Below are 72,089 nucleotides of genomic sequence, written 5' to 3'. Positions count from 1 at the left end.
TAAGGAAGAAGAAGATGATTGAAGACCACAAAGATGGAGAGGCCTAAGAGTTCCCTTAGCAGAAGTTCTAAACTTGAAAGGGACTTCAAGTTCTTAAAGAGGGGAGCCATGATATGTGTGTTACTTCTTCTCTACTTTGGGAGCTTAGTGATCCTCATGGGAGCTTGAGGATAGGTGATTCTCATGATATCTTGAGAATAGTGGTGTGAAGCGACACGGCGGAGCATAGGTGGAAGCATGGAACAAGACGGCGAGCAGCAGATTCGAAGAATCTAGATTTCAGCTCGTGAGTTGACTCATACATGTACATGAGTCGACTTATCAGGTTGAGTCGACTCATGCCTATCATGAGTCGACTCACGAAACCCAGCCATTTTGTCAAAAGCTTCTGCTCGGTCGACTCATCAGTCATGAGTCGACTCATATGCAGCCATGAGTCGACTCATCGAGGTTTCCTAGGCAGACTTGGTTTCTGTTTTGAAGGAATTCTAGTTTGGTTTGGTTTTGGTTATTTATCAGATTGCCACCACGTTGTAAATCCTATAAATAGGGACTGTTGAGGGTTCTAATTAGGGAAGAGAGAGGTCAAGATGTAGATCTAAAGGTTTTAGGTCTAAGTGAGATCCTAATCAAAAGGATTTAGGGAAGAGAGAGGTCAAGATGTAGATCTAAAGGTTTTAGGTCTAAGTGAGATCCTAATCAAAAGGATTAGGGTTTAGATTGTGAGGATCTATGAGATCATAGAATCAGATAGATTCAAAGAGAGATTCTAATCTTTGTATTAGGGTTTAGTGAGGATTGAGAGGTTGTTCTCGATTCTAGTGAGATTGTGAGGGAGAGATTATAATCTTTTGTTCTTCATAATCTAGAGAAGGTATTTTTCTTCACCATACTGAATTGTTCTTGTTTTTTAGTTATCTTCTTCTCAACCCACCTTTTGGTAATTCTACGACCAAAGGGTGCTTGCACGGCAACGCGTATCAAAAACCCAATGGAAATCATTAAGCAGACCGCTAAGTAATATATTCTCTTGTTTGAAATGCTGACAAAATTATGTATCTATATGGTATTCTAATAATGTTGTAAGTCAATTGGTGAACTTATTAATGCATCTTCACTAATTATCAATTGATTTTCTAGCTCTATACGCAAATCATGCACACATGTTTGTGGATTATCTCCTATACACATACAATATCACTTGTGCATAAAAAACTTCAAATTCACCTTATGTACATATCCAAACATTATAATCTATATAGATATATGATTTTCATAAAATTATGTACATAATTTAATACACTTTTAAACAATCCAAAACATCGCAATAACACGCATAAATAAACCTATCATGACAACACATATTATCTCTATACACCAAAACATCGCAACAAAATTAGATATATCAAGTGTACTGGTTTACAAATAACTTATGTTGATAACTTGAATGGAGTCAATATAGAAAATCTATAAAGCGATCACATAATACCTAGAAGTCCACCCCTTCCCCTTTGTCTCCCACTTATTACATATTCAGATCAACCTCGTTCTCCATGGATGTGGGCTTGCACGAGCTCGCTGTCCGGTTACATGTGTGGTTGTGATGATCCAGCTTCATCGTCATTCCTGCAAGATCTTTCTCGCCTCTATCAATTTGGTCGACCTACATTTAAGGGATCCTCTCTCCACCATCACCTCTTGACTATTTTTTAGGGTATACCTCATTGTTTAACTTGCACCCTCACTATATCAGTTGTTGAAGAATGCACTCAACCAGTAAAATGTCTTGGCATCTACTACTTGAATTGGCATAGCCTGGGTGCAAATATGCCATTAAAACTTAGGGAAGAAGCGTCAGTTTGGGCTGGAGAGAAGAAGAGAGAGAAAATTGTAGGAGGAGGAGAAGCTAAGGTGGGACAGGATGAGATTTTAGGAATGAGCGGGGTTAGAGAGAATGAGAGAGAGAGAGAGAGAGAGAGAGAGAGAGAGAGAGAGGAGAGTTGAGATCAAGAGAGAGAAAGCGGTTGTGCCTTAATTTTTGGCACGACTAGATTTTATACCCTGACAAATACACGAGACTACTAGTCTCGTGCATTTATTAAGTCTGCCATTTCTCTCTATCGAAAACATGAGGCTGATAGCCCCTTGTATTACATGGGATTACTAGTCCAATACATTTTAAAGAGTAATTTAATCTTCTAATTCGCATTCGCTACTTAAACGGGATTACTGAGTAGTTTAATCTCCTAATTAGGGCGAATTGAAGTCTCTATTATTTATATAGGATTACTAGTCCAATGCATTTTGAAGAGTAGTTTAATCTCCTAATTAGCATTCGCTACTTACACGGGATTAGTAGTGCCATGTATTCTAAAGAAAATATTTTACAAAACTAGCCTCTTCTTTGCCAGCGTTAATGACATGGTAAAAAGATGTCAATTTTGCTAATTATTTAGCAAAAACATCGTTGTGCTAATTATTTTTTAAAATCGGTCCCTTTCAAAAAATTCTCCATATATTTATCACTATATATCTGCTCCTTTTTTCTAAACCAATGGTCAAACAGAACTTGAAAATCATGAAGTTCTAATAAGAAAAGAGTATTATAATTTTATGTTATTCTAACATATCACATGTCGAGTAAATATGATCTCAAGATACTTCCTCTATAACTCTGCAAGTGAGAGAAATGTATTAAAAAGATCAAAATCTCAAGAGCAGCTCTACTTACAATTTTATATAAGGGATAGCAAGAGAGTGAGATCTCACTCTAATAGCACTCAACTTATTGAGAGTAATGTAGTATCATAATGTGTGTTCTCAAAAATAGTTATTGAAGTATTAGGAGAGGGAGGAAAAGGAGGCAAACTGAAAATATATATGATAAAAGGTACTTAATCTACCATACTCAATTTATGAAAGATTTGATTGATAACAATATTTTGCCCATGGTAAATAATTTGGAGGATGATAAAATTATTCTGTTGATTTTTCTTTCTTCTTTGCTTGACTTCTTTTCGACTTAGAAACCACACATATATATACTACTACAATGACTCTTAGATCTCCTAACAAAAACTCTTGAATTTCCCAACAACATTCATTCATCTAATATATTCATGTATTTGACTCTTCAAACAACTAGATGATCTTCTCAATTCTCAAGGTAATTAATCAAGTTTACTTTCAACATTCTCCCTTAAACTTGATCCTTCAATCCTGTCAAGCTTGCCTTCCAATAAAGAAAACACATCATATTTCAATGGCTTAGTAAATATATCTGCCACCTAATCTTGCAATTTCACAAACTCAAGCTCAACTTCCTTATTCATTACTTGATCACCGATAAAATAATATCGAGTATAGATATGTTTGCTCCTTTCATGAAACACTAGATTTTCAAAAGTCCAATAGTCAACTTGTAATCAACACAAATTTTGGTTGGCTCTTCTTGTCTGAAATGAAGATCTTTGAACAAATTTCTTAACCAAAGTGCATGAGTGACACCCAACGGCTTCACAAGTTGAAAGAGTGACTATCGGCTACTTCTTTGAAGACCAAATAAAAGCAGTTTCGCCAATAAAGAAAGTGTAACCAGTTATACTCTTTCAATCATCAACATCTCCGGCCCAGTCGCTATCAGTGTATGCAACAAGTTCAAAGTTGTTAGAACTTGAATAAAAAACCAAAATTTTTTGTACCTTTGATGCACCGGAGAATCCTCTTTGCTACCAACAAGTATGAAGACTTTAGATCTTTCATGTATCTGCTCACGAGCCCAACACCATAAAGAATATTGAACCTTGTGCAAGTTAGGTAGCGAAGACTACCAACCAAGATTTTGAAATAAGTTGCATCAACTTTGCTTCCATTATCTTTCTTGGACAAATTGACTCCACATTCAGTAGGAGTACTCACATGATTGCTATCCTTCATATCAAACTTATTAAAAATTGTCTTTTCATATCCCTCCTGAGAGATAAAAATTCCATCTCAGCCTTGCTTCACCTTGATGCTAAGATAATAATACATGAGTTTAATGTATGTCATCTTGAACTCACTAACTATGGAGCTTTTGAACTCCTCAAATCATGTGTGGATTATTTCCTGTAAAGATTAAATCATCCACATACAATCATAGAATAAGAATATCTCCAAGTATATTTACCTTGGTATATAAGGCATGCTCATAAGGACATTTAGAAAAATTGTGAGCTTAAAAATATTTATCAATTCTGATATTCCAAGCTCTTGGTGCTTGTTTCAAGCCATAAAGAGTTTTCTTCAACTTCAATACCTTCGATTCTTCTCTTTTCTTGATATAACCAAGAAATTGATCCACATAGACCTCCTCTTCAAGAACATCATTCAAAAATATTAACTTCACATCAAGTTGATAGATTGGCCATTTATTCTGAGCTGCTAAGGAATAATCAGCCTTATAGTTTCAAGACGAGCTACTGGAGAGAATATATTGTCATAGTCAATTCAAGCTTTCTGCTTGTAGCCTTTGGCAACTAACCTCACCTTATGCCTCTCGACTTCTACTTTGGCATTCTTCTTCTCTTTAAAACCCCATTTGACTTTAATTGCTTTATTGCCTTCTGGGAGTGTTGCAAGCTCCCATGTACCATTCTTCTCGACAGCCTTGATCTCTTCACCCATAGCGGAACTCCACTTTAAATTGTGAATTGCTTCTTCAAAGTCTAAAGACTCACAACCAGCAAATAAGCAAAATAATATTAAATCATCTTGGTTTTTAGTTACCTTATACAACTCCCTCAAACTCCTAAATTTTTTAGGTTGTGGGCTCGATGATGATGAGGGTAATGCTAAAGATGTCATCAATTGGGGCGACTGAGGTGTGGTTAGCGATTATGTTGTTGGTGATGATAGAGTGGATGTTGATGGAGTATGTGTTGGAGCATCTTTCCTGATCTTAGTCTCTTCACTAATGAAAGTAATCTGGCTGCAAATTTCTCCTTGGCTCCAGTTCCATGATTTCTCTTCATCGAATTGAACATCTTAACTAACAATAAACTTCTTACTACAAGAATCATACATCTTATAACCCTTGGTTCTTGAATCATTGTTGATGCATACATATGTAATACTCCTCATATCGAGCTTATTTCTCTTCTGCTCTAGAACATGAGTATAGCCAATACTGCTGAACACCTTGAAGTGGCTCACATATAGTTTGTAACCTATTCAGGTTTCTTGTGGAGTAATATTTTTGAGCATTTGAGTTGGACATCGGTTGAGAATGTAGACGATGCAAGAAATGGCTTCAGCCCAAAAGGTTTTTGGCACCTTCTTACTACTTAATGTACTTCTTACCATATTCAAAATAATGTGATTCTTCCTCTCAGCAATGTCATTTTGTTGTGGAGTGTAAGGAGTGCTCTGAAAATGTCAAACTCCATGTTCTTCACAGTGTGCTTCAAACTCTTTGAAGTGAACTCTCCATCTTGATCTGATCTGATAGCTTTAAGATAAACTCCTTTGAAGTGAACTCTCTTTTTCCACATTAATTTTAAACTTTTTAAACATAGAAAACACTTCATATTTGTTCTTCAAGAAGTATACCCAAATCTTTCGAGAAAAATCATTGGTGAATGTGAGAAAATACCTATTCTCACCAATTGAGGTCAGAGTGACCGACGCACACACATCAGTATGTCCAAATTATAGTGGTTGTGACACATGAATGAAGCCTCCTTTGGGAAAGTAGCCCGATGATGCTTCCCCGCTAGACATCCTTCACAAAATTGCTTGAGATGATCGATTATTAGCAACCCTCTCACCATACTTCTATCAACCAATGTCTTCGGACTGCCAATATTGAGATGTCCAAATCTTAAGTGTCATAGCTAAGCAAGATCGTTGGTACAAGCCTTCAAACATTTCTCATCTCCACCTTTGAGGTTTAGTATGAACAATCGATTCTTTAATATTTGTACTTTTGCAATTAATCTTCATTTTGATCTCGAAGAAAAAGACTATGATCTTTCATATGAAAATCATAGCCCTTTTATAAGAGCTGTCACACAACTTAATATATTGCTTTTCATATTGTGCACATAATAGACATCAGTGATAATTTTTTCTTCTTCATTTTTTAGTTGAATAAGAATTTTCCCCCGGCCTTTCACTAGAATCTTTTAAAAAATCTCCAAAGCCACCTTTGCCATTCACAGATTTGTCTATGTCGATGAACATACTTCTCTTTCCTAACATATGGTTGCTAACACCAGTATTAAGATACCAAACATCCTCCTTGTCACCATCTCCTCCGAATACTAATAGAAGAATATTATCACCATCTCATTTCTGAACATAATTCACCTTCTCTTCACCTTGATTGTAACAATAATCAGAAGAGTAATAGTCATATTTCTTACATTCAAAATATTGAACTTGTGTTTTCCATCGGTCTCCACTAGATCTACCATGTTCACGGCCTCTAAAAGATCTTTGATTTTGAACTCTTTCTTCAAAGTTGTTGTGATTTCCTCTACCATAGAAACCATGTCCTCGGCCTCAAAATCTTACTCGAAATCTTCCACAGCCACAACCTTTGTTACTTCCTTCTTTTGAATCTTTTTGGCAATCCTTCATAGAAAGCTTAGTTTGAAGAGTCTTCTCCATCTGTTCATTTCTCTCACTAAATCTTTTCTTGTGGACATTTAAGGAACCTAAGAGTTCATCAACCATCATCTTCTCCAAGTCTTTTGACTCTTCAATGACACAAAACAATATAGTCAAATTTTTGAGGAAGTGATCGAAGAATTTTCTCCACCACACGAACATTTTCAATCTTCTCGTCATTTCTACGAAGTTGATTCACCACGGCTAAGACTCGAGTGAAATAGTCAGAAACTAGTTTATTTTCCTCCATCTCTAAATCTTCGAACTCCTTTCAAAGTGTTTGGAGTCAAACATTTTTCACCTTCTCCAATCCCTTATAGGAGTTTTGAAGTAGCTCTCATGCTTGTTTTGAGGTCGTCGCAACTGAGATCTTCTCGAATGTTGATTCATCTACTCCTTGGTAAATAAATTAGAGGGTTCTACTATCTTTCTTACTAGACTCTTTAAGCGAGTCTCTCTGTGCTGCTGATAGCATACATTCAGCTTGAAGCTTTTCAAAGCCTTTCACCACAACATCCCAACAATCTATTAATCCTAATAGAGCCTTCATTTGAATACACCAATTTTCATAATTTTCTTTGGTGAATTTAGGAGCAACAAATGGGATCATTTCATTGGAACTCATCTTAGCTCTGTAACTAATTTGATAATAATATTTTGCCCAGGATAAATAATTTGGAGGAGGATAAAATTATTCTATTGGTTTTTCATTCTTCTTTGTTGGACTTCTTTTCAACTTACAAACCAGATATATATATACTACTACAATGACTCTTAGATCTCCTAATAAAAACTCTTGAATTTCCTAACAACATTCATGCATTTGACTCCTCAAATAACTAAATGATCTTCTTAATTCTCAAGGTAATTAATCAAGTTTACTTTCAACACTGATCTGATATTTTGTGAGCATTTCTCTAAGTAAAACTCTAGTAACTACATCCCCCCCCCCCCCCCCCTTCCTCCCTTCCTCTCTCCCTTCTCTGAATAATTTCAAGGGGTTTCTCTCTTTAAACCAAAAGTTTTACTCCCACTTATTTAAAAACTCACTCACTTTTATAAGCATCCATACATCCAAAAGTAATCTTATCTCTTATTTTTAAACTCATTTTCCCAAATACTACCTTCCTGTACACTGTATTTGAGAAAAATAAAAATAATTTCAAGATACCCTTTTTTAAATTATAATCCCTCTTTCACACAGGAAGTCATTAGTGATCTCATTCTTTAAAACCCCCTAACCAAATTTCATCAATCACATCCAAATCCCTCAACGATGGCCTCTGAGTTCGCCGATGACAAGCGAACCTCATTCGTGGAATTTAAGATTATCGCATCCAGTGACCCTCACATGCTCTAGAAACTCTATACGCATATTGCTCTAGTTGATCGCCTCTTGTCTCCTTTGCCGAAAACCAGTGAGTTCCATCGGTGCCTAGCAAACTTCGAACGTGCCTCTAAAAACTCTTAGAGACTCTGATCCCCTTCGTCCCTCAATCCTCGTCAACAGAAGCATGTTCATGAAACCACGACTACTAATTCCTCAGCCATGAGTTCTTAAACATTGATGGAAAATAATTTTGAGGTAATTTTTTGTAATTTTTCTATTTTCTTTTTTGTAATTTTTTTGTCAATGAAAGGAAATTTGAGAATATTTGTAAATGTTATATACTTTCATGTTGTTCACAAGATGGACTTGGGAACCTTTTGGTTCAATGCTTGGTGCTCTAGATAGATGTTGATAATTGTGGTGATTTTGTTAGAGTTCTATTATTACTTTCTTAATGCAATATTTGCTACTTGCGGCGCAAAGCAATTGTTGTTGCTAATATTTTGTAAAAGTTTGGTTGATTTTGGGAACATTGTATACAACATCACGTGTTTACATTGCTCAGAAAAAAATTGATTTGATATTTACCACTAAGTTTTAGAATTTTTAGAGACCATAAAGAACTATACTTTATCAATAAAGAGCTATACTACGGTTATAGAGAGCTATACTTTGGCATAAAGAGCTATACTTTCATAATAAGGTGTCACACTTTGCTGTAAAGAGCTATACTTTTTTGAAAACTAAAAAATTAAGAGTGGACCTCTCGTCGACATGAATCATTGATCAAATAACACATAGTATACATCATCACACATTTACATTGCTTAGAAAAAAACTGATTTGATATATTTCACAAAGTTTTATAATTTTCATAGACCATAAAGAGCTATACTTTATTAATAAAGAGCTATACCATAGTCATAGAGAGCTATACTTTTGCATAAAAAACTATACTTTCATGATAATGTGCCACACTTTACTATAAAGAGCTATGTTTTTTTAAAAACTAAAAAAATTAAGAGTGGACCTCTTGTCCACATGAATAATTGATCAAACAACACATTATATACATCATCACATGTTTACATTGCTGAGAAAAAAATAATTTGATATATTTCATAAAGTTTCAGAATTTTCAAAGACCATAAAGAGTTATACTTAATCAATAAAGAGCTATACTACGGTCATAACGAGTTGTACTTTGGCATAACGAGTTATACTTTCATGATAAGGTGCTACACTTTATTGTAAAGAGCTATATTTTTCTAAAAGATAAAAAATTAAGAGTGGACGTCTCGTCGATATGAATAATTGATCAAAAAACACATTGTATACATCATCACGCATTTACATTGCTCAGAAAAAACTGATTTGATATATTCCATAAAGTTTTAGAATTTTTAGAGACCATAAAGAGCTATACTTTATCAATAAAGAACTATACTACGGTCATAAAAAACTATACTTTGACATAAAAAGCTATACTTTCATGATAAGGTGTCACACTTTACTGTAAAGAGCTATACTTTTCCAAAAACTAGAAAACTAAGAGTGGACCTCTCATTGACATGAATAATTGATCAAATAACACATTGTATATATCATCATATGTTTACATTGCTCAGAAAAAACTGATTTGATATACTCAACAAAGTTTCAGAATTTTCAAAGACCATAAAGAGTTATACTTTATCAATGAAGAGTTATACTACGGTCATAAAGAGCTATACTTTGATATATAGGGCTATACTTTCATGATAAGGTGCTACATTTTACTATAATGAAGTATACTTTTCTAAAAACTAGAAAATAAATTAAGCACATAGCTTTGAACAAAGCTGGGATTTGAACAAAGCTGCGATTTAACCAAGAAGTGGTCAATGAATTATAGAACCTTTAGAGCATCATTCATATCTATCAACCATTAAACAATCAAGTACATAGCATTAAACTGGTGTACAACAATTCCAAGATCAATAGATAATTGCATCAAGGAGGTTGAATGAAAATAAATCAAAATCACCACTACAAAATCAACACAACATGAAACATCAAGTACACAGTTCTGAAACAATGCAATTTCAACAATAAGAACACAATTACAGCACGAAACAATAATTACACATCACCACTACAAAAATTAACACACTATGCAACACAACATACAACTTCAAATAACAAAGTTAACTGGACATTTTATATTTATTGTCCAAAATCACCACTTCCCAAAACCGCCGCTACAAAATCAACACAAAATAAAATAGTCAAGTACACATATCTAAACTCCTACACAACTTCAACAATAAGGGCATCCTAGACATATATTCGGAGTCTACTTCCTCGGTAAAAGCATTTTCTAGTAGATTTTTTAATTCATTCGAGATAAATGCAATAGCGATCTTTGCTCTTAGAAGTTCATAATCGTTCTGATGAATGAATAGAGTTGTGCCATTGATGATGGATTATATGTATCTCATCATGACAATGTCACAATCTAAGCTCATGCACAAACAAATACCACAATCAATGATTACATAATAAAATAATGATATTTCAAAAAAACTACACTAATACATTTTAAGTTATGGTCATACCCATCCTGTTGAGGAACTTGTTGGGTTTCTATACTATACCATCCATATTTCCTATTTTTCATTCATCATTAATGCAAGCAGGGAAATTGTTCATAATATATACACCTCTGCACGTTCCCACTAACCAACAGCAATTATGTTCATAATGTACATATAATTATATGCGTATAATTGTCTTTTAAAAAAACTAAATGAAGAGTACAACATAAAGAAAGGGATAACAACAACTCAAAATGCTTAATTACATCCGTTCCAAAAATTATCAGTAAACTTGTGTATTTATTTACACATTGTTTGAGCTTTATATCTCGAAAGAAAAACTAGTTATATTACCAATATATTATACTTTACACGGTATAAATGTTAACCAAATACAAAAGAAACTAAAACACTACAGAAAGTTTATGTACACTTATTTGTAATATTTGATGCATGTCTTAGAATAATTTTTTTCTATTCCATATAGACCTCTGTTCTAGCTCTACATATTCTTTTTACATAATTGTCATTCTTTCTTTAACAGTTTTTCTGTGAATCTAATCACCGTTGTTTCATAACTACTTCTTGCCTAAATATAGTCTTTTTTGACAAGTATATAATATGCTCTGTTTTGAAATGTAAGAAAATCATTCTAATATTAACAAATCTAAAATATTGTATATAATAGTATACGGCAACGGCAACATGATTACCTAAAAACACAATAAATAAATGACAACGAGTCTTCCAATTCAATACAACAAGTCAATCTTTCACAAGGGAACCAAGCATTCAAAGAAATTAATAAAATTCATGAGATGACAATAATTTTAGAGAAATAAAATTTACTTACTTTGTAGCTTTAGTCTTTGATTGGGAAGAACCACTCGATTTGCAAATAAAGATTTTTTTTTAAATTATTTCACAAATGAGAAACATCATTAAACAAATGTGGTTTACTTGAGAAATTTGGCAAGTTTGAATATTTTTTCAAATCATAACAAAATTTTACCAAATGGCCAAATCTACCACAAAGATCACATTTAAAAATATGTGATTTACTAGAAACATTTGGCAAATTAGAATTCTTTTTCAAATCAAAGCAAAACTTTGTCAAATGGTCAGAACGATCACAATAATCACATTTAAACACATGAGCATGCTTATGATGAACATGATGAGTATGTGCATGTGTATGTGATGAAGAAGCCTTATGAGATGCACAAGAAGCATTGATATTAGTATTTTTAGATTTTTGTGCATCATAGCAAAATTTAGCTAGATGGCCTTTTCGGCCACAAGTGAAACATTTGTAAATTTTGCTATATATGTGTGCATGGTGTATGGGATGTCTAGATGTAGTAGCATGAGACTTAGCACACATATCCATATATGTGTGCATGGTGTATGGGATGTCTAGATGTAGTAGCATGAGACTTAGCACACATATCCATAAGCTTCTTATGATTATTAATGCATATTTTCAAAGTTGAATCTAAAGATGAAATGCGTTTATTATTCAAATCTTCATTATTAGGCACATATGCACTTTTATTAGAAGTAAAACATAAATAGTCATTTATAAAAGAAGCAGTATTATTTTTTATGTTCTCAACTTCTAACATGGCATTATTTTTGTCATGAATCAAGTTAGCAATATCTAATTTCAAATTTTTATTTTCCAAATTTAACATATCATTGTTTACCTTAAGAGCATCATTTTCTTGAGTAATGATATCAAATTTGGAAGCTAACTTCTCATGATCGGATTTTAAACCTTTATGCTTGTTTTGTAAATCAATAAAATTTTTATGCAATTTGTTATAGGCATGCAATAAATTTTCACTAGCACAGGCGAGTTTATCAAAAGATAAATCATTATCTGAATCTGAATCGCTTACTACACAAGAGTCATCCTCTTGTGATCGTGTGCATGATGCTCCACATGAACTTAAAGAAGAATCCTCCAAAGCTTGTCGGATTACCTCCAAGTCCCCTTGATGTGCTTCAATAAATTTCCAAAGTTTGTAAGCACTATCAAAATGAACAAATTTGTTAGAAAAGGATGAGTCAAAAGCATTAAGCAAAAATTCTAACAAAAACTTGTTCATTGTAAACATTTTATGATCATGTTTGTTCCACTTGGATTTCTCCGAAGTGGACACAATGTAAGCATCATCTATAATTTTCCATAAATCGAAGTGTCTAGATCGAACAAAAAGTTTAAATCTAACACACCATTGGGCATAAGGAAAATTATCTAATCTAGGAACAATATTGATGGCATAACCTAAACAAAGTACACCGTACATATCCATAATATATATATTTGTGCAAGCAAGATACAAATGAAATCAAAAATTGGATTAGCACAAAAAAGATAACTTGGATCTTTAACTCAATGCGATTAGACCTTAAATCAAAGAACACCAAGCTCTGATACTAATGTTAGACCCTAAGGTCGCTATGAAAGAACCCTAGAGGGGGGTAAATATGGTCTTATGCTAATCTAATCTGATTTTATACCAATTAAAACTAATTAACAAATATATCCTAGCAAGTATGATATGCTACAAGATATGTGCAAGGATATACAATATAAACAAGGGTAAACAATATGATCATGCAACAATGGCGATATAACAATATGCATGAATAAATGCACCAATACCAAACCCAAATACAAGGAAATGATCACGGAGCTCGGACCTTCCGTCCTACGTCTCTGCTCCCCACTCACGGGGAGAATCTACTACACAACCTGGTTTGGAAGGTGGAACTTCTATACACACTAGGTTTTCTAGCTAACCGAAAACTCTACACACTCGGTTATCAAGTCAACCGACAACTCTCACAAATCCTCACAAAATACATACACAAGCTACAACCTCAAGTGTTGGTCCTCACGTATCGACTCCCTCAAGTGCTCGGAATTATCACCTCTCACTAGGCCACCGACGCCACTCCTCTCGGTATCGACTCCGTCCTCACCACACACTCCTCTCGGTGTACAAGTGTATTACAAGTGATCTCACGATAAGCACGCAATACAAATATATTTATTCTCTACAATGAATGAGAACACAATGTAAGCTCATACTCTAAGTCACATAATCCCACAACCCAATTATACAATGTATGCAAATACAATAAGCTCAATGGTTGTGCTAAGTCACATAATCCCACAACCCAATTATACAATGTATGCAAATACAATAAGCTCAATGGTTGTGTGTCACTAGTACAAAGTGGCTCAGCCCCAACGGTTGTAACCGTTGGGGCAAATCATGACCCAAACGGTTATAACCGTTGGGGCTAATAAAACGACCGTTACGGCAAGTCGCGTAGGGGCTAAGTCAGCCCCAACGGTTGCCGAACTTGCCCCAACGGTTCCACCCGTTGGGGCAAACTGTTTGCCCCAACGGTTGGAACCGTTGGTGCATATATTAGCCCCAACGGTTACAACCGTTGGGGCTAATACATGCCCCAACGGTTCCAACCGTTGGGGCAGTTAAATAAATTAAAAAAAAAGAAAATCAACCAAAAATATTATGCACAAATACTGGAGATGATCATCATGCAACAGATTACACACCAGAAACATAGAGAAATCGAAATTGAAAAATCTATCGATTATCTAATTCTAACCATTCTTCGTGATTCTTGCCAAGAGTATCAGATTATAACATCATGTTGAGTTTTCTTCCATACGAGTTTGAGAGGAATGTCTTCTCTCCAAAAGACTAGCTTGAATCTTCACTATCCATTGTCATTCTCAACTCACGAACAATGTATTTGCCCTTCTCTATCGGCTACTTTATTTGAAGTTATCAACTCCAACACGACAACCCATAGCTCCAATTCGTGCACCTACTTAACAAAAGATAAAATATTTTGGATGAATATACCTGTTTTTTGGTGAATATCAGGCATAATGAGATTATTTAAGAATTGCAGGGTATAAATAAGCAGTTATATAAACTAAGAAAATGAGGTTGGTGAATGAATATACCTGTTTTTTGGATGAAGTTGGCTAAGGGGCATCAGTTGGCTTCAGATCCTGAACAATAGACTTGCTCTCCAGATCCCATATCTTCACTCTCTTGAGTGGCAGCACAGAGCCAGTACCTGTTTGGACTGAAGCACAAGGCATGAATATATTTTCACATAATATATCCTTACCAGTTACATTTCAAGCAGTAAAAGAATATAGCAAAAATCTAACACCGACTACCAGTTACAATGAAGTTTTATCTCAAGTTTCGTGGTCAGCTAAGGAATTATTTTGTTTCATGCAGCTGTGTTGAGGAACATTTTCATTTACTATCAAGATGTTTGGAACTTGAAGATTTCACTATTGAATTTTGTAAAAATGGGTATAAACTTTAGCTGGACTATAAATAGAGCCTATATTTTTAGCCAATACTCACATGTCCTTGTTTCTTAATTAAATGTTCTCTCCATTTTGGCCATCTGAGCTGCTTAGCGAAATTTCTAGGTACAAAAGTATATCCTTCCATTACAGAACGTAACTATGCAGAATAAAGAAAGAAAGGCAAATGCCTTACATTAAGGTACATGGACATCTACACAATAAGATGAGAAAATATGCATGAGAAAATATCAAATCCCAAACCTGCCACTACACCAGTTATTTCACCTGAAGACCAAGCTGAAACATGTCCAGCCAGTTCAAAGTTCAAGATGGATCAAACCATTAAAGCAACTATTACCATGTCAAATATGAAAGGCATTGTGTCACCATTTCTCCAAGATGAGACCAGAGCCTATTCATGAGAAGAATAAGTAAGCCAAACCAAAGTAACAGTAAACAGAGAATATCATGTGTAACTTAGAACTAGGATTCTTTCTGACTTGTTTTGAGGGGTGAGAGAGAAGGAACATTTGCTTACATCTAGGTAAGTGGTCCTGTTGCTAGCTCTTTCTCCATGGTAGCGAGAATCAATTGCCACTGCAATATATCCCCTTGAAGCATATGCCTGTATAAAGAAACTCCTTGAGCAAGAAACAATCCTTCTGCAAATAATTTCCTATGTTACTATGAGAAATACGAGAAGCGGATAGAACTACTAAGTCTATTTCACCTCAAGTAATGGATGTAATCATTCCTTGCAATTGTAAGAACTATGCAAAAATACAATAGTTGGCTGTCTCCGTGGAGCACTTACGATCAAGACAGGCAAACGGCCTTGATTACCAGCCTGCAAAAATATTAAAAACAATATCAAAAGAAGATTCAAAGCTAAGATGCAGTGTAAAAAGCTGCAGTTATATGAATTACATTATTGATCATATAACTATGTGTATGGACTACTTGATGCTTCAACATTACTGACATTATGGTACCAAGCAATTTTCACTAACTAGATACAAGTTGAATAGATTAAATTCAGGCCAGCTATAGTCCGCAGATTGCAAGAAAATTTTCATAACACCATTGATGAAGTTATGCATTTGGCTAATATGGAATAAAATTGGCTATGAATTTGTAGCCTCATCTTCATAGATCTCCTGAGAGTGGCCTTAACCTTATCAGAGTCAGTAAACTTACTTTGATAGTAGGACTGTGGAGTTACTTACTTTAAAGTGAGTATAGAATTACTTTCCTAAAATACTAGAGTGACATAAGCAGTAACAAATAATTCACATAGGACGATAGTTTCATTAAGCATAGACTGTTTCATTTGCAGACTGTTTCATTAAGCACCTCATCAAGACCAAAACCATCTTCATGAAGCATCCTCCAATAAAATCGGTGGAAAAAACTATATGTATACAGATCAAAACTAAAACTAAATTTTGCGCAAACACTGGAAGTATAATATACTAGTGTAGCATCGATTCTACCTGCCCGTCCACAGTGCTGGAACCCCCACAGACTAATCCACTAAAATTGAGAGTTCTTTGCTATCATGGCAAACATGTTTTATATTTCAATTGTATCATTCTATCATAGCAAACAACATAAGCATAAAATTCTAATGTGGAACATGTTTTATTCAGACAATTTCCTCTATCAATCTACTTAAAAATGAAAAGGAACAAACCTTTTTCTTGGGGAGAAAAAGGGCATACCTATAAATTGAATTTCATCATCAAATGAACTTTCGTCATCTTGAAGGTGGTGATAAATGAAAGTACTGTTGTAAAGATTTCTAGAAGCATGTACCACCTGCATTACAAAAAAAAAACCAACAAAAATTAAGTCACCTGTATAAAGAGATTGACAATTGTCGATGGTTTGATATATTTCAATTGTTGCACTATACCACTATTTTAGAAGAAATTGGGATGTGGAAAGAAAAGAATAGGGAAAAATTTGATGATTTTGAAGCAGAGAGTCTGGATATGCTAAGGAGTTCTGAAATTTCTTATGATTGTGATAATAGAATTTCAAGTGCGGAAATTTCAAATTTGTTTTTATGACTTATTATTCATTTTCTTCTCTTGAGTGAATATTCTATATTGCAAAAAAAATCAATAAAAAGTGCAGCTAATCACTTAGATTAAGCAAGGATTCAATGGACATTAATAGCATCAAAGATTCAATGGAAAGACAGTGTAGAAAAATGTACAAAGTGGCGTTCTAAAGTCAATATCGTATATTATCCAAGCGTCAATATCAATACCAAAATCTTAATTTCGATTACAAAGTCATAATAAGATGAAATTAAAAGCTAGGTTTTTCTACGTGCTTTTGCGTCGACGTCAATGAAAACCCAATCAAAATCACAACTTTCTGATCAAAATTCTAGTTTTTTTATACTCACATTGAGAATATGAGAAATCCCAAAAGTCTTGAGAACTTGAATCCATGATGCATGGTCGTAACTACCCAAGTAGAGAAAATCCTTGAGAATCTCAAAAGGAAAGGCACTTTCTTTGTCGACTGAAATAGAAACAGGCACGCGATGACCACAAACTCCGCAGGTTTCTTCTTGCTTATGATAGTGATCACAGATTTCGCATGGATTCTCCCTCCCCCCTCTTTCACCGGTAGAAGAGAAAAGGAGAAACAAACAGGGAAGGGAAAAACTGAAGATTGCAAGTAGTCAAGGCGTCCTGCGAGTTGGAGAGGTGGCGAGGTCCGATTTGGGGAGGAAGAACTAGGGTTTTTTGCGGGGGTCTCGGGAGGGGGGTTTTTGGTTTTTTAACTTTTTCACGAAAATAAATGGGGGGAGATTTCCCTCTGGCTAAAATCAATTTGTCCCAACTGTTCATTAATTTGTCCCAACGGTTTGAACCGTTGGGGCTGGTTTTCACCAGTCCCAACGGTTCTATCCACCCGTTGGGGCTGGGCTATTTTTTACTAGTGTGTGTAAACAAAGAGTAAATAAAATCAACTAAACTCAATATAAACAATAGCTTAATAAAATGGTAATTAAACAATATAAATGTAAATCTAGATTGAGTTTAGGAAAACTTCTCTATAGATAACAAGAGAGAGGGAGAAGAGTGAATGCTTAAACACCAATGATGATCTCCACTTGTTCTTGTGAAATTCTCTTCACAAACAAAACTCTTAAACACTCTTTTAAACAAACTAAAACAAACTTTAAACTCTTGTTAAACTTGTTTAAAACATTCTCTTGGATTATTAAAGAGCTGAAGGCAATGGGGTATTTATAACAACCTAAGACATCAGCCAAAACCCAACTGAAAAGACAAAAAAGCCATCAGAAAACACTGTTGGAAACTAGTCGTTACTGTGCAACGGCTCTTTCATAAGTTGACTTATGAGTCGACTTATATGAGTCAACTCAGCAGAAGAAAAATCATAACTGTGCTGCACTACGTGAGTCGACTTAAGAGTCGACTAATGAGTCGACTAAACATGCACAGACCTGAAGTGCACAGAAAAACTAAACTTTAAACTGGGTTTAAAAATATCAAATAAATTCTATAAAATATAAAACTTTAGAAAATGATTGTAAACATGATAATAAACATGTTACAAAAACTGGTTTTCAAAAAGAACTTCCTAAATATAAAATATTATTATTTTTTAAAATAGTCCAAAAACATAAAAACTAAACATACATGCTTTTGACATTTGACTTAAACAAACTTTTGAAACTCTACAAATGATTTTATAGACTTAAAGAAAGATGTAAATTATTGTTATGAAGTCTATAAACTAGAAACACAATATTTTCACAAATATGTATATTCTATGCAATATTTTCTAAAACACAATAATAAATATGAAATATGTGATTTTATATTTATGAACATGAAAACTCAAACCTTGTGTTGTATATATATATATATATAACTATATATATACAAGGAAACCAATATAATGTGTGTGTATATGATTGAGCTTAAAATACTAACACACATAATATAAACCTAAACTAATGTTACCCAAGCTTGATCTTGATCTTCATTGTAGCTTAACTTGGTAAACTTTGCGGATGAAGCTAGAACTTGGATCTTCAACTTGAATTGCATAGGTTTCACCCACTATTCCGCTAACCTCCATTGGATATGATCGTTAAAGCGCAATTCTATCATCCTCCAACACGTTGTTTGTCTACAATAAATAGAAATACACAAACACTAGACAAACAACATAAGTGGTAAATTGTTTGTTAAACATCATCAAAACAAAGAGACCAACACAACAGTGGTTTTTTATCCTTCGCCAGAAAGTTGAAATTACCTTGTCGTGATGCACCAAAATAAGAGCGAGAGATGCGTGTGATGCCAAATTAAGAGCGAGAGGGTGTGTTTATGCAAACTTGAGAGATTAAGGATAATTATTTTCAAGAATTTTGAGATCGATTTTCGGGTTTTGAGGTTTGATAATCGCTCTTAGGGCTCTACGAGGATCCCTCTATTTGGGAAAGTGAAATGGAGGAGAGAGAGAGGAAGAGGCCGGTTATATTTGGGAATGAAGGGTAGTTTAGGAATTTTTAATTTATTGGGTAAATACAGAATAAAGAATGAGGGTTTTAGACATATTGGGTTTAAAAATAAGTGGGAGGAGGTATATTAAGTGTATTGGTGTTTGGAAAAGTGGGTGAGTTTTTACATAAGTAGGGGTAAATTTTTTGATTAAAAGAGAGAAAACCGTAATTTCAATATACATGTGCATTTTAGTGTTTTATGGTCAGTTTGCAAATCACCTCCTGATAACGACTTTTTCTTTCCTCCTATATTTGTGCTTTGTATTTGCTGTTCATTTGATTTGGAGATATCATTTTGAGTTGGTTTCAGATTGGATTAAGGTTCAAGAGAGATTTAATCTATCTCCTCATAGCCTCAACTAACGGAAAAAGAAACGAAACACTAGCAATTCAATAATAATATTATATTGCCTTCCCCTCTCCCTTTCTTATGCTATATTATGGTTTTGGCGATATTGGGAGGAAGCATTCTTTTACTCTGCTTGATGATGAAGTAGTAGTATAAATTTTGCGAATAAAGCAATGCCACGTTGCTCTTGCCGTAGAATTGGCGACACAGTGACGAAGTTCGGATTTTTTAAAGCAGAGAATATTTTGGATGTTGCACGGTCGACCGCGAGTGGCGCTTGGCGCTGCGGTCAACCGCGAACATGCACAGCATAGGGAAAGTCTCTGGATTTTTCGCGGTCGACCGCAAGTGGCGCGGCGATCGACCGGCAAAACCCTGTTGTGTTTTTTGGTTTCGATCGTTGAATCCAGTCGACCGCGATGGGTTCGACGGTCGACCGCGAGTCGGGTCTAAGCCTGCTTCAGTTTCATGCACGATTTGTTTAGGGTTTATTGGATCATATTGATCACTTTTGGGGTAGCTTGAAGGAGAGTTTTGAACACAGAAAAGAGAGTTCTTTTCTGAGCAAATTGTTTGAGGGTTTTGTGAGAGATTTGAAAGTTTTGTTTGAGAAGTTAGTTTGAGTGATCTTGTAATCTCTATTTTGTACTCTCTTTCTGTATAGTGAAAACTCATCTCCTTCTTGCCCCATGGACGTAGGCAATTTCCCGAACCACGTTAAACTTTGTATTTGAATTTGTGCCATTATTGTTTGATTTGAGTTATCTTCTCTCTCGGTGTTTGGTTTGGACCCTCGGCGCACAACAAAGGGCTTCCGCGCACAACAAGTGGTATCAGAGCTCAGGCTACGCTTGGGCTAATTGGAGGAGAGATCGCTTTGGAAGTTCGTTTAGGGCTTTAGTTGGTGATAAATGTGAGATTTTTCCTATTTGTGAATCTCGTTTCCATCATGCGGAGTGAGATCTTTCGGAGGCTCTTGTTATGGTTATAATTAGAGGTTAAAATCTCTCCTTTATCAGTTTGGATTTATTCTTTGTTTATTCTGCATTGGTTTGTTGGTGCTTTGAGATAGATGGCCGAGAAAGAAGGAGTTGAGGCTGAGATATTGGATTATTGAGGAGTGTTTTAACCTGTAGATTGAAGTCCTTTGAGCACATTGGTATGAGCAAGAAGATTAAGGTGGAGTTTGGCACTTCTATCCATCGATCGATAGGTCTTTTAGGTGGTGTTCATTCAGGTATTTGGGGGCCTTCCAAGGAGGCATCGTTAGGAGGTAATAGGTATTTGATTTCCGCAGTTGGGGACTGTTCCAAGTTCCGTTGGTTTGAAGTCAACAACAGATGAAGGAAGTGTGTTAGCAGAAAGGTAACCCGTCATTTTATTTTTGGTAGCAGTTCTTTCTTGTATTTATGTCGAGCTCACGGCAGTTTGAAACACTTCATTGGAGAGGAGACATTAGGGCGACGAGATGATATGACAGTTTTGATGGATTATTCCTTACTGGAGGAGGATCGACATTTGTTGTCGAGCATTTTATTGCAGAGGAGTTTTGGAACTTCGATATATTTGGGTCATCTTAGTCATAGGTTGTCGATTGTTGCGTTTGAAGTTATTAGATCTGGTGAAGCTGCTTCAGATTTTGGGTTGTGTCGGATGTTTGGTTACCCAGTATTTGGTCACATCAAGGATGTGATATTTGATCTGATTGTACATTTGAGATTCAAAGGCTCGTTTGGTTATCAGTGGGGAGACTCTGATTTTTTTCTAAGCAGGTATGTCACATTTGACTCTCGACAGGTAGAGAGTGTTGATCAGATTATTGGGATATCGTAGCAGGTGGAGGACGATGTTACTCCATGTTGGGTGGAGATTGCTCCACATACTCTAGATCATATTGTATCATTTAGATTCCAGCTGAGGTGACACGGTTTAGGGATCGTTTGGATTTGGATGCAGATGATGAGTTGGTTGATTCGTTGCAGCTGGTGGACATAATTTGGATTTGGATATGGCCGTTGATTCACCTCAGGTGGAAGTGTTTGGTTTGTTTCATTTTGGGGTCATTGGGAGAGCTATCAGCCGCAAATTTGTTGGTGAAGAGTTGAGAACTCTTCTATTGGATTGAGAGTCTTTAGAGGCAATTTGGTGAACTACTTGAAGACTTGATTCCTTTGGCAAGAGGATACGTAGACAGTCATTTATGATGCAGCCGATTTGATGGGTAGATACTGACGTTTGGAGAGTGTTCACATTCTCATTTGGGTCTCGACTTGTTGTGAATTGAGTCCATTGTTGTGATTTCGTTTCACTTCGTACTGGACACAACAAGTGGGACATTTGGTTTGGTTGATGTCGACTCAGTTTTGGAAAGACTTCACCGAGGTGGAGAATTGTAGAATTGGCGACACAGCGACGAAGTTCGGATTTTTTGAAGTAGGGAACATGTTGGATGTTGCACGGTCGACCGCGAGTGGCGCTGCGGTCGACCGCGAACGTGCACAGCACAAGGAAAGTCTCTGGACATTTCGCGGTCGACCGCAAGTGGCGCGGCGATCGACCGGCAAAACCTTGTAGTGTTTTTTGGTTCGATCGTTGGATCCGGTCGACCGCGATGGTTGGGCGGTCGACCGCGAGTCGGGTCCGGGCCTGCTTCGGTTTCCTACACTGTTTGGGTTTCCTGTTTTATATAAATAGGAACACGATTTGTTTAGGGTTTATTGGATCATATTGATCACTTTTGGGGTAGCTTGAAGGAGAGTTTTGAGCACAGAAAAGAGAGTTCTTTTCTGAGCAAATTGTTTGTGGGTTTTGTGAGAGATTTGAGGGTTCTGTTTGAGAGGTTAGTTTGAGTGATCTTATAATCTTTATTTTGTACTCTCATTCTCTATAGTGAAAACACCTCCCATTTTTTCCCCGTGGACGTAGGCAATTTGCCGAACCACGTTAAACATTGTGTTTGAGTTTGTGCCATTATTGTTTGATTTGAGTTGTCTTCTCTCTCGGTGTTTGGTTTGGTCCCTCGACGCACAACAAGTGGCTTCCGCGCACAACACTTGCTCCATATCCAGCACCTCCTAATGGCAATTCCATAAATATCTGATGCAAAAAAAGTGAATAACCACGCCTCGCTCAAAAAAAAATCTCGACTATCATATTATGTGTACCCAATGGTTTCACTTTCACTGAGTTTGTAACTTATATATGGAAAAAAATAAAAGAACTATTTTCTTCATAACTAAATGAAAATTTTCCCTTATTTGTTAGGTTCACAGAGCCAGCTTGTGTGTTCTGGATGTCGAAATCTGCTTCTGTATCCGCTTGGTGCATCGTCTGTGCGTTGTGCGGTTTGCAATGCAGTGACAACTGTTCCTCCTCCCCGTAAACTTCAAAACTCTTTTGGCCAAAGTGTCGTGTGAAAGAAAATAGTCCTATAATAACAACAACATAAATTAATTTTTCATTTCTCAGGTTAATTACTTCTTTTTTGTTCTTGCAACAATTTGTTATTATTTTTCATTCTATCATTTTCAGTTGAACCAGCCATGTAAATGATGAAAGCCAGCTATTAGTTAAGGAAAATTTAATCTATAATGCATATAGACGTCTCTTTTTCACCCTTTCAAAAGTGCATTTTGATAATAAGAAAACAATTACTTTCTGAATTAAATTGCATTATTGAGATTTTTATAGGAACAGAAATGACTCAGCTAGTTTGCGGAGGTTGACACACTTTGTTGATGCAATACGTGGAGCTACGAGCATACAACGTTCCTGTTGTCACACTGTCAATCTGGCTTTGGAAGGTGAGATAACTATCTTCTTTAAATAAAGAATACTTGTCCAGGAATTACTAGATGTTTAGTGATAGACTAAAAAGACACCACGTTGTTAGAAAGTAACTGGATTATGGCTGGGAGAAAACATATGAACAGGACACTATTATACGGGTTAACTTGATCAGGATACGGAGCACCAAGGATACAAAAAATTATAAAAAAAAAACACCTCAGTAACATTAAAGATGCATAGTCCTGAAAAATCCTAATTCAGCTTCTTCAGTTCCAAAATATTTTTCAGTACTAGAAGAAAATAATAAACTGCAGTGGTGAGTATCGATGGATCCAAACTTTTTCTGGCAGCAAACCAAGTTGCCCATGTAAACGGTGGGAATTGTCAAATGTTGTTGATGTATCAATATGGGGCAAGATCACTGAAATGCGCGGTTTGCAATTTTGTGATATCAGTTCATGTTTGTTTCCTTGAAATGTTGGTTGTTTTGACATGTACTTGTTTATTTGTTAGTTCCGTTTTAGCTTCTTACCTCGCAAAATTTGGCATTGGAGAGATGTCCTATTTTTGACATAATTTGGCATTGGAGAAAGAAAAATAACTCTCAAGCTTAGGGTTATTTTTCCAATATTTGCAGCTTGCACCAAACACTGAACAGAAGCCTCGCAGCTGAAAGTTAAAAAGCAGTGAAATCTATCAAACCGATTTGTAATAGCCATGGAAGAAATTGTTTCTAAGTTGAAGATTACTTCATCTGATATCTCTTGCGGCATATGAATTCTATGTATTGACTATAGAGTTCTTGTTACTACTCTGGATAATCATTCTCCTCTCCCTCCCTCCCTCCCTTCCTCTTTTTTCCTTTTTGGCATCCAAAATAAGGAGTTTAAGTGTTAGTGGTGTGAGGATAGTTTGAAATAAATGATGTTTAAGTTGGATGGTCGAAGCATTTTGTTTTTAGTTGGATTCATCGTCTTGATGAATTTGTCTACATTAAGTATTAACCTACATTAAGTATTAACCTTCTGTGTCTATAATGTTGTTATTTCATGGAGGATTGACGTAATGAGAGGTAATGGTCCTTTTTTTCTTTTTTGTGATTTTATCTTAAGATGAATTTTCTGACGAATTTATATTCGAGAAGACTTGGTGTTAATTTTCTTTCTTTGCTCTGACATAAATGTTGTGTTCTAAATATTTTCTATGTCTAAAGAACATGCTTTTCATGGTAATATTTAAACATAGCTGGTTTAGAAAGGAAGCCATTTAAAATGAATTAACTTGCGAGAAGGAGAACATATAAAAAAAGGATGACAGAAAAAAGTTTCAGAGAAAAAAATCATTCTGATGGTATATTTATGAGGCTCTAAAGAAAATATTTTCTGGAAATATTGAAAATAGAAACAGGAACCCTGCCCACAGTCTGAGCAGATAAGGCTCTAATTAAAGAAAGCCACACGCCACAAATTTTTTTTTAATAGATAAGTCCAATAACACTCTTTAAATTACCTGATCAAATTTTATATAAATTACCTGATCAAATTTGGAGGAAACATTTTCAGAGTTCCCCATCAATCCATGACTCACTCGACCCATTTCCACAACGCAATCCACCCTCTCCTTGAACAGAAATGCTCAAACTTGAACCGACTCAAACAAATCCATGCCCAACTCATCACAACTGGCTTCATTCACCACTCTCCATCACTCACCAAACTCCTCTCCCTCTCTCAATCTTCAAGCTTAGCATATGCCTCAATGCTCTTCAACAACACCCCACATAAAGCCGACATTATCCTCTTGAACACAATTTTACGAGGATTTGTGAACCACAATTTCCCCGAACTAGCCATCAAAACCTACACAGAAATGATCCAAGACTATGATATTTCTCCTGATAGATTCACCTTCCCTTCATTACTCAAAGCTTGTACTCAAGATCCAGTCTTGACTAACGGAAGATCCCTTCATTCCCAAATTCTGAAACTTGGCCTTGAAACTGACCTCTACACTCAAACTGCACTTATTGCAATGTACTCAGCTTATCGAGATTCTTCCTCCTCAAGAAAAGTGTTTGATAGGATGGAACAGAAGAAGAATGAGATTGCTTGGACTTCCATGATCAATGGGTATGCAAGGAATGGATCTCCAAGAGAGGCATTGCAGCTTTTCTTCTTGATGAAACAAGAACAAGGTTTAGTCATCGATGAAGTCACTATGGCCTCTGCAGTTTCAGCTTGCGGAGAACTGAGAGATTTGAACTATGGCAAGAGGCTTCATTATGAAATCAAGAAATCAGGAATGAGAATCTGCGTGGTTCTTGGGACTGCTCTTGTTGATATGTACTCAAAATGTGGGGAATTGGATTTGGCAAGAGAAATTTTCGACATGATTCATGATGATGATAAGAATGTGGTTTCTTGGTCTGCTATGATATCTGGATATTCTCAGAATAATCAGGGAAATGAGGCTTTAAGATTGTTCAAGGAGATGGTTTCTAATTCTGGTCACAAGCCAAATGAGATCACAATGATGGCAGCACTCTCAGCCTGTGGTCAGACTGGTGACTTGAATCTAGGGAAGTGGATTCATGCTTATATCGATAAAGCGCACCTTGATCATTCAACTGGCTTGATGAATTCCCTTGTCGATATGTATTCAAAGTGTGGGAAGATAGAGCTAGCCTTTGAGATATTCAGTGAGATGCCGAAAAAGGATATTATTTCGTGGAATGTGATTATAAATGGGCTAGCGCTACATGGGTTTGGTGATCGAGCCTTGACTCAGTTTGATCTGATGCAAAAAGCAAGAACAGTGCCAGATGACATTACATTTATTGGTGTTTTATCAGCTTGCAGTCATACAGGCTTATTGAAAGAAGGGTTGTTTCATTTTCAAAACATGAAGGAAACGTATAGGATTGAGCCGAAATTGGAGCACTATGGATGCATGGTTGATTTGCTCAGTAGAGCTGGAATGCTAGAAGAAGCTCAAAAGCTTGTCAGAGAGATGCCAATTGAGCCAAATGGGGCGGTCTGGGGAGCCTTACTCAGTGGATGCAGAGTCTATAACAACGTAGAGCTAGGAGAGGAGGCAGCCAAGCATCTTCTTGAAATTGAACCAAACAATGATGGCAATTATGTTCTTTTATCGAACATTTATGCAAGAAAGAAACAATGGGAAGAAGTGAGGGGCGTGAGGCTTCTTATGCATTTAAGAGGCATCAGAAAAGTACCAGGTTGCAGCTCAATTGTGATGGATGGAGGTAGCCATGAGTTCACTGTAGGAGACAGAGCTCATCCTGAATCAGAGAAGATATATTCAATGCTGAATGTAGTCAGTGACAGGTTGAGAGCTGCAGGTTATAAGGCAGAAACATCAGAGGTGCTGCTGAATATCGATGAAGAAGAGAAAGAAGACTCACTTTCTCAGCACAGCGAGAAGTTGGCTCTGTCATTTGGGCTGATAAAGACGAGGCCGGGTGATGAGATTCTTATATTGAAGAATCTAAGGGTGTGCAGAGATTGTCACTCTGCGTTCAAAATGATATCCAAGCTCTTTCAGAGAAAGATTACTGTCAGGGACAGAAGCAGGTTCCATCACTTTAGGAACGGGACATGTTCTTGCAAAGATTATTGGTGAGCAGGTTCAAATGCTATATTACAAACCAATGCGTGAAATCACTTTCCTCAAAGTTAAACATGACTTATAATGAGGTGATGGTAAAACTCACTGTAACCACGAGCTATCTTTTAAACCATTACCTACAGGAGAATATTCAGATCCATAGAAGATGTGTTATTAATTTCAAAAAACAAGCACTTAGCGCTGGAAAACAATTCTTCCTGCAGGTACATTCCATTATGCAGAGATATTCTAATACACAAATGTGAGGAAGACAAATCTTCACATAAAAAGTATAAACATATAATTTTATTTGCTTTTATTATCAAGAACATTGATTGTACCACTCTAAGAGCAACTTACAAATTAGAACCCGGGAGCTTTCAGCTTATTTGGAGTTACATCAAAGTAGTAATATTGATTATATGCCCCAAGGAGACACCTTGTCCGCTCAACTCTTTTCCATACAGGTTGTGTAAACTGAACTGCGTTCAGAGCTTTGATATAGATGGGGTTTTAGAGTTGCTTCTCTCAGGAAGTTTCAAATCTTCCCACAAAGCTTCGTCAACCTTGGCAAAATATCGATCCACCATATCATCATCTAGCATGTCAAGTCTAGCCGGATTCCACTGCAAAGCGATTAATGCAATGGGTGACTATCATTGATAATTCATTTTATCATATTTCTCTTCCCTTAAAAGTAAGTCATTTCAAGCAGGTAGAGGGATTAGTATAAAATCTAACCTTTGGGTTTCTGTCTTTATCCACTAAAATAGCCCTACACCCCTGCAAATAAAAGCTGGCTTATTAGCTTAAAAATTATCTATTTTAACTTTTAATGATCTAGAAATACCTCGATGAAATCCTTGCTGAGTTCTCTTCGTAGAACATGGCAACACGTCCTGTAATCTTTGATAAGGCATTGGCCAATTCGCTGCGTCCTACCTTCTCTGATCTGGAGTCTCACCGCAAGTAGTTGAAGGATTCATATGCATCTTATCAATCTAGTTAAATCTTCATATACTAGTATTAAATAAATCACTTAAACATAACCAACTCAGCTTAAATCTCAAAAGTGGAGGATTGCAGTCGTCAATTAATCAGAACAAGGCAAGCGCTGATAACTCGAGCAGCACATACTAAATTTCTTAATCAGCAATGAATGTAGAACATTTGCCTGATGTTAAAATTGTTGTGTTATTGCATAATTAATAGAAAATTTGAGAGATAATCAAGCGGAGTAAATCAGTCGTGGTTTTGGTCATGGAATGAAGCCCACAAAATTAAGTTGCAAGGCAGGTCCAATTCATGATTAGTTTTGTGTCATAGATTTTGTTAGACAAGAAAAACATTAACAACGAAATTAATGCATATAAATAAAATCTGATCTAGGAAGAAGAAATGGGTATGTGCTTCTGAGCTGAAAAATGATAAATCAGTTCGTGCCCGATGCAAATGGAGATGGTGGACAATAACATTGCAATATCTTTAATCATTGTCATTTGGCACTTTATTATTTAACTTGTGTATTCAAAAGTATTTTACGGGATAAAGAATCGCTCTCGCTGTGTTCCAAAGAGGCAGCTGAATTCTCATAATGACACAAATTTGATCCAAAGAGGCAGCTGAATTCTCATAATTTGACACAAATTTGAAGCTTTTATCAGTATTCTCTTAGCACAAATCATGGACTACCTGCAACAGATGTTGAGTTAATGTGACTCGGGGTAAAGCAAGATAAATAGATAAGACGCAGGATAATTTGTTCTGTAGATATGGCCTACAGTAAACTAAGCACAGAAGAGAAGCAGTTTAGTGCTGCCCCAGAGACAGGTTGTTATGAAGGCTCTAATAAATAAGATGAACTTGGCTACTTTCAAAAGGACTCAGTTGAATCCTTCCCTTGCAAATTTAATTATACAATATTGACATTATAAGTCCACTCCGTTAAAGTTTGTTGGAGTTGCGGAAGCTAGATGAGTAATTGATTTTAGTTTTAGAGGATTGAGAATAGAGGAAGTAGAAAGGAAATGAAAAATTGGAAGGGAAGAGGCTAGCTTGAAGAAACTTTGTTTTAATTGCTTCAAAGCTTGTTCCCAATGCTTACATTCATTGCCTATTTATAGGCACATATAGAACTATCTAGAGCATAGATATTTTACATGAAACATTCTAGAGTATATTATAATATTCCTATATTCTAGATATATCTTATTTTTGTCATATTTCTAGTCCTAGTTATCTCTAGAAGCTTTCCATATTACAAGGTTATTGTAGAGTGTTCTAGAATTACAAATTATCTTCTAACAAAGTAGACATAAAAAATTTAGTGTTAAAATCAAATTTTGAGTTTTTTCTTTTAAATTTTTCTTGCTCTTTCATTGAACAGCCTAAATGGCGAGCCGCTTAGTTTTATGGCCTGGAATGTTTAAAGCCTAACAACAGTGGTGTGTGTACATGGAGCTTGAAGTGTTTAGATCATGAAATAATGTTTTCACTTAATTTTATACGCTAAAAGTATCTAATGGACTAGTAAAATTCTAAATTCATTGTGCCTAATTTAGACATGGGAAGGCAAATTGAGAACCATTTACTTCTTTATTTTTAATATACATAGTGTAGAATAAATGTAACGCAATCTTCCATTTGATCTAACTGTTCAATATGAATGGAAAGGATTCAACTTTGAATTTCAATAGCCAAGTCTTATGTGTACTATATTAGGTTTGAAATAAGTAGGTAGAAAACGGACGGCCTAAATAATGAGTTGCTTCGTATGTATAAAATTTAAATAGCCAAGTCTTATGAGTACTATTTTAGGTTTGAAATAGCCTTCATATGTATAAAATTTATAAATGAATATGCAGGAGTTTATGATTGGAAATAGATATAATGATAATGTTGCTCAAAGCCATGAAACAGTGTCCTAATTTGTCATCATATCATCATCAGGTAAGCCTTTCGCTTTTGCCAATAAGCAGAAAAAAAAACTTAAGCCAAAAAAAATGATGTTGGCTTTAAGCAACACTTAGAATCGAGAAATCTCCAACAAAGTGTAGACTGTAACTTGGTAACTTGACGCCGACACTCTCAAGGTAACTATGGGCACAAAAGTATGGTGTTTGGGAAGTTTAAATTTGAACAAAGGAGCATAATAGATAAAACTATAATAGCAGTCCCCGGTTTGTACAACAAGAAGTATCCATAGTGCTAAGCATCATACTGTCGTGTTATGTATATGCACATAATTATTTAGCGAGAGTGATTACTAAAGATAAGCATATTCCTAGGGACGTGGAGAAACATATGTAAAGATCGCAAGCTATGCATACCAATCTGAGAGAAATTTTAAGACTGGTAGGTGATGCCTTCTTCAATGAATCAATTGCAGCAGAAATCCACTCCTCGCGAACATGAACTGCCTCCAGCTCCTGTAATAGAAGAAAAAGGTAATTGTTATTGTGAAAATGAATAAAAAGAAGAATATTGCTACATTAGATGATACACCATAGGGAAAAAGGGACAAAGATAGTCTAAATTTTGCTCTTGCAAAAAGCGTCAACTTACAAGAGCAGATAAAATTTCTTCAACAGTTCTTTTAGAGAAGCATCGGTCAATCGTATCCAACCTGCAAGTAAACAGGAAGACATCAGACTGAAAAGATAGAAGACAAATATACCATAAAAGTGAGGCATGGTGCTGGCAACTAAAACATACTGACTTCCAGTTTGATAGGTCAGCAATGTGAACAGACGTCTTATTATCACTGTATAAACTCATAGGACATTCTGGCTGCAGCTCCGGGGTATGGGCTTTAGGGGGGCTCTGGTGCAAGGGTTAGGACTGACAAGGATGATCGGACTTGATGGGGATGGCTGATGGGGGTGGCTGTGGCGTTGATAATGGTAGCTGGGGAAGATGATTGCCACGGGGAAGATGAAGATGATGGCTGCGGGGATGATCGACTTGAGATGGTGGATGCACAGATGATGGCTGCAGTGATAATAGCGGCTGAAGAAGGCTGTCGGAAACATGGGTTAGGGCTGGGGAGGGATTAGAATTAGGGTTTAGAGAGAACGTTGATGGACTCTGATACCATATTAGAAGTGGAAATTAGAGATGATTTATTTCTCCTCTCTACCTTTATTTATAATAGGAAACTAATACAAACCCTAATTACTGAACAAATTAAATAACTTTTAAACATAACAACTTACTAAAACTAAGTCCTCAACATACTAAAACTAAGTCCTCTCATAACATTAGCCAACTCTATTGGCAAACTATACATTGAAACTTTTTATTCAGTTCCAACAGGTCCCACAAATTCAATCAAACCAGACACACCATAGTTGCTATCCCCACTGTCAATCTTGTCTACTTCATAACCAACTCTGCTATCAATTATTACATTGAAATATTTTATTCTTAGTACCTAAAAATCAAAATTAAAATGCAATAGACAATAGGATCAAAATCCTAAATTGAAATTCAACATATTCAACTCCACTAGTTATAGGGATCAACCAGTTCATAATAATAGCACAACTTCCTTCAAAGGAGAGATATTATGTGTTGGTTTTAAAGAATGTACTCCACAAACAAAAGATGCATTCATAAGGTAATGGAAGTGTTGAGAACAATACAACAGTTTCGAATAAACTTACCTATTATAGGCACTGCTTTCTTTCACAGGCATCTGTTGTGAAAACTGATCAATGATTCCACAAACAGTAAAAGCATCAGAGCTGTTCACACCAATAAGGGATTCCTCCAGCAAAACTAATCTCTGATAAGTGACAAAAGAACAAATAAGAATCGCATCTCATCTCCAAATGTGAATCCAACCTACTTAGAAAGGAGATACTGACTTAAATATAACGTAAGAAAATGTTGAACAAACACAGCCCTAAACAAAAACCGTGAATTGTAGCAGACATCTGACCTGTTGGACATAAAGATATTTGAAAGAGCCAAAAAAAAAAACACATTAAAACAGCTTGTAAAGACAGATCAATAGAGGTATTTCAGACGAGTTCCCAAAACAAAATGAAAAATTAATAGGAAGCCACTCATGATTCATAATTAAGTAGTTATGTGTGCAAAGGAAACTATACCGCTGAGGGAACAAAGTGAGTTGCAAGTCCACAAGCAAGCAATTCAGCCCCATCTAACCTTGCACCCGTGAGACCGACATACTCTCCTGTAATAGAAGCATTTACACTATAAATAAATATGAAAGAAATTTCCAGAAGAAATATCAAATAACATTTATCAGTTTTGACTGATAGCACATTGTGTTTTTGTGATTCACATAATTTCACATAAAGGTGCAAGCCACTCAAATCCATTTGTAGAAAATAGGGAACATAAGACTTGATCCATGAGGCATGACCTATCAAAATTCAGTGCACTTGTAATGTAGGGGGAAAAAATTCAGTCTAAATGTTGTCACATGGACAGGCATGCAAGCATACATGTATACATGTATACATCTGTGTAGATATCATACCTATACAAGTCAAATCAGAGATGCAGCAAGCATGAATGTGTGACACCCTGAGTGAAGAACTTCTCAGAATGTCAACCGTCCAGGGTACTCCCTTGAGTCTGCTTAATTATAGAGTTTTGTTCAACTATTTGTCTCTTAAATTGCTAGCTCTGATTAACTCTTAGGTTCATAAACTTTGGATTATAACTTGTTTTAGTGGCATCTTCTTCCCGTTATCTACCCTGAAGACCACCTTGGCACCCTCCTTGCACCATTAGTAGGGAATGGTTCCACAAAGAGACTTGCTTCTTGTGTAAACCCCTATCTGAGAAAAGGCATCTGAAAGGAATGATAAACCCGGACTTGGGACTACTCAATATCAATTTGGGTGTAACATAATGACTGGTAACAAAAATCTTATAAACCTGAATAGATAAATTTAGAACTGGGTTGCTTCTATTAAAAAAACCTACATTCTATGTTAATTGACATTTGAAATGGAAGTAACATGTGTATTATCTAACTTCTATTCAGACTTATAATTATGATATTCTAATTAAATTTTCTCTTATGAAGGTCTAAAGTGTCAATTTTCCATCCCTTGACTGCATAATTAATACCATTCATCTTTATATACGTTGACCAATACATAGATACACCAATATCACTTGACTTCCAGTCTCTTTCGAATAGAGGCGGAAATTGTTCTAATTTAGTAAAAACATTAAATTGCAACCATTAGAGGAAAGATCAAATAGTAATTTTTTTTTGTATCCTTGTTTAGTTTATCAAGATCAACATGAATGGTGGTAGCGAGCATCTAATAAATGGTGAAAATGAACTTTCTTCTATGGTCGAAAGAAGCAACTGACTCTAGGTGAAATATTCGTAAGGTGACTTGCCTAACGATTTTACTTGCATAGTTTTCTTTTCTTTTTTTTTTCTTCTTCATTTTTCCCCTTTTTGGGTCGATCTTCAATTTACATAGTTGTACATAAAAACATAAAAATATTTGTATATAGTTTCACATTTTACATTTAAGCCTAAGGAGGTTTAACACTTGAGTATCCCAACATATATAAAAAAGACGACAAAGCATGTAGCACGTCAGAAAAGATTTGAAATTTGAGGAACCATCCAACCAGTGTTAAGAAGAAATAGATAGTTGATAGGATTATACATAAAGAGTATAATTATAAAAAATTACCAATTCTAACATAGGCTATTGCAGTAAAGCGGTTATACGATTGAATTTTGCAGATGTTCAAATTATCAGCGAGTTTCGATAGATTTTATGCATGATCTTTTGTATGCCCTGAGTATTCCCAACATATGGGCCAACATGTCATCTTTTAGCATTTAACAATAACAATACAACATGAAGGTAGATATTGATGAATATGTCCCCATATAGTACTTCACATATTAAATCTAAGTATCCTGCTTGTTTATTTTTATTTTTAACCCTATACCTTAGCTTTTTGTATGGATTGAACAGATGTCTGTTAGATTTTACTATTTAATTAGATATATGAGAATTAATCTGCATTAAGTATTGCAATGTTTACAGATGTGAGATATGTATATTTTTCATTCACTTTGTCCGCTATTTACTATATATATCTACATATTGCTTATCTGACATAAAACTCTCCTGCAGCCACGTATCTGATATCGGTCATCTAGAACTCTGCTCTTTGCGACTCGATAAATGTTCTACTTGGAGAAACTAATCCATAGTACTCTTTTATGTAGTTCAGTCCTTCAATAGTTCAGAAGTTAGGATGGGAATTTAATAACTTACTGCTTCTTCCAATAGCCAAGGAGCCAGATATATTTTGGTTTACATCAGGTTGAGTGTATGATTAGCAGTTAAAATATATTAGGTGATCTTTAAATGGTAACACAAGGGGAAAAGAAACATCTTATTTGGTCTTAACACTGACCAAGCAAAAATTTAGGCTAGAATCAAAAACTATTTGGAGTTATGATTCAATCAAAAAAACTTGAATTTTAGTTTAAAGCTTATCCTCGTGATCACTTTTTCTCTATTTACCTTCAATTTCTTTTCTATTTTTTGCTCCTCTTCTTTTCTTTGGTTTACAATATATAAGAAAGAACAGATGTTGATTTTTTCCACTGACTAGTACAGAACAAAGTGATCTTTAGTTGGCTTATAATTTTCTGATGGTGAAGAGGAGTTTTTCTTTTTAACTGACATTAAGATAAGATACATATGCATAAAAAAGAGTTCAAGAAATATCGAAGGTGTTACAGAGATGTTGAGATTACCAAAGTATCCAGGAAGCCTTGAGAGAAAATATGAAGCGCCTATATCCGGGAACAAACCTAATGCTGTTTCAGGCATAGCAAACACCTGCAAATGGTTAGAAGATATAGAGTTAACCTCGCAAATGAGCCTCCTTATAGGAAAAAAGCAGAGGAAAATTTTGAAACTTATTCCAGTGCGGGTAACACATGCCGTCTATTAGGGCAATGTGATTTTATTCTTCATATACTTCCACACAACATACACATCAAAAAATTCTCCTATTGACTAATAAGAAGTGAGAAACGAACATCAAAATAATTTCATAACACGAGAATATCTAAACATATTATTTGATTAGATCAATATAGAGTTACTTTTATGTAGAATTGTGACTCAGAGATATGAGAATACTAACTATGAATCTCTTCAGTGGTTTTGGTTTCAATTATGAGAAGTACTAGAAAGAAATTTGTAACATGCTTCCAGTGAAGCTTGGATGGATAATAAAGGGTTAAAAACTCAAACCTCTGTTAACCACAAGTGGGAAATCCCTCTTACAATGCAGAAAAGTACATGATTACATGTAAAAGTTGCTTGAACATTACATCTTAAGATGCCTTGAACTTGTCACTTATAGAGAATATGATAATTGATATTAACCCATTAATCACGAATCTAAATCGTTTTCCAGCAAACATCATGTATAAAATCATGAAAGTCCAGGAAAATGACAATGTCATTGATATTCTATATTCATATGAACTCATAAGTTTTAAATTAGAAATAACAGAACGTATAACTTCTTTATTTATATAATCATATTGCATGCTCACTATGTCATACTCTACTCGTATGTGTTGTAACATAAGCATATGGACATCATAACATATTTTTCTCTCCCACTGACGCGACAGGTTCACCCAGACCCGACTTCTAATATTAAGGTCAGACCTAGATAACAAACATCAAAATTTAGTCGGCCCACCTAACCCGAAAACATGATATTAATCCAACTGAGTTAGAGGCATGCCGTTTTATCTATTTTAACCCGAATAATAGGTTCACATATTTTAGACACGAATATAATAGCATGAAACACAATTGTCCTAGTGTTCATAAGTGGTTGGCTTTGTTACCACACAGGCTTTAGAATCGGCTACATGAATCCTGTTCTTCCATTAACTTCAAATAAAGCAACAAACTCAAGACTCGAGAGACAAAGCTTCAATCATATCATGAGTTAACTGATGGAAAAAAAAATCAACAAGTCATTGATACTGTACCGATTTCTCTGTAGCGACTCGAAACTTCCCATGAATTGAAACACCTGCCCCGCCTCCCATTACAATTCCATTAAGAATAGAAACCTTCAGTAATCAAATCAAACACATAATTACATATATAGACAGTCATACTGAAGTATTTAGAAAAGAAGTAGTCATATGAATCACCTGAGGTTTTCTATAAGTTGCAATTATATAGTTCAAGATAAACTCATTCCAGAAAAAGTTTGCACCATTAGTCCAATAACCTGTCACATAAGTAAGTAATACTTAATACCACAAGAATCAAGCTCAAAATTGAACTGTTCAATAAACCATATCAGTACATCAGAAACTAAAACTATTCGATGTACAATTATAGTTGGTGGAGGCATTTCATACAGTGAGAAAGCTAGCCAAAATTCTTTGTATCACAACATTAAGGACATTACATTCCAATTCCAGAAATGAATAAACTAGCATGTACATTTTGTATATAAACAAGTTTTTTGTGATCACGGTACTATATTTGCATTAGTTGCCACTAAAGAACTTCACTCAAGATTGGATGGATGCTAAATAGGTATAAAAAATAATACCTTCAGTAACAGAACGAGCAACTGCTGCTACATCTCCTCCAGCACAAAATGCTCTTCCTTGTCCCTAAAACCAAAGCCCAGAACGAAGACTTAACATGCAAAATCAACAGATAATTATTAACCGCATAAGCTAGTAAGCATGACTAAGGACACGACACAAATATGACAAAGACACGGATGTAACACATCTCAGACAGGATCAGATAGCAAAAGCTCGGAAAGCACGTTTGGACTCAGAGTCAGGCACATGTATGACTGTGTGTGGCAGGGGCGGAGCCAAAGGCACTTCAAGTTTGACAACCTGAAATCTGAAGACCTTTGGTGCCTATTTTAGCCTATAAATGTACATGGCTTTTCATATTCTTTAAAAAAGTAAAAGTTATAATTCATTTTCGTTTAATATAACCATGTTGGGAAATAGCCTCGTATTTCAGGAAATGCTACTTGGACTTGGATTGGCGATTGAATTTAATTGGAAAGAATCAATTACAATTGGAATTAAATTTTAGTTGGAAGAGAATTAAAATTGGTAATCCAAATCAAAAGAGACCTACATGAATTTAAGAGAGGGGAAAACTCTTTAAATATCCTTGAGTGGTTTATCATAAATTTAAACCATAGGAAAGACAATGAGAGTTGCATATTATAAGAGAGAAGTATAGAGAACTAAGGAGAGAGAGATCTTATGGTGAGATTGATAGAAGGCGCTTGTAGAATTTATAGTGATCACAAAAATAGATTGTATCTTGTAAATCTCTAGAATAAAAGAAGACTCAAATTTCTCTCCGTGGACGTAAGCGATTGCCGAACCATGTAAATCTCGTGTCTGTGCTCTTGATCTATTTTCTGTGGCTTATAGATTTCTCTTTTGTTCGAACTAGTTATTTCTTGGAGTTTCCCCTAGCCCGGTGATCGATTAGTCTATGAATAAAGAGGAGATCTAATCAGGTGGTTCAGCGACGCTTTCGCATAGATCGTCAGTTGGTGCACAACGATTGATGTCGGGTTGCGGGTGGCATGCGCAAACAATTGCTATCAGAGTGTCAAGTGATACTACATAAGTGATATCACAACTGATATTAGAGCCAGATTTAGATTAGATCAGATCTGTCTATAAGGAAATGTTTGATCTTGCAATATGGAATCAGAAAGTTCTCTAATGGTGAAAACCGTGACTGAAAAGTTTGATGATAAGAGGGACTTTGGGCTTTGGCGGAAAAGGATGATTCAATACGACCTACATCAAGCCTCGCTAAGAGTGGACAAGAAGCCAAAGAAGATGACGAGTGATGAGTGGAACATGATGGATTGGAAGGCGCTGAGTTCGATTCTACTGTCTCTTTTGTATGAAGTAGGATACCACGTAATCTATAAGAAGACTGCACTTTGTATATAGAAGAAACTCGAGGAATTGTACATGGCCAAAAATGCGTCCACAAACTTGTACTACGTAGCAGTTATATGGACAGCGGATGAAGAAAGGTACAACAATATTAAAGCATCTGAGCAACTTCAACATAGAGTGAACGAGTCAACGGCGAAAAGGTTAAAGATTAATGACGACAAAGCAATAATTTTGTTGAGTTCTCTTCTAGCAAGTTATCAATATCTAAGGACATCCTAACCATAGGCAAAGAGACAACAACTATGGACGAGATCAAAGCGGTGCTCCTCACAGATGATTTTTAGCAGTGACAGGGTGTTGGTGATAATTCGGGTTTGCTGGGTTAGTAGTAAATATGCAAGAGTAGAGATCTTCAAACGGGACAAGTTGGCAGGTTAAGCGGTGCTTCTTCTACCAACAAAAGAATCATGTCAAAAAAGACTGCTACAAACAGCAAGAGTAGTTGAGGGGGAAAGATGGGGATCGGGTGGCCCAATTTTCATATGCATCGGGTATAGAGAAAAATCAACAAGCGGACTTGTTAGCAGTTTTTGAGGACGAAAGTCAACAAGTCACTTAGATAGTTTTCGGGAACACTTCTTGTGAAGATTAGATATTGGATTCTAAAACATTGTCTCATATATGTTCCCAAATAAGCATGTTTGACTCTCTAGTGTAAGGAGTTAACGAGACTGTCCACACGGTGAATGGCACATGGTGCGACGTCGCTTGTATAGGAACAGTCACAGTTCTAGAATGAATGGGGAGTATGGTCGCCTTTAAGAATGTTTTGTTAATCCCGAATGCGAGGGAGAATCTGATATTTATTGGAGTGCTTGGCTCTATGGGGCACCGAATCCAAGTGCGTGAAGAAGTTATCACGGTATACCACGCTAGGAATCCCGTCATAGTTGGGAAGAAATGTATAGATGGCATGTCAGGTGTCTGAGAGAATTGGTGTTCAAGGAGGAGCTTCGTCTTCAAGGAGGTTGTGCGACCACGAGGAAGAGAAGTTGGCAATGAACTTGGATTCCAAGGGAGATCCGAAATGAGAGTTCAACTGCAGGTGAAGGAATTAAGACCAAGTATGTAACAAGTCAACGATCGGGCTTGGAGAGTGCAACAATAGAGGTTGTGTCAAGTCATCAAAAGGCTTGACATCAATACACGAGCGATGATCACTCTAATGCCCTTTGGGAGAGGGGGCTTAAGGTAATTTCTCAAAGGTGTTCATTCTCTACAGTTTTACAATGATTGCAACATAAGGTTACAATGAAGGATCAGCATTTCCGAAGGACGCTTCATACAAGCCTAAGGTGGAGATTGTTGGGAACTAGCCTTGTATTTCAAATAATCCTAGTTGGACTTGGAGTCGGATTGAATTTAATTGGAAAGAATCAATTACACTTGAAATTAAGTTTTAATTGGAAGAGAATTAGGATTGATAATCCAAGTCAAAGGAGTCCTACATGAATTCAAGAGAGGAAAAACCTCTTTATATACCCAATGAGAGGTTTATTGTAAATTAAGCAATGTGAAAGGTAAGGAGAGTTGCATATTGTACGGAGAAGTAGAGAGAACTAAGGAGAGAAATTTAGGGTTTTGAGAGATCTTTTGGTGAGATTGAGAAAGGGTATCTCACGAAATATTTAGAGATCATGAGAATAGATTGCATCTTGTTAATCTCTAAATAAAATAAAACTCAAATCTCTCCCTGTGGACATAGGAGATTGTCTGAAGTCTGAACCACGAAAATCCCATGTTTTTGCTCCTGTTTATTTTCTGTAATTTATAGCTTTCTCTTTTGTTCGAACTAGTTGTTTCTCAAAGTTTCCTCATGGCCTGATGATCGATTGGTCTACGAAGAAAAAGGAGATCTAATCATGTGGTTCAGTAATGCTTCCGCGGGCTATGCTTCTGCATAGATCGTCGGTTGATGTGTAATAATCGATATTGAGTTGCAAGCAACGTGCTTAAACAACTATTATAAATATTAATACAAAGGATAATTTTTATCTTTGACACATAAACTTAGCACAATAAGTTATAACTCTTATCATATTAACTTCAACAACTACTAATTAAAGAAGAAAGCTTTTGGTTAGAAAATAAAAGTAGTGTAATTTTAAAAATTGATTACTACAAATAAATAAATAATTTAAAATTAAATTGTTTGACTTTGAGGAAAAAAGTTTTGCTCTTTTAGTGCACTGCCCGCCCAAAACTCTGGCTCCACTCATCTATGTGTTGGTATGTATGTGTATAAATTAATAGCTAAAATAAAGACTAACCCACCAAACCACAACAACCCCCCCCCCCAGAAAAAAAAAAAAAAAAAAAAAAAAACACAATAGTGCTATGCAGCAATCTATAAGGAAAGAAAGAGAAGCCAGATTAGTAAAGAGCAGGTATGAGTCACATTGCATAATTTAATCTATGCATTATTAAGCATTTAAATAAGGTGTTTGAGACAGTTGTTCTAATTTTACATATTGCAAGATAGGAAGGGTTAAATGAGTTCTCTGCTTTTCAATAAAATATTTATTATAAAAGTTACAACCATTTGCAAATCATGAAGAAAATATAGCTAAATAACTTAATTCTTTCTTTATCAATTTTTAAGTTTCCTCAAACTACGTATAACTACTATATAAGATGAGTTAGACAATAAAATGAAGTTATACTTTTGAAATATATATACATACACGTTCATGTAAAGTTACCAATAAAATTTTAATATTAACCTAATAATTATCAAAATACATGCATCAGATAATCCAGAAGTAATAAAAAATAAAAGATACATGAAAGGCAATATCCACGTGAGAGGATTGTTCTTAAATTTTACCAATCAATAGATTGCTTTATGATTTTCTTGGTGACTACAAGTCACTTCTTTATGCTAAATAAGCTGCCAGCTCATGTCCCTGAGTGTATACCGGATATAAGCTTCCTCATGACATGTATATGAGTGTGTGTGTGTAGGTGTGTGTAGGTATATGTGTAAGTGTAGGTGTAGGCAGAGGTGTAGGTAAGTACGTACCATTTTATCCCGCCCTAACATGCCTAATTTGTCAACCCAGGTTATCTAAGCCCTTTATCTAAGAGGTAATTTCAGCAAAATGAACCCAATTTAAAGCTCCTTAAATTGTAATGAAACTTATCGCAAAGTCGAACTCCGGAGATATGGACATATTTTACAAAGCACAAAGAATAAAAATCATTAGGCAATTAAACCAAGAAATAGAAAAGAAAATAAAAAACATTAGGCTATTAAACCAAGAAACAGAAACATGAAAGCTTGTAGAAGCAAAACAAGCTGAAAGCTATGCATAAATATAAAATTATGTCCTTTATTGACAAAAACTATAACATTACTCATTTGTTCCTTTGATGTTTGTCTACGCAAGGTCTTATTATATCCAACCACATAATGAAATATAGTGGGTCTACACATACAAAAAGTAAGGAGTCGGTAATGTTTGATACAGCATGTTCATCATAAAACATAACACTTATCGTGTCATCCACATAACTGTCCATTACAATGATGATGTTTGCATCTTATCATCTATAGAATAAGAATCAAATACAAACAATCGTAAAGTAGAGAAACAGTACCTTCACGATTAGTAGCTTGACTTTAGGATCCTCTTCATAAGCAATGAAAAGCTTCAGGAGTTTCAGAATCTGGAAAGCTCCTCACAAACATAAGAATGTGAATCACTAACTTTACAAAGAAAGAGACGGAATTGATTCGATGAAGACAAGTGATTAAAGAAAAGCTCTTTGTCTATCTACTTTTTAAGTTCATGAATCTATAGTTATATTTTCCTAATTTCCTCAAACTATACACAATAACTTCACAAAGATTACCATTTCAGAAGTGAGGGCATTCAATTGCCTTGGTCTGTTCAGTGTCAGTATCCTTGCAGTTCCTTTCTCCTCTACCAAAACCTAAGTAAAACACAAAGAATGCAAACATTAGAAGGAACTTAATCTGCTTTCTGATCAAATAAATGGAAAATAATTGGGTTTTATGCCTGCAAAGAGTGAAGTGTAGAATTAGGTTTTGCATATTATTGTGGGATTTGTGTCTGCGGCTCATGATCCCAAAAAAAATGGAGAGAAAAAAAGAAAAAAAAAAGTGTATAAGATTTGATACCTGGTCAGTATCGGTGATGTCGCCTTTAATTTGGGGAGCAGCCATGATCACAGATCAGCAGCTCTCTTGCTATTTTTGTGCCGCTCCTGTTGTTATAAACAAAGGAGGAGAAAATGGAAGGCTCGAAGACGAGAGACCGGTGTCTTTTCTCATCTCGTACATGGGCTTAAGACTTTAGCCCACATTTTGTTTAATTTCTGTAAAGCCCATGAAATATTAACGCTAACTAGAACTTAGTTTTTCCCACTTTGCGCTTACATACTCCCACTTAGTTTTTGGCAAAATCCTTTTTCTTTTTTTCTTTTTTTCTTTTTTTTAGGGGCTGTTTGGTTCGTTTCCTTGATATAGAGAAATGTAATTCCATGTAAAGAAACACAAGTTTTGAGTTTTTTAAACTTTTCTAAGAAATAGATTGTTTTGCTTTGGTTCGCACATAAAAAATGGTGGGAAACCAATGTATTTACTTTTCTTGTGTTTGGTTCGCATAGAAAAAAAAGGAAAACTTTTGTAAACAAAGCAGAGAAGGAAAAAAATCTGACGTGGCAGAGTTTTCATCAATTTCACTTGGTTGGGGAAGGAAATCGGAGAGGGGAAAAAATCTTAGTTGGCGGCGATTTCAGCAGAGTTTTCCCTCTTCCATTCGAGCGAACCAAAGCGGCACAAAGAAATGGACGGAAACAAAAAAGCTGACGTGGAGGGCTAAAAATCTGACGTGGAGGGGTTTTCTGAGTTTTCCACCCCTTATAATAGCGAACCAAACAGCCCCTTAATATCGCAGTTTTTGGCAAATTCTAAACCAGAAGTTTTTAGAATTACCACTTTGATATATTTTTTTTACGCAATTGTGAGAAATTCTCTCAAAAAATATTCTCTCAAAAATACCCTTATCATATGCCGGAAAAAAAATCTACATGATGTTCATATGCTAATTTTAGAACTTCTAAAACATTAAATTTTTATTAAATTTATTATTAAATCTACTTTAATTTTTTAAATTTTATTCTAAAATATAATTGTAATATCTTCAACGTTAGACTTAACAAAAAAATAAGAGTTAAAGGTTCTACAATTAGCATGTGAAACATGAGATATTTAGAATTTTTGGTGAAATACCCTCATATTTCCATAGTTGAAGATACTAAAGGATAAATTTAAAAACTATAAAGAATATAATTCCTTCCAAAGACAAGTGGAGTTATGCAAGTGCAAAGTATGTTGGCCTTCTTGTTTTGATGATGTTTAACAAACAATTTACTTCTAATGTTGTTTGTCTAGTGTTTGTATAATTCTATTTATTGTAGACAAACAACATGTTGGAGGATGGATGGAATTGCGCATCCACGATCATATCCAATGGAAGTTGGCGGAATTGTGGAGTGAAGCCATACAATTCAAGTTAAAGATTCAAGTTCAAGCTTCTTCCGCAAAGTGTACCAAGTCAAGCTATTGAAGATATAATGACCGTAAATTTTTAATACGGGTTTAAATAATTTTTCTGGTATTTAAATATTAAAATTTATTTTTAAAAGAGTATTCGTATTGTTTTTATTTTTTTGAATTGTCTATGATTTAAAAACCCGGTTTTATATTTATTTTAAAGGTTTTGCTAATTATAAATTTAATTGTTTCGGTAAAACTTTTTAAACTAATTAATATTTAATGATTCATTATTGTTATTGTTATTATTTTAACCATAAATTTTTAATATTGATTTGAATAAATTTTCTAGTATTTCAAATATTAAATTATTTTTAAAGGGGTATTTTTCCTACGTTTTCCCTCTCACCGGTATTTCAATCTGTTCCTCTCTCTCCTCTATTATTTCCTCACACTCTCTCTCCCCTACCCCCACCTCCCCAAATCACTCCGTAAGTCCCGCACTCCCACCTACCTCGTGTCTCCCCCACTCTCTTTTTCCTCCTCAAAAATCCCCCATGTAACTCTCTCGTGCTCTCAGCCTCTCAGAGCGAGGCATCTCGTGCTGAGTCTGCTCACAACATCTATGCTGGCACTACCCCCCTCGATCCATTATACACCCAGGTCTCTCCCTTTCGCAGATTCTGTTTTCTCTCTGTGCATCATCACGCGCTCCAAACTCCATCAGCGCCGTCGATCACCCGTGCCGCTGCCCCGCACAGGTCGCACGGTAGGCAGCTGGAGGCAGCAGGCCCTGCTCCACCATCGCCGGGCTGTCGCGTCGTCCGCCGACACCCACTCACGGCGCCGGGACCAGCCGCGACCCACCCGCAGCTCCGCCGAGCCGGCTGCGCCCGAAAAGTGCCGGTCACCAAACGACGCGGCCGACCTCGCTCGCTCGCGGAACCGCGGACCTGCAGGCAGGCCGACCCGAGCTCGCGCCGCCCAGTCGGCCGGTTGCTGGCTCGGTGCGAGGGCTCCTCCTCGACCGGACAGGCCCACCAATGCTCGGCTCCTTTGAACTCCGAGCCACGGGCCCTCAGCAGAGAGTAGCACGTTCGAACCCAAAAGACTCCAAGCTCCAAGTTATCCGCGCTAACCGTCTCGGTCGTGCGCCAGACACCGCCTCTCCGTCCCTGAACCCGCACCGCCGCTCACCGCCCTGAGAACCACCGTGCTCGCCCCCACTGCACCGCCAGACCCCCTCCTGCTGCCCTTGGCCGCCGCCCGAGCTCCAGCTCTCTCCCCCTCCGAGCTCCACTCCAGCGTCCCCTACAACTGCGCCCTCCTCCAAGTCCGACCTGAGCTCATCGCCGTCGACCGCCGCTACCTCCTCTCTTCCTCCTGCAGCCGCGCCTCCCTCAGCAACCTGACCACGACCCCATCTCCTCCATCACCCCCTGAACCAGCCCCGACGACAGCTTCCAAGCTCCCTCGATCACTCCCGATCTCGTCGCCAACAAACGACTCCATCGCACGCCACATGTTCGACGATATGTCAACAGCCCCGTCGCACCCCGTTGAGCCCTCAGTGATGACAACCGTCGTCATTGTCGCCGTCCCCAAACATCGCCGCTCGTCGTCAGGCCATCGACCTCGTAGGCAAGATCCCACTTGCTCAGATTTAAATTTTGTATTTATTATGAATTATCTGTAATTTTAGATCTGATATATTTATCTGCATGGGATTGTTTGATGAATAATATTAGATAAATCGTAATTATGTGATAAATAGTATTTTCAGAATAATTAAGATAAATTAAAAGAATTTATTTCGGCAACGGAATCATTTCTAGATAATTATATTAATTTTAAAGGAATTTATTTTGAGAACGGAAACCTTTTAGATAATTATAATAATTTAAAAAGGAATTATCTTGGAAAAAGAATCTTTTTAGAATAATTATAAATAAATTAAAGGAATTTATTTTGGAAAGGGAATTATTTTAGATTAATTATAATTAGAAGGGAAATTATTTTGTAAGAGGAAATATTAAAAAGAATATTTAAAGAATGTTTTTATAATTATTTAAAAGGAGTTATTTTGGAAAATAGAATTATTTTTGGATAATTATAACAAGAAATAAAGGATTTATTTTGGATAAGGAAATCACTTTGAAGTAAATAAATTTATTAATTTAAAGGATTATTTTTGAATGTGTGATTCTCATTTTAATTATGTGATATACCATGATATCGGTGTGCATGATTGGTTGTACTTATTGTTTCCTATTGTGTTTGAGAACCCCTAGCAGTTCATGACTTAGTGACCTCGTGCGTCATGAACAGACTTAGTGACATGTGTGAGTGTGTTGACTGAGTTTAGGTGGTGAACCCGAGTTAATAGAAATTATGATTGTTGATTTAGACAAACAAGAAGAGTTAGGATGGGGAAGTCCATGTTCATGTGATCGGATATAACTGTTGATATATCTTCCAGGCCTCCCCATGATCCAGTGTAGCTTGGGGTTGGTTTGTTGGGTCAAAGTGGAGCCGGTGTAGCCACTTTGGTCCGTGAGCTTGATATTCACCTGATTCTTGCTTGAGTTCGAACAAGGCCGGAATCGGATTGCGTGTAGCCCTCTGACCGATCCAGTGTAGCGGCGTATTGGGTGCACGTAGAGGATTTGTGAACAGTCAGTTATCCGATGATATGAGTGTTGACTCTATGTGAGATGTGGACCAGTGAGTTGAGATAGTATGGCTAGTTACATGACCTCGATTCTTAGCTAAGTATGATTCTTATGAGATGTAGGTCAGTTGTGTTTCTTTTCATACATAGATCGGGGTTAATATTTGATTATCTACTTTGAGACATATGGTATATACATGAGGGTTTTCTTGTTTGGATTATTTCGCTCGACGTACTACGTCTCGAGTTGTAGATTTTTAAGTATTAAATTCATCTAGTGTATGACCTTGTGACTTGGATGATTAGTCTGATCGTTAGCTGCATGATCTCGTTACCTGATCGATTTTGGATGCTTTATGTCTATCGTGTTTTAGTAGTGAATTTGTATGTTGATTTTGTTGGATTCCCAGTTGCACGTTTCATTGTCATTTATGTTATTGTATCGTTTTCCGCTTGGGTTTTCGTTCGTTCTTTTCTTTTGTGGGGTCTTGCCGTGTGCCATGCACCCTGACGTACACCTGTTTTCTCTGGTGTACGTCAGACTTAGAAGAAGAACAGGTTCAGCTTGGAGTTCATCAGGAGCCAGAGGATTCTCAGCAGGAGCGTCCTGCAGACGGAGCAGAGTTTGTTTTTGTAGCAATTCCTTTCCCGCTTGATCATTGTATTTTATATTCTCCAGTATTTCATTCAGATAGTTTGTATAAGGGCATGTTTGACCCGTATTTTATGTCTCGGATGTTATCCTATTTGTGATATGGTATTTCTTTATTCTGAGTTTGTCTACTATATTTTTGCTGATTGTGATCGGGGACCTGTGACTTCGCATTGTATTTATTTCCATACGCTTAGCGTATTGGATTGAGAAGAAAAGAAAGAAAAAAAATAGTAGTGTATATTTCTTCTCAATCTAATACGTCGCGGGCTTGTTCACGTTCCGATTCTCGGGTATTTTGGGAAGCGGGGCGTGACAGAAGATCAATATCAAGCTTGGGTAATTTAGTTTAGGTTTTATATTATGTGTGTTAGTACTTTAAGCTCAATATTATACACACACATTATATTGGTTTCCATGTATATATAGTTTCATATATACACATATGTTTGGTTTTCATATAGTTATATATATATATACATACATAGTTGAGTTTTCATGTTTATAAATATGAGATTACATATTTCATATTTATTATTGTGTTTTGGTTTAGTTATATAGATATGAAACAAATTTACATTCATATACATACTCATATGTTTCATATTCTATTGTATTTGTGAAAATATTGTATTCATTGTTTATAGACTTCATAACAATAGTTTATATCTTTCTTTAAGTCTATAAAATCATTTTATAATATTTCAAAACATGGTTAAGCTAAAATGTCTAAACTCATGTGTTCACATTTTCATGTTTTGGACTATTTTACAAAATGATGATATTTCTCATTTGGGTGGTTTTTTTTGTAAACCAGTTTTTGTAGCATGTGTATTATCATGTTTACAATCATTTCCCAAAGTTTTACATTTTTCTGAATTTATTTTATATTTTTAAACAGGGTTTTAAAATCAGCATTTTACTTTCAAACCTAAAATATTTTATATCAGTTTACGGTCGACCGCCACGATCGACCGCGCCTTTGATTTTTCTTGCAGAGCCAACCGTCACTTTAAAAATTCTCACGGTTGACCGCACGGTCGACCGTTAAAGTTTCTGGAAATTTTCTGAGTTTCGAAAGTGGCTCGCGGTCGACCGCGAGAATGTCGCGGTCGATCGCCGTTCACCCCAACGGCTCTTTTTATACAGATTCATATTCCTAATTTTCTGGGATTTTTGTTGTTTTATTTTGGGTGTTGGCTGTTGGTTTCTCTTCCTATAAAAACCCCTCAACCCCTCTTCTACCAATAAGTATTGGAGAAAGTTTTAAACAAGTTTAAGAGGGTTTTACAGTTTGTTTTGTTTTCTGGGGTTTGCTTTTACAAAGAGGAGCTTGCATCATCTGTTGAGGAGTTCATCTTTAATATCTTCTCATCCTCTCTTTGTGTTTATAGAGAAGTTTTCTAACTCTTTTCTCTAGCAATATTATCATTGATTTTCATATTCTTATTATTGCGAGTTTGCTATTTGAGTTAGATTTGATTTTACTCATTGTTTACACACACACCCACTTGAGCTTACTGTATTTTCATACATAGTATATTTGGGTTGGTGAGAGCTGTAACAATTGAGTGTAAGATTTTATTGTGTTCTCATCCATATTAGAGAACAATCATTCTTTGTATTGTGCTTAATTGTGAGATCACTTTGTAATACACTTGTACACCGAGAGAAGTGTGTGGCGAGAGTCGGGGATCGTCCCAAGAGGAGTGGCGTCGGTTGACGAACCTAGGGAGAGGTTGTATCCGAGCACTTGAGGGAGACATGTCTAGTTAACACTTGAGAGGGTGTAGAGTGGGATTGCAAGAGTGTGTAAGTTGTAGAGTTTTCGGTAAACTAGAAAACTGTATTGTGAGGTGTAAACGTTATTCGGGTGAACGTAGAAAACCCGGTTGTGATAGTGAAGATCTCCTCGAGGTTGGTGTAAACGTTATTCGGGTGAACGTAGAAAACCCGGTTGTGATAGTGAAGATCTCCTCGAGGTGAGGAACGGAGACGTAGGTCGTGGGGACCGAACTCCGTAATCATATCGTTTGTTTGTGATTGTATTGGCGCACTTATTTTTATGTTTATATCTTATATCGCCTTTGTTTATTGCTTGTTGATTATATTGTCCACTATCTAGTTTAGATTGTTTATCCTTCTGTTAATTATATATTTTTGCATATATCTCATAGTATATCTCATTGCTAGGATATTTACCTTTGTTCATATTGCTAATTCTTGCTTGTAACATATTGTATCTCTCTCTTGCAAGAATAATGTGTTAATTAATTTTAATTGGCATAAAATCGGATTAGATTAGCATAATACCCTAATCACCCCCTCCCCCTCCCCCTCCCCCCTCTAGGGTCTAACAAAGTAGAGAAACTATAAGGTTTTTAAGTGTGAATTAGCCAAATATTTAATTTTTTTAATTTAGAGGGTGTTTGGCAAATAAAAGTGAGTTGAAACTGTGAAAGTCACTTTTTTACAACTGAGGAAATGTATTCATGTCAGCATGCAAGTGAATTACAATGTTTATTTACAAAAGTGAATTATTGTTAGAAAGAAGAAAAGTGAAGATAATATAGCAATTCATTTCATTTATTTATTTATTTAAAATCATATCACATTTAAATAATTTTTTTAAACTACACTTGAAGGTATTCACGGAACATATTACAATACACAACTAGCAAGGTTAGAGCAAAAATGCAATATTTAATATATAGCATAACAATTTAAAAAAAAAAAGAATGGGGGCAAAGTCCTAAGAACAAGCGATTACATCACCGGCAAAAAAAATACTATGTTTTTTTTATATAATACTTCATTACCTCGTTCATGTTTTCAAGCTGGTCCCCCAAATCATTGAAATTGGTATTTGGTCCCTTAATTATTATATTTTGTTACTTAGTTACCACCCTTGGCTAAGGAGATTGATTTAAAACAATTTATAAGAATTCCAGGGCATAATAACACTTTTATTGATTAAGGGGCAAAATTTTGCAACAATTCGTAAGCACAAAAACTTGATAGAATTTTAAAATTTTGAGGGGGTACTTTAAAAATAGTAAAGTATAAGGGAGTAACACGCAAAACTCTATAAAATATGATATTTCAAACTTAAAATGTTGTGAACAGTATCATCAGCGTCGAATATAAAAAAATGCTTAGCCAGGGGTAGGGGTGGGAGATGGGGGGATGAAAGAACAAAATTTTTTTATTATTTTTAGTTAAAAGTGGTCTTTACTTTTTCATTTTTAAAATTTATTATTTTCAGTTGAAACTCGTTTTTACTTTTCCATTTTCAAGTGACATTAGCACTTTTTTGGGGAAGTTGAATTTATATTAAATCTAATGGTGTAAGTTTTTTATATTTTACTTTTAAGTATACTTCAATAAAACAAACATCGAAAATAATAAAAGTGAGCGACTTTCACACTTTCATTTTTTACTTTTAGGTAAGCAAACATCCCCTTAAGAAAAGTGATATTAGATTTATCTCTCTCATGCCTTAAGTAGCACTTATGAGCACCCATTTGAAAAACCTTATGTTTATATCTATATGTATATCTATATCTATATCTGTCTATACTTCTTATAAAAGAGAATACACATGTCAAAACTTTTGATTTTCTTTTTTAATCTCTCAACTTTTTTATAACTCACAATTATACCATTATTTATAAAGCTAATGATTCATAACCTCTCATTAACTACGCACCTCTTCATTTTCTCAAATTATTTGGTCATTTACTAAAATATATTAATAATTTATAATGATAAAAAAATTCATAAATATATGATAATTTATTATAAAGAATTATTAATTATATAAAATAGTAAGTTTTTTTATGTTGTAAATAATATTACCTTGTTCGATAATTAATATCGTCTTAGTAATAAAAATTTGGATGTTACAAATAAAAAATATTTTTTATTTTGGAAAATTAATTTATATAAAATATTTGGATCTTTGAAACTTTTGAGACATATACTTTTCTCTTCTTTTTCCCAAAATATTAGATAATTCACCTAGAATATATTAATAATTTATAACGATAATAAAATTAATAAATATACTATAATTCATTATAAAGAATTATTGGTCATAAAAATAGTAAAATTATTTATTTAATAAATTATTATTCATAATTATAATTATTAATAACAGTATAAATAGTGGTTGATTCTTTATATTATAACGAATATTACCCTTTTGACATTATAATACCATATTAGTAATAAAAATTAGACGTTATAAATTAAAAATACTTTTGTTTATGGAAATTATTTTATATAAAAATATTTGATCCTTAAAATTTATGAGACATACACTTTTTGTTAGAAAGTAAATGTCTCATAGATTTAAAGGATCCAATATTTTTATATAAAATATTTTCCTAAATGATAATATTTTTAATTTATACTCTTCAATTTTTTATTACTGAGATGATATTAATTATCGAAGAAGATAATATTTTTTACAACATAAAGTCATATAATATTAAAGTTATTGTCATTATTTAAAGGATATTGTATACAAAACATAAATATTTAATAATATAAAGGGAAAATTGTGTCTAGGCCCCAAAATGGAGACCTTGAAGTGGCACAGCCCCACCAACTAATCTCCTTGGGCTTAAGCCCAAAAATGGTGTTTGTTGTGTGGCCCAGCCCCTTTAGCCCTCCTTTATACATACACCCTGCGTATTTTGACAAAACTCCCGTAAATACCTCTTCTCTCTCACAGGAAACTGGCTACAAGGCATTAAATGATCACTGATCTCTCCCATCACAGTTAAGGCGAGGAGACGGTGAAAAGCGGCGGGGAAAAAGGCGGGTTCCCTCCATTACTGCTCCACTTCTCCATTAGGGGTACTAAATTGTCTAATTTTAACCCTCACTCTCCCATTTATGAAGTTAAGGTTTTTTTTCCTTCAACTTTCAACAATCCTTATGAGCTTTAAATCCCCTCAATTACTCCTCATAACTGTCTCCGTAACTCTCAACCATCCCTAATGGCCACCAACGACTTGATTTGTATGGTGTCTTTAGACGAGAAGGCCATATTCTTGAAGTTATAATCGATAACAAGGTTTTATGAACTGAAATTTAATGTGGCTGAAAGACTGAATGTACCTGAAGAAGCTTTATCCTTGATATATAAATCTGAGAGGCACCCCAACCTGAGTTTTTCAGTTGATAATGAAGATGACTTGAAGTGCATGTTGAAGTACAATCGAAATGTTGGTTGTACGGAGATTCACATGTAAGCTGCTGTTAATACTGCTGTTAACATAGAGTGTTCCAGTTCTAAAAAAATAGAAAGATATTAGTGAAATGTAAGTAATTAATGAACTCTTTATAACATTAGGCTTTGTGTGATGTTAGCACAGCCATTTCAGATTTTAAGGTTTTGTTTTAACAATTTAAGTATTTTTTCCCTTCATCTTTCCAAACCCCTTATGCGCTTTAAATCCCATCAATTTCATCTTATAATTATCCGCATAACTGTCAACAACCCCCAACGGTCGCCAAATACTTAATATGCACGATGTCCTTGGGCGCTAATGCTATATTCTTCCTCTTTGAAGTGCATGTAGGATCACAATATTTACACTTGTTGTACGGAGATTCAAATGCAAGTTTTTGATAATATGGAGTGTCCTACTTCTTAAAGAAAGCACAAAGTTATTACTGATTTATATATAAACAATGAACTCTGGTAAAAACTAGGGTTGTGTGATGTAAAAAATGTTATTTCAGGTTTCGATGCGCAGTCGAAAAACATAGTTGTCATCTTTGATGGTTATAGTTAACTCTTCATCTTTCATGTTAAGTTTCGACGAGATATGTTATCCTTCACATGAACATGTTAACTTTCGTGTGATCATGTTAACTTTCATCGTAACGAGTTAGCTATACATTGTCTGTTAATTTCCACTGCTCTTTTTTAATTTATATCGAAAATGGTTAATTTAAAAATATCAGAAGATAATGTTATATTATAGTGTACATGATATCTCACTGGTTGATTAATTTGTGCAGCATTGATGCCTCTTTGAATGAAGAATATTGTCATCCTCCTCCTCGAGGAACTGCTTCCAATTCAGAGAGAATCCAAAATGATTGCCCGTCTGGTAAGATTGTAATGAGAGCTGATGATATTCTTAATAACACTTTGAGCTATCCTCAATGGTGGCACACATCATTAACTAAAAAGGGCCAACAATTGAAAATTATAAATAATTTGAGACTAGCTTTGCAATACTATTCTATGATGAAAAAGTTTGACTATGAATTTGTAAAGAATGAACTAAACATATCCGGGTTATTTGTCGATATAAGGAGACATATGGATGCTCTTGGATGTTGTTTGCATCTCCTGTTAAAAATGAAAAAAGAATTAAAATCAAAAGGTTTGTGAATGAACACAGTTACGGGCAACATACTAACTTGTCAGGCCAATCACGGGCATCTCGTAGATTCATAGCAGCCCAATTATGACCTGTCTTAAAGGTTCAAACTGAAATTCACCCAAAAGATGTGCAAAAGGACTTACTCACTCGATATGGATTGAGACTTGAATACAGTAAGGTATGGTAGGGCAAAGAAAGAGCGCAAGAGGCTATGTACGGTGATAGTTATGAGTTTTACGATCAATTAAGATGGTAAATTTTATAGTTATCTGTTTAAATGTACAAATTTTGATCGTGGTCGCTCCACCCATAATATTAGTAGTTAATTTATCGTGCAATATATTTCCCTTGGATGCTTCATGTTAATTTTCATTAATATATATTTCAGCTATCACCGTGGACTGTTATGTTTCATGAAAAATTGTGAGCTATAATGTTAATATATATTACCCTTATGTTCCATTGTATTATATGAATTTGAAATGTGGTCTCATTGTGATACATGTATGAGCAAAAGGTGAAGGAAACGAATCCAGGAAGCTACATTTGCATTGACCAGAATGAAGGAAGGTTCGTATGAGCAAAAGGTGAAGGAAACGAATCCAGGAAGCTACATTTGCATTGACCAGAATGAAGGAAGGTTCAGAAGACTGTTTATATAAGGAAACGAATCCAGGAAGCTACATTTGCATTGACCAGAATGAAGGAAGGTTCAGAAGACTGTTTATATATTATGTTGCTTACATCGTTGGTTTCTTAAATGGGTGTAGACCTCTATTATTTTTGGATGTGACCTTTTTGAAAGACAGGTACAAATGCATGCTCTTGAGCGCCATAGCATATGACGAAGACCAAGGGATATTTCCACTTGCGTATTGCATATGTGACCATGAGAATGTTGATAATTGGAGATGGTTCCTTCAAGGCCTGTAGTCCATACTGTATGAAAGGTCAGACCCATACAATCCTCCACATCAATTGGTTATTATTTCTGATGCCGACAAGGGGATCTGAGAAGCGGTGAGAGAATATTTCCCTGAAGCAATTCACTCAAGATGTGTTCTGCACCTCGTTGAAAATTTTAGATCAAAACTAAAGGCTTTAGGGATGAAGGCAAAGGACACACAAGTTTTGGAGAATTTGCTCCAATCAGTTTGCTATAAATACACTGTTGCGGAATGGAACGACTACATGAAGGATATATATGAGATGTCTCCAGCTGCATATGAGATTACAATTAACTACTCACCAGAGCATTAGGCAAATGCATTCTTCCATGGCATTAGGTACTGCACTCAATCATTCTGAGTGACTTTTCCCTTCTGTAGGTTAACTATCGCTGATATATGTTAACTATCTCGTTTGTATGTGAATATTTCCTTCTGTAGGTTAACTATCGCTGATATATGTTAGCATTTACCAATATATGTTAACTTTCATGTGGTTATGTTAATTTTCCCTACTAAAGATTAAGTTTTATGGCTACGTGTTAATCTTGTTATATATTTGGTGGTGACCATACTTTTTATTATCTTGATGTTTATAGATATGGTCATGTAACCTCTAATGTTGCAGAATCCTTTAACAGCTGGATACGTGATGCTCGATTGTCTCGTATCTTGCAAATGGTGGAGCATATCCGCAGACAAATTAAGACTCGCATGAACAACAGACGCATAATGGCTGACAAGTGGACAAGCTATCTTTTGTTAAACCCTAAGGGAGGGGGGGGGATTAGGGTCTTATGCTATTAAAATTAATTAATTAATTATTTTTACAAGATGGATATACAATATGTTATGAGCAAGAATATGCAATATGAACAAAGAGATATATCCTATATGGTGAAATATATGCAAGGATATATAAATACACGTGTAAATTAAATGTGACACAATAAAGAGATGAAAGTAATATATGATGTTAGCACAAATAAAGATGAACGCCAAGCAAACACAAACAAACAATATGTTCACGAGGTTCGGTCCCCACGACCTACGTCCCAGCTCCTCACCTCGAGGAGATCTCCACTATCACAATCCGGTTTGGAAGCCGGAACTTCTACGCACTCGGTTTTCAAGCTTACTGAAAACTCTCACAAACAATCACTATGCAATCACACTATACACACTAAGTGTTGGTCTCTAGCTCTTGTCCTCCTCCTCAAGTGCTCGGATACAACCTCTCCCTAGGTTCATCAACCGACGTCACTCCTATTGGATTCGACCCCGTCTCTCACCACACACTACTCTCGGTGTACAAGTGTATTACAAGTGATTCTCTCACCACACACTACTCTCGGTGTACAAGTGTATTACAAGTGATACTCACAATATAAGTTCAAATATAATGTTTTGTTCTCTATAATGTACTCACAATATAAGTTCAAATATAATGTTTTGTTCTCTATAATGAATGAGAACACAATGAAGCTCACTATCACTAATTTACACTCCAATACCCACTAATATATTGTATGAAACAATCTAAGCTCAATAAGGGTGTGTGTGATAAATGAGAACAATAAAATTCTAATTCAATTTAATATAGCAAGATATGAATATGAAATTGATAATAAATAAGCTATATAAAAGAGTTTAGAAAAACTTCTCTATAAACACAAAGAACTGAAGAAATGATGATGAGGATGAATTCCTCAATTGAAATTGAAAGCTTCTTCTTTGTGTAAAACTTCTCTTTTGAAACAAAGCTTGAAACAAGCATTTAAACACCTCTTAAACACTTGTAAACTTAATTAAACAAATCTTTTGGTTTTTTTTAGAATGTTAAATGCACTGGAGTATTTATAACATCCCAAAACATCAGCAAGAACCCAAGTCAAAAGACCAAAAAGCCAGAAGAAGACAAAAACTGAAAGTAGCCGTTACAGTGTTATGAGTCGACTCAGTACTATTCATGAGTCGACTCATAAGTAGCCGTTACAGGTTAAAAACCAACTTATGGGTCGACTCATAAAATTCATGAGTTGACTCATAAGATCATGAGTCGACTCAGCAGAAACAAAACTCATTTTTCAGCATAGATTGTATGTCGACTTATGATAGGCATGAGTCGACTCGACCTGATGGGTCGACTCATGATGTTTGTGAGTCGACTCATCAGAAACAAATTATAAACTACGCAGCAGTTTGTGAGTCGACTCAATACTGTTCATGAGTCGACTTATAAACATGTACACAGAAAATTTCAACTTTGAACCTTGTTAAAAAATATCAAATAAATACTAAAAAATGTAAAACTTTGGGAATAGTTTATAACTATGATATTAAACATATTTGTGAAGAAAATTTTGAAATTACATTTTCCATTTGTAAAATATCATCATTTTAGAAAATGTGTACATATATGTGTAAATATGTAAACATATACATTTGATTTTGATAAAGAGGTGTATTGCAAAACTTTTGTAAAACAATACAATGTAAGCATGATGTTAAGTGTGTGTATAAATATATATTGAGCTTAGAGAATAACACACGATATATACAATAACACCTAAATGATTGTAAACATGGCAGATCTGGATCTTTAACTCTGATATAAACCTGTCAGAAATAGGAGCTACGCTCCCCTGTCAGAAAAGAAACATGAGTGAAGATATACATATGGAACACAAACATGATAGAGCATATGATCATCATATAAGATATAAGCTCACCATCAAGTATGGAACACAAACATGATAGAGCATATGATCATCATATAAGATATAAGCTCACCATCAAGTGTGAAAACACACATAAATTCAAAAGAAACAGATTTACTAGGCTATTACATACCAAGTTCAACACATGTTTTCAAACCATGTCCAACATGAAGCAAATCAAGTGCAAGTTAAAATATTACATGCCAATGTAAATAAAAGTTTGCCAACATAACATAAACCAAAATATCATATTGTTCAACATAAATTAAAAAAGAGCTTCAAGCATTCGATGATCCTGGACTCGAGGAAGGATGGGGTTGTTGCAAAAGGTTTACGATCTCATCAAATCTACTGTGAATGAAGGCCATGTCTACTTCTCTTTCACTCCTCAAGGAGGCTATCTCTTTCCTTAATTCCACCTGGGCCTTTTCAACCTCTCCAAGTCTCATGCTAAGATCGAGTTCATTGTCTTCAATCCTCTGAAATCTCACTTGGTCACTATAATAATATCCAGTCATCTGAGTGGAAAGATCTTCTATATGGCTTGGTACAGATGAATCTGAGGAGGGATGATAATGCTCATAAGGAGGTTCATGTACAGGAGATTCAGGAGAGGGCCTACGAGCAGAATGATCCTTCATTGCCATTAATGTGGTAAGAATTTTCATCCGAGAGGTCGGATATCAAAAGGAGTCTCATCAGATAGGTCAACATTGAAGTATTTAAAAATTTTTGTAAGAAGACCATCAAAAGGAATGAAAGTGGATGGACCAGAAACAATAATATCAAACATAACATATCCCCATTTAATATCAACATTACCTAGAATGGCATAGATACCCCTAGTGAGATCTTGAGAATAATGACTATATCCCCCAAATTTTGGAATCAAATTATAAGAAATGATACGTCCAACAATGGTAGCCAAGTCAGACACATTTTTAGCGTCTAATGGAAGGCTTTCGCCAGGAAGAGTCATAAGGGTTTCAACACCGGGATTATCATACGAAACATCATCAAGAAAGATGTCACCTAGAGGGATGCCAATGATCTCAGATAGATGGTCAGATGTGAAACGAATATGACAATTTTTGACACAGGAAGTGATAAATTGGGGTCTATTCTCAGGAGCAAATGGTACAAAATTTGCGTAAAACACACGCACAAGATGAGGGTAAAGTTTTTCAGAGTACTAACTAGAGACTAAATCAGTGAGTTTAGCAACAGAGAAAAATTATTCCAGAGAAAAATGACTAAAGTCATCAAATTTAACATATCTACCATGGAACAATTTTAACTGACAAAGAGCGTGATACTTTTCAATTAAGATAGTATTATTTAGATATTGTTCGTAATGTGCATTGCTACGCTCTGGAGGTGAAGATGCACGATCACGAGAAAGAGGAGCTTTACCTTTGGAAGTTCTAGGACGTTTGGTTGAAGTACTGGTCATAGATAGATATGAAACCCTAAAAAAGAAAATGAGAAGGGAAAGGGGTTATACCAAACAGAGGAGATCGAGGAAGACGACGATTGCTGGAGAGGAAGAGTCGACTGGCGATGATGAGTCGGCTGGAGATGAAGGTCGGCTGGGAATGAAAGATCGGCTGGAGGAAAAATAAAAGAAAGAGGAAAAGGAAGATAAGCTAGGGCTTTAAAATGAGATCAACGGTCCAGATTTGGTCAAAGGATAAGTGTAGGGTTAGGATTAAGGTAGGCAAACGGGTCGGGTCTAAAACATCTCAAATCCAAAAACAAAAAGAATCAGAAACCCTAAAAACAGTCACTCGAAGGTCGACTTGCAATTGACTAAGGGATGTGAGTCGACCCTAAGTCGACTTAAGTTTAAATCTCAAGATTTTACAGAAATTCTAAAATAATACTTTTACACTTGAAAAAGTTTTAACAATGAAATGTTTTGACAAGAATTTTGAGTCATAAAAACCTACACATAGATCTTAAATAAGCTTTAAATGTTTATTGAAATATTTTAAGTCAAAAACAAGAACAACAATCAAAAACAAAAAAATTTCTTAAGAAATGGAAATTAAGCATATTTTGGTACCCAAATATTTTTTGTACCAATAGGGTTAGGGACATGACCCCTATCATTTAAGATCAAGGCCTTTGGGTTATGAACCCATTTGGGCGTATATGGTGCACGGATACGGTCAAAACAAAATTCGTATTCATGACCTTTTTTTGATTTCAATGAGTGCAATGAAAGGGTCTAAATGGTATGTGTTGACCAACATAAGGTGCACGGAAATCATTTACAAAAATAAGTTTATCTTTGAAATTATTTTACAAACGAGAAACCTTCTTCAAATCAAAACAAAATTTGGTCAAATGACCCAAATGACTGCAAAAATCACATTTATACACATGAGCATGTTTATGATTTACATTATGTGTGTGTACATGAGTATGAGATGAAGAAGCTTGATGAGATGCAAAATCATGAATAGGCTTGTCAAGCTTTTGTGCATTATGACAAAATTTGGCTATATGGCCTTTAAGACCGCAAATAGAACATTTGTGAATTTTGTCATACATATGTGCATAGTGTGTAGGTTTCTTAGAAGAATTAACATGATACTTTACACACATGTCCATAAACTTTTTATTATTCGCAATACAAGTGTTTAGTGTTGAATCTAAGGTCAATATGTATTTTTTTTATTTGATTCAACTCATCATTGTGCATACAAGCATTGCTATTAGAAGTAGGATAAACATAATCATTTACCATAGAGTTTAATTTATTTTTACTAATCTCTACTTCTAACATGACATCACATTTTTATTAAGCAATCTAGCATTTTCTAATTTCAAATTCTCATTGCATTCTTTAAGATTTATATTTTCATTTGTAATGAGATCAAACTTAGTAATTAGTGTTTCATGAGAGGATTCCATATTATCATACTTACTTTTCAAATCAATATAAATATTGTATAATTTTTTAAATTCATGCGCAAGCTCATCAAAAGTAATATCATCATCGTTGCCGAGCTCGTATACCTCACTAGGGCTATCACCTAGTAATCCTGTGCATGATCCTCTAATGGAACTTGAAGAGGAAGCCTCCAAAGCTTGTCGGATCGCCTCCAAGTCTCCTTGATGTGCTTCTATAAATTTTCATAAATGGTAAGCACTATCAAAATGAACAAATTTGTTAGAAAAGGATGAGTGAAAAGTACTAAGAAAATATTCTAACAACTTTTTCATATTAAACGTTATTTGATCATTTTTACTCTACTTGGATTTTTTCGAAGTGGGTACAATATAAGCATCTTCAATAACTTCCCATAAATCGAATTGTTTAGATTGAACAAAAAGTTTGAATCTAACACGTCATTAAGCATAGGAAAAAATATCCAAACGAGGAGCAACATTAATGGCATAACCTAAACTAGATGCACCGTGCATATCCATAATGTATATATGCAAGCAAAAAATCAAAAAATTGGATTAGCACAAAAGATAACTTAGATCTTTGACTCAAGATGATTAGACCTTAAATCAAAGAGCACCAAGCTCTGATACCAATTGTTAGACCCTAGAGGGCGGGGGGTGATTAGGGTCTTATGTTAATCTAATCCGATTTTATGCCAATTAAAATTAATTAATTAATTATTCTTACAAGATAGATATACAATATGTTATGAACAAGAATATGCAATATGAACAAAGAGATATATCCTATATGGTGAAATATATGTAAGGATATATAAATACACGTGTAAATTAAATGTGACACAATAAAGAGATGAAAGCAATATATGATGTGAGCACAAATAAAGATGAACGTCAAGCAGACACAAACACACAATATGTTCACGAGGTTTGGTCCCCACGACCTATGTCCCTGCTCCTCACCTTGAGGAGATCTCCACTATCACAACTCGGTTTGGAAGTCGAAACTTCTACACACTCGGTTTTTAAGCTCACTGAAAACTCTCACAAACAATCACTATGTAATCACACTATACATACTAAGTGTTGGTCTCTAGCCCGTATCCTCCTCCTCAAGTGCTCGGATACAACCTCTCCCTAGGTTCGTTAACCGACACCACTCCTATTGGATTCGACCCCGTCTCTCACCACACACTACTCTCGGTGTACAAGTGTATTACAAGTGATACTCACAATATAAGTTCAAATACAATGTTTTATTCTCTATAATGAATGAGAACACAATGAAGCTCACTCTCACTAATTTACACTCCAATACCCACTAATATATTGTATGGAATAATCTAAGCTCAATAAGGGTGTGTGTGATAAATGAGAATAATGAAATTATAATTCAATTTAATATAGCAAGATATGAATATAAAATTGACAATAAATAAGCTATATTAAAGAGTTTAGAAAAAATTCTTTATAAACACAAAGAACTGAAGAAATGATGATGAGGTTGAATTCCTCAATTAAAATTGAAAGCTTCTTCTTTGTGTAAAACTTTTCTTTTGAAACAAAGCTTGAAACAAGGCTTTAAACACCTCTTAAACACTTGTAAACTTAATTAAACAAATCTCTTGGTTTTTTAGAATGTTAAATGCACTGCGGTATTTATAACATCCCAAAACATCAGCAAGAACCCAAGTAAAAAGGCCAAAAAGCCAGAAGAAGACAAAAACTAAAAGTAACTGTTATAGTGTTATGAGTAGACTCAGTACTATTCATGAGTCGACTCATAAGTAGCCGTTACAGACTAAAAACCAACTTATGGGTCGACTCATAAAATTCATGAGTCGACTCATAAACCATGGGTCGACTCATAAGATCATGAGTCGACTCAGCAGAAACAAAACTCATTTTCCAGCACAGTTTGTGAGTCGACTTATGACAGACATGAGTCGACTCATCCTGATGGGTCGACTCATGATGTTTGTGAGTCGACTCATCAGAAACAAATTGTAAACTACGTAGCAGTTTGTGAGACGACTCAATATTATTCATGAGTCGACTTATAAACATGTACACAGAAAATTTCAACTTTGAACCTTGTTAAAAAATATCAAATAAATACTAAAAAATATAAAACTTTGGGAATAGTTTATAACTATGATATTAAACATATTTGTGAAGAAATTTTGGAAATTACATTTTCCATTTGTAAAAGATCATCGTTTTAGCAAATGTGTACATATATGTGTAAATATGTAAACATATACATTTGATTTTGATTAAGAGGTGTATTGCAAAACTTTTGTAAAACAATACAGTGTAAGCATGATGTTAAGTGTGTGTATAAATATATATTGAGCTTAGAGAATAACACATGATATATACAATAATACCTAAATGATTGTAAACATGGCAGATCTGGATCTTTAACTCTGATATAAACATGTAATAAGCCACAATCACTAGAAAACAAAATTAGTTATAAATTGTTTGTAAAATCATCAAAACAAAACAAGAGTATAGGTTCAAAAACTAGAACCCTAACATCTTTGTCCTAAAGCTGAGGAGATTGTTGGAGAACATATGGAAAAGGGATCTACTTTAGAGATTAAGCAATGTAGAGGTGATATATTCGAAGTGCAATCACATAGAACCACTCGCGTTGATTTGGCGAAGAGGACATGCACTTGCCGTGCTTGGGACGTAACTCGTATTCTTGTGTGCATGCTTGTGCAGTCATCATTTATATGAAAAAAGAGGTATATCAATATTGTGACTGGTTCATGTCCGTAGAAGCATTTAAGAAGAGCCACGGTGAAATATTATATCCCATACCAGATTATGAGAAGCGGAGTGTGCCCACGGATGAAATCTAGATTTTGTCACCAATTACCACGAAGAGGAGGGGAAGAAATAGAACAAGACGCATAAACAACAGAACAATCTTGAAACGTCAACTCAAATGTGGTCGATGCAAAGCTGAAGGGCACAACCGAGCAACTTGCAACCAGCCCATCGGTGATTAGTGTGTTATGCCTCTTATAACAGGAATGGCGCTAGAGAAATACAAGTTGTATTTAAGTTTACATTATATATCGTGGGACAGTTATAATCTGCTGCAAGGCAGCAAGATGTTTTGAATTTTGTACTTGAACATGTTAACATATAACTATATCTGTACTACTACTAGTTTTAGCTGAAGTGGATACCCTTTAACCCTAAAGTTTGAGTTTAAATGATTGCCCGTTCTCAAATCTAGGTGACTGTTCAACGGCTAGTTGATTAACTGTTCCAACAGACATATTCCAACAACTAGTTATTAGTTCTAATATGCAATATATAATGTTATGCAAAGCCCAGGTAAAACCTTATCTCTTGCTCCTACCATCCCTTGAAAACTCATTTTGAGATTGTGAGATGAAGACTGAGAAGGGCTCTCAAGCACTAGAAGAGGTATGTTGTTTCTGCAAAATTCCAACCCCCCTCAAGCAGTGCAAAAATAGGATCAACAAAGGTAGATACTTCTGGGGATGTACAAAGTACCCAAATAGGCAATGTAAGTTTTTTGTTTGGGCTCACAATGCTAATGCAATAAAGGAGAACATGGCCGTTCACCAAGAATTACCTGTTGAAGATGAGGTAGCAACCAAAATAAAAAAGTTGAAGAAAGCATTAAAGCAATCGAATCGTGAAGTTAAAAAATAGAAAACTTGTACGTTCTTTCTATGTTGCTTCTGTGTGGTGCTAATTTGCTTAAACATTGTGATATGTAAGTTGAAAATAAACTGAAACATGTGCAGTTCATAATATTTACACTATGGTATGAAAATTTGTGCTTGTTTTTTGAAAGTTTGTTGAATATCGACTTGTAAACTTTTACTGAAAGTGGTTAACTTTCAGTGCTATTTGATCTAATCCAAAGTGGTTAGCTTTCAGGTTGCCCTGGTTAATTTTACTCAAATTGGTTAACTTTTGGTGCATCGTGTTAACTTTTGCTGAGTCTGATTAACTTTAGCTGAGACTGGTTAACTTCTGCTGAAACTGGTTAACTTTCAGTAACATATGTTAACCTATGCTAAAACAGGTTAACTTTCAATATTTGCATATCATTTAGCCGTTGGCAGCAGAAATACCTTAACAAAAAGTTTCAAACTGTAGTCCATTTCCGACTGTTCAATTAATATACAATCACAATGTTATGTTCCCATCGTCAACCAGTTTTAATTCCTGCATTTACACCCATCCTGTGCTGTAAAATAACATATACAAGACTACATTTGGTATCATAGTTAACTTGTTTAATTACTACATAATGATAATACTTTCACCCATCCTGTTCTCCAATCTCCTGTTGATGTCTCTGTTCCCATCCTTCCACGAGAAGTTCAGCTGCAAGCCTGGCACGGATGACGACAGAATTGTCTCCTGAATTAGTTACCTGAATCGTATCAGCCCCATTGATTATAGCCTTCATGTATAAGGGAACGAAAATCCACAATCAAAACTGTAATGCAGAGATACAAATAACAATTCTATTAGATATATGATGCTGGATGTGGTAAAAAAGATAATCTTGTGGTCTACTAACATTCCAGACTGTTGCTCGCAAGGGATAACTTCATATCTGAACTTCCTCCAAACATTATCGGGATCAAAACCAGACATCATATGATCCATGAAATCAATTACTTTATTCACTGGTTCGAGCCATGTATCGTGGGTAGCTGAGCTGTAATGCTTGATAACGTCCTCATCCAACCTAACTTCAGCAACATGCCAATGGTCCTGATGCACAAGCGGGATAAGGAGTATATTCTTCCTCGCAGCAACATGCTTTTGTATAAATGAAGTATAGATATGTGGGAAATCAGGAGTGTTTGCATAAAGGGTGTGTTGTATTTCCAAGAATATAATGTTATGCCAGGAGTAAACAACTGCTAAAGGTTAGCTTAGTAGCAGAAAATTAACAACTTACGCAGAAAAAGACTGATACAACCCCATAATTATGGCTCATTGGAGCAATTTCTGACGTATCTAGCCATGTGTTAATTCTATCGATCAAAGCTTCCATGACATGTAAATATGCCATACATAAGTGTAGGCGTCGAAAAATGCTTGCAGACATCCAAATACCACTCAAAACAATATGGGAGAACAATTTACACGTCATCAGGCAACACAAGGTGGCGCGGCAGCCCATGGCATCGCGACTAAGGCGCGACAGCACATAGTGCCGCGGCTAAGGCGCGACAGCACATAGTGCCGCGGCTAAGGCGCGGCAGCTAGCACCAGTATGTGACTCTTCTATTGCAATAAAAGAAACAACTCTTTTAAACATTTGCCAATTTTCATCAATCCAGTGTGCTGTGATACATAAATATCCAGTTTGTGCTCTAGATGTCCAAATATCAGAAGTTAAAGAAAATTTACAGTTTAAATTTTTAAAATAAGAAATTATTTTTTTTTGTTCTTGCTGATAATATTTTAAAATATCACGTTGACAGGTTTGACGAGAAAATTTTTTAAATGCAGGATAAAAACCATCTCTAAACATATCTTCAAATTCATCATCTTCTACTAATTTAAAAGGAAGGTTTTTAAGAATGATAAACCTGATTACGCATTTCCTGGCTCTGGCAGCGTCATAGTTCCAACTACCGAGACTACCAGAAGAGGAGGATTGAGAAATCATGGATTGTCGGATATCACCTTGAGGAGTCTGGCCTTTGTTGTGTTTATCTAAATGGCGTTTGAGGTGGTTGGTGCCGCTCTTATGATGAGCTTGAAAAATCTTGCCGCACAAAGCACACTTAGCCTTCTGGGTGAAGATCTTACCGTGTTCATCCTTGGTGACGTCGATCTTCTCGTAAAAATTCCACACATCGGATCTTGGCCGTTTAGGAGCTCTTGGTGCAGATTCGTCGCCACCGGATTCGGGATTAACTTCGGTAGGAGGACTGATAGTAGGAGGACTGATAGTAGGAGGACTCTGTAGGCTATCAAAAAATCATAATAGATAGCTGATCCCCATCAAAACACCGATGATGGAAGTTACACTCTGACGACTTCCAGGAGGTTACAATTTAAAGACTTTCACGTAGATCGCTAAAGGTTACAATCTGACGACCTTCACGACAACTGATGGAAGCTCTAATCAAACATCCTTCATAGTCAACATCGGGAGTTACAATTTGACGACTCTCACATATCAGAGAGCTAAAGCAAAGATTACAAAATGACGATCTTTGCAACGCTTCGACAGAAAGAGACTACAAATCGACGGTCTCTTCAAATCAAGCTGCGGAAGTCCTCCCCGCACACCAGCATCAATATGCGCCGCGTTCATAGCTAAGAACGCAGCTCAAACGCAGCTCCAATCGCTGCCAAGCACAGCTCAAACGCAGCTCCAATCGCTGCCAAGCACAGCTCAAACGCAGCTCCAATCGCTGCCAAGCACAGCTCAAAACGCAGCTCCAATCGCTGCCAAACCAGCTCGAACGCAGCTCCAATCGCTGCCAAGCACAGCTCGAACGCAGCTCCAATCGCTGCCAAGCACAGCTCGAACGCAGCTCCAATCGCTGCCAAGCACAGCTCGAACGCAGCTCCAATCGCTGCCAAGCACAGCTCGAACGCAGCTCCAATCGCTGCCAAGCACAGCTCGAACGCAGCTCCAATCGCTGCCAAGCACAGCTCGAACGCAGCTCCAATCGCTGCCAAGCACAGCTCGAACGCAGCTCCAATCGCTGCCAAGCACAGCTCGAACGCAGCTCCAATCGCTGCCAAGCACAGCTCGAACGCAGCTCCAATCGCTGCCAAGCACAGCTCGAACGCAGCTCCAATCGCTGCCAAGCACAGCTCGAACGCAGCTCCAATCGCTGCCAAGCACAGCTCGAACGCAGCTCCAATCGCTGCCAAGCACAGCTCGAACGCAGCTCCAATCGCTGCCAAGCACAGCTCGAACGCAGCTCCAATCGCTGCCAAGCACAGCTCGAACGCAGCTCCAATCGCTGCCAAGCACAGCTCGAACGCAGCTCCATCGCTGCCCATCATTACAAATTTTCCACAAACAAAAGATGGCGACTCCGCTGGGGAAAAGCTTCTCTGACGAAGAAGTGGTGGCGCAATCCGACGTTCATCTCACTGGAACAACCGTCAAAACTCTCGTGGTAGAGTTTGATCAAGCCAAGTTTGAGGAGGCCCTCTCCTCTGGATCCCTTAGCCCCAAGGCTATGCGCAAGATCCACAAAGTCTCCAAAGAGACTAAAGCTCCAACTGCTCCAATTGCAGCCGAACCGCCTAAGGAAGACTGCTCGGACAGCCCCTCCCCCGATGGAGTGGGCTCAGCTTCAGCCAAACCCGTGCCAAGACGATGGGTATCCGGTCGAAAGATGCTCATTGAGGTGACAAACTTGATCAACACAGATGGTGACATCGCTACAAAGGCCTTGAAGCGGGCTAAGAAGAATGCTGCTCGACGCAGGAGGAGATCCCTACGACGAGCACATCTCCGAGAATGTCGATCTTTAAGTCAACACGAGCTTCGTGTTTGTGAGCCTAAACGCGACCCAATACCCTGCGTTTCTGTTTCAGAATGCAGCGTTTCTGTTTCAGAATGCAAGTCTTGCGTCTATGAGCCCAAACATATGCTCTGTGTGAAGAAGACTAAGCGCAACCCTCAGAGGCGCGTTCCACAAAATAAACGCAACTCTCAAATATGCGTTTCATCAGCAAAACCTGAAGCTCAGGCATGCGTTCGGGTGACAAAACCTAATATAGAACCTGGTGTATACCGTGGAGCGCGACCTGGTGTATACCGTGGAGCGCGACAAAACCTAATATAGAACCTGGTGTATACCGTGGAGCGAGACCCCCGAATACTCTGCGTAGCGCGACTTGGTTGAGGGGCGGATATAAAAAGTCCATGGATTCAAAGTATCTCAACCAGATCCATGTTCACCAAGAGCCAGTCCTGTCCAATCGTGGACTGGGGGTTCCAATTCAAACCTCACGATCAGTGAGCGATTCTCCTCGAATCTTCAGAATAGATTTGAGTGAGTTCATATCGAGAGAAAGACCGATGCAACAAATCATTCGTTCATTCCAATGTGAACGGCTGATTGCTACGGTCCTCTCGGGATGTCAATGCTGCTCATATGCGGCCAAACTGTTGGTGTTCGACCAATTTACGAACGTTGCTTTGCCCAACCAACGACGATGTTCTCACAGGAAGAAGTCTCCAGAGACTGAATATCCTAAGGTCACTATCAATGTGATCAGCAGAGGGAAAGCCTCAGGTCCTAATTCTGATGACTCAGAGATAAGTCGTTCACCGACCATCAGACAAATCGCTAACGAGTTTGAAGGAATCTACCAACGCACTCGGACGCGAACAGGAGCCATTCCTCCTGTCAACTATCGGAGTTTAGCCAGAGGAACTAATTCCAATGACGAACACTCAGCCATTGCGGAGTCCCAATCATCAAGCTCTTTCGTTGGGCATGAGAGCTTCGCCCACATGGCAGAACATTCTGAAGACCTTTCAAAGAGACTTGATGAGCAGGAGGCCATGCTCAAATCTCAACAAGAGGCCATCAATGAACTCATGGCCATGTTGACTCAAATCATCGCAGACAAGGCTAAATCTCAAGAGACAGATTCGCCGCTTAGGCAAGAATCTTCCCGGAGAGGAAAAGCATCTTCATCCCGACCTCACACAAGCAAAGGGAAGGGAAAAATGGTTGATGACAATCTATCACTTCAAGTCACAGACTGGGAATGTGATATCAAATGACGCCATACTGGCTCGATTATTCATTGGCACCCTCAAGGGAGTTGCCTTTGAATGGTTCAGAAAATTGCCTGCCGGATGTATCCAAAAGTGGGCAGATCTAGAGAGACTCTTCCTGTCAAGATTCTTTGAAGAGAATACAGAAGTCTCCATCCATACCCTTCTTGCCACTAAGCAGAAGAAGAGGGAGTCCGTCAAAGCCTTCGTCAAGAGGTTTCGAACCATGGCTCGCCGGTGTTCGTCAGGTATGACACGGTCTACTTTAGTAGAGATCTGTCGACACAACTTGCAGACCGACCTCCTAGCCAGAATCGGAGTTGCAGAATGTCGTTCTTGGAGACAACTAATCTCTCAAGGCGAACAGGCTCAAAAGATTATTGCCAGGATCAAAGCTGAAGAACAAAGTAGGCAGGATCAACCTGAGCAATCGGACGAAGCCCAACCTTCACCTGAGCAATCAGACCAAGCCCAATCTTCTCAGTCAGAAGAAGATACCACGACTATTGAAGCTAATCCTCTTCAGTAGGATGGTAGGTCTAACAACTATCACGTTAACAATTACCTCTGATAGTCAATCTCATTAGATAGTGGCCCGTTAGGCGATGTGTCATGTCTACCCTTTTTCCCTCTGCACTTGCTCAAGACTGGGGGTTGGTTTATTTGTAGTTCATTGAATTATGAGTAGCAAATTTTCTGAGTTGTCATGTTCAACAAAATACCTCTGTCAACCACAAAATCTACCAAAACTATCACGTTAACCGTCACCTCTGATAGTCATTTTCCTCCAAATTTCCCCACCAATCCTGCTCAATAGGATGGCGGGTCCATCAAAACTATCACGTTAACAGTTACCTCTGATAGTCTAGTTCCTCCAAATTCCCCCACAAATCCTCTTCAAGTAGGATGGCGGGTCCACCAAAACTATCACGTTAATGATCACCTCTTATAGTCCTTTTCCTCCAAATTCCCCCACCAATCCTCTTCAAGTAGGATGGCGGGTCCACCAAAACTATCACGTTAATGATCACCTCTGATAGTCCTTTTCCTCCAAATTCCCCCACCAATCCTCTTCAAGTAGGATGGCGGGTCCACAAAACTATCACGTTAACAGTTACCTCTGATAGTCAAACTTACCAGATAATGGCCTACCAGGTGATGTGCCTCTATTCCGACTTCATGGATAGTGCCTCACTAGGTGATGTGCCTTGTCTACCTCTTTTTATTCCCCTGCTAAGTTTTAATCAAGACTGGGGGTTGGTTACTTGGAATCCACAGGATTAAGAGTAACAAATCTTCCACATCGTCAAGTTAACATTACACTTCTGACGATCATCATCCCCACAGAGTATGCATTCAACTGGCATCGCTCCAATTTGTTACGTTAACAATATACCTCTGACAATCAACTTATCAATCCTCTTCAATAGGATGATAGGTCCTCAAAATTGCTCAAATCGCAATCTTCCCCAGCAAGACGCTAAGTCTTCAAAATCTTGTTCAAATCACAAGCATCAAAATTCATCAATTCTGATGATAAACTCACCTAGCAAGTTTCCCCAGCAAGACGCTAATTCCTAAAATCTTGTGCAAGTCACAAGTACACATTCTCTTGTCACGTTAACACCATACCTCTGACAAATTCACTTATCAATCCTCTTCAATAGGATGATAAGTCCACAAAGTTGCTCCCATCGCAACACAATCCTGTCACGTTAACACTAAACCTCTGACAAAACCCACTTATCAATCCTCATCAATAGGATGATAAGTCCACAAAGTTGCTCCCATCGCAACACAATCCTGTCACGTTAACACTAAACCTCTGACAAAACCCACTTATCAATCCTCATCAATAGGATGATAAGTCCACAAAGTTGCTCCAATCGCAACACATTCCTGTCACGTTAACAATATACCTCTGACAAATTCACTTATCAATCCTCATCAATAGGATGATAAGTCCACAAAGTTGCTCCAATCGCAACACAAATCATGTCACGTTAACACTAAACCTCTGACAAAATCCTGATCCCAACGATGGAGTACGTATTTGGTCATCCTAGCCCACCATTTGTCAGGAAGAGAGTGAACCCATCCATAACACCTGAATCTTGGAATGGGAAGTTCTCGACCAACCCGAGCGAGCTTATTCTTTACGGTATTGGCCCTTATCATCAGTTCGTTTTGGGGCCCACCATCTGGTCCAAATATACCAGGGTGAAGACCACGAACATCAGGCCTACCGACGGAGCCAGGAGCGCTAATATCTTTACCAATATAGCCGCAATGAACGTGCTCATGGTCTTCTGTCAAGTGCCACGTCATTTCCCTCGAAACAGCCAAATTCCTCAATTGCAGAAGGGAGTACTGTCGAGGAAATGGAGGAAGGAATAGAAAAGAACCTTCATGTTCATTCAACCAAATTTCAGAGCCACGGCAAAGTTTGTCTGGATCTTCTACCGAATCTCCGAACAGATAATCAGTCTTCTTCAACGGTTCAGTAGAATCTCGAATTGGAGTTAGGGGTGAATCAGTCAAAAGAGCGCGCAGGGTACGACGACCTCCCTCACGAACCAACTCTGGAATACTATTATCACGATTTTCGCTAAATTGGCGAGCCTCTCTAACCAGAAAGTCGCCGTTGAAAGAGGCATGAAGAGTACCGCTTTGACCTGGATCCTCTCTATCAGAGAAGGCCACAGAAGGAAAGGGGACTGCAAAGAAAGGTTGGAAAACAGTTGGACCAAAAAGGCTAACAGACGAGAAAACCTTCACTAAGTAGCCGCGGCAGTTGTTGCTGTCGCGCGTTACCGCGGCAGTATACACTGTCGCGCTCAGGCGCGGCAGTACGAGCTGCCGCGGTAACTGAACAGCGACTCTTGATTTTGAAAAGGCACGAGTTCGACGAATACCCGTGTCTTAACTGTGGTACATGCCTTGATTGAACAAGGTATGTGTTTTGAAGCGTCAATCCCCTCGGTGGGGGATGTCAACTCTTCCCGAATGCCTCTCAACGGAGACAAACGAGGTTATATGCACAAAATCAACAGTTTCAGAGAAGAGAAGTGGAAGAAACTTACCCCCAAAGGATGGAACTGCAGCCTCGACATCCTCAGGTGCTGGTGCCGCTGATTTTCCCTTCGAACCACGAGTCTTCTTTGGAGACATGGTGAAATCAACCTGGAA

The 72,089-nt window shown here is 36.5% G+C and overlaps 3 protein-coding genes across 3 annotated transcripts; 1 reads left to right on the top strand and 2 right to left on the bottom strand.

The window, feature by feature from the left end:
* Positions 14,105 to 25,224, bottom strand: LOC109838717 (protein-tyrosine-phosphatase IBR5-like). Its single transcript, XM_020407140.1, has 5 exons — positions 25,162 to 25,224; positions 17,349 to 17,630; positions 16,654 to 16,750; positions 14,570 to 14,694; positions 14,105 to 14,427 (listed from the first exon to the last, which is right to left on the bottom strand). The coding sequence occupies exons 1-4, from the start codon at positions 25,222 to 25,224 to the stop codon at positions 14,591 to 14,593; spliced, it is 546 nt and encodes a 181-aa protein (XP_020262729.1). The 3' UTR covers positions 14,105 to 14,427; positions 14,570 to 14,590.
* Positions 25,387 to 27,270, top strand: LOC109838716 (pentatricopeptide repeat-containing protein At1g08070, chloroplastic-like). The gene has a single exon (XM_020407138.1). It carries the CDS (start codon positions 25,387 to 25,389, stop codon positions 27,268 to 27,270), a length of 1,884 nt encoding a protein of 627 aa, XP_020262727.1.
* On the bottom strand, positions 27,534 to 42,572 carry LOC109837452 (3-hydroxyisobutyryl-CoA hydrolase 1-like). Its single transcript, XM_020405708.1, has 14 exons — positions 42,426 to 42,572; positions 42,137 to 42,217; positions 41,882 to 41,950; positions 36,877 to 36,940; positions 36,467 to 36,546; positions 36,299 to 36,382; positions 35,036 to 35,120; positions 32,370 to 32,455; positions 31,920 to 32,041; positions 30,820 to 30,880; positions 30,585 to 30,683; positions 28,106 to 28,207; positions 27,997 to 28,038; positions 27,534 to 27,881 (listed from the first exon to the last, which is right to left on the bottom strand). Exons 1-14 carry the CDS (start codon positions 42,468 to 42,470, stop codon positions 27,744 to 27,746), a joined length of 1,158 nt encoding a protein of 385 aa, XP_020261297.1. The 5' UTR covers positions 42,471 to 42,572; the 3' UTR covers positions 27,534 to 27,743.

The sequence above is a fragment of the Asparagus officinalis genome, chromosome 4 (genome assembly GCF_001876935.1).
Source record: "Asparagus officinalis chromosome 4, Aspof.V1, whole genome shotgun sequence".
Classification (NCBI taxonomy): Eukaryota; Viridiplantae; Streptophyta; class Magnoliopsida; order Asparagales; family Asparagaceae; genus Asparagus; species Asparagus officinalis.
Note: the sequence above shows the minus strand (reverse complement) of the source record. Positions and strands in the feature narration are given on the sequence as shown.

Coding starts and splice junctions, on each gene's coding strand:
- LOC109838717 (XM_020407140.1), bottom strand. CDS start 25,224: ATGGGTCGAGTGAGTCATGGATTGATGGGGAACTCTGAAAATGTTTCC. Junction 17,631..25,161: donor TTTCCTCCAAATTTGATCAG/GTAATTTATATA, acceptor AGGACGCCTTGA/CTACTTGCAATCTTCAGTTT. Junction 14,695..16,653: donor TGATGAAATTCAATTTATAG/GTATGCCCTTTT, acceptor CTTGTGCTTCAG/TCCAAACAGGTACTGGCTCT.
- LOC109838716 (XM_020407138.1), top strand. CDS start 25,387: ATGCTCTTCAACAACACCCCACATAAAGCCGACATTATCCTCTTGAAC.
- LOC109837452 (XM_020405708.1), bottom strand. CDS start 42,470: ATGGCTGCTCCCCAAATTAAAGGCGACATCACCGATACTGACCAG. Junction 35,121..36,298: donor GAGTCGCTACAGAGAAATCG/GTACAGTATCAA, acceptor AACCATTTGCAG/GTGTTTGCTATGCCTGAAAC. Junction 32,042..32,369: donor CTCACTTTGTTCCCTCAGCG/GTATAGTTTCCT, acceptor GTCACTTATCAG/AGATTAGTTTTGCTGGAGGA.